At 50.0% G+C, this 69,426-nt stretch overlaps 4 protein-coding genes across 9 annotated transcripts in view; all 4 read right to left on the reverse strand.

The window, feature by feature from the left end:
- Positions 1 to 11,951: 11,951 nt before the first annotated feature.
- Positions 11,952 to 17,311, reverse strand: FGF8 (fibroblast growth factor 8). 4 transcript variants are annotated; one of them, XM_056120927.1, is made up of 6 exons: positions 17,237 to 17,268; positions 17,105 to 17,141; positions 16,554 to 16,640; positions 16,119 to 16,266; positions 13,041 to 13,147; positions 11,952 to 12,242 (listed from the first exon to the last, which is right to left on the reverse strand). In XM_056120927.1, the coding sequence occupies exons 1-6, from the start codon at positions 17,266 to 17,268 to the stop codon at positions 11,952 to 11,954; spliced, it is 702 nt and encodes a 233-aa protein (XP_055976902.1). The 4 variants fall into 4 exon arrangements, with proteins under 4 accessions (XP_055976902.1, XP_055976901.1, XP_055976904.1 ...); XM_056120926.1 differs by having other exon boundaries at positions 16,119 to 16,299; XM_056120929.1 differs by lacking the exon at positions 16,554 to 16,640 and having other exon boundaries at positions 17,237 to 17,311.
- Positions 17,312 to 22,434: 5,123 nt separating this feature from the next.
- On the reverse strand, positions 22,435 to 24,458 carry NPM3 (nucleophosmin/nucleoplasmin 3). The gene is made up of 6 exons (XM_056120769.1): positions 24,301 to 24,458; positions 23,913 to 23,998; positions 23,607 to 23,726; positions 23,396 to 23,489; positions 22,840 to 22,955; positions 22,435 to 22,759 (listed from the first exon to the last, which is right to left on the reverse strand). The coding sequence occupies exons 1-5, from the start codon at positions 24,416 to 24,418 to the stop codon at positions 22,846 to 22,848; spliced, it is 528 nt and encodes a 175-aa protein (XP_055976744.1). The 5' UTR covers positions 24,419 to 24,458; the 3' UTR covers positions 22,435 to 22,759; positions 22,840 to 22,845.
- Positions 24,459 to 26,927: 2,469 nt separating this feature from the next.
- On the reverse strand, positions 26,928 to 57,519 carry OGA (O-GlcNAcase). The gene is made up of 16 exons (XM_056120308.1): positions 56,900 to 57,519; positions 51,494 to 51,545; positions 50,584 to 50,681; positions 49,043 to 49,173; positions 47,311 to 47,482; positions 45,791 to 45,889; positions 44,570 to 44,854; positions 43,191 to 43,349; positions 41,887 to 42,500; positions 40,682 to 40,856; positions 37,463 to 37,548; positions 36,397 to 36,501; positions 35,004 to 35,089; positions 34,188 to 34,380; positions 29,889 to 30,048; positions 26,928 to 27,737 (listed from the first exon to the last, which is right to left on the reverse strand). The coding sequence occupies exons 1-16, from the start codon at positions 57,096 to 57,098 to the stop codon at positions 27,601 to 27,603; spliced, it is 2,751 nt and encodes a 916-aa protein (XP_055976283.1). The 5' UTR covers positions 57,099 to 57,519; the 3' UTR covers positions 26,928 to 27,600.
- A 7,289-nt stretch (positions 57,520 to 64,808) lies between these two features.
- KCNIP2 (potassium voltage-gated channel interacting protein 2) overlaps positions 64,809 to 69,426 on the reverse strand; it is an 18,106-nt gene continuing 13,488 nt past the window's right edge. For 2 of the 3 annotated variants that reach the window (XM_056120372.1, XM_056120373.1), the window contains 7 exons: positions 67,788 to 67,912; positions 67,356 to 67,425; positions 67,139 to 67,209; positions 66,918 to 67,025; positions 66,608 to 66,712; positions 66,416 to 66,478; positions 64,809 to 66,161 (listed from right to left, as the gene is read on the reverse strand). In XM_056120372.1, coding sequence (XP_055976347.1) covers positions 66,114 to 66,161; positions 66,416 to 66,478; positions 66,608 to 66,712; positions 66,918 to 67,025; positions 67,139 to 67,209; positions 67,356 to 67,425; positions 67,788 to 67,912 — 590 coding nt within the window. In that variant the 3' untranslated portion in view covers positions 64,809 to 66,113. Of the gene's footprint in view, positions 66,162 to 66,415; positions 66,479 to 66,607; positions 66,713 to 66,917; positions 67,026 to 67,138; positions 67,210 to 67,355; positions 67,426 to 67,787; positions 67,913 to 68,465; positions 68,520 to 69,426 lie in introns of all 3 variants that reach the window. The other variant, XM_056120371.1, reaches the window with a different exon arrangement.

Here is a 69,426-nt window from a genome sequence, read left to right on the forward strand (position 1 = left end):
CATCCCAAAACCCTGCCTTCAGGGGCTGGAGTGATAGCACACCGGGTAGGGCGTTTGCCTTGCACAGGGCTGACCTGGATTCGATTCCCAGCATCCCATATGGTTCCTGAAGCACCGCCAGGAGTAATTCCTAAGTGATGAACCAGGAGTAACCCCTGAGCATCACCGGGTGTGACCCAAAAAGAAAAAAAAAGTCAAAACCCTGCCTTCAGATCCTTCGGAGACCTCACTTAGGGCACCTTGCTTCACTTCCTCTGCCTTAACTTCCCCATCAGGAAAATGGGCTGGTGCTCCAGTCCTGTAGGGTCTGCCTGCACCTGGTGGTTGTTCCATAAACAGCGACCACAGCCGTTCTCTCCAAAGTAGGGTGTGCGGGCAGGCCTTGGCCTCCCCCCACCCCACCCCCCTGCACACACACCCCTCCCTGCCAGTCCCCTAAGCCTATGCAAGTAAGTGGAAGCAGCTGGGAGGGGGTGGGGGTAAGGGGAAGGGAGGGGGCTCCTGAGGGCCTGGAGGGGAGGGGGCAGCCCTGGCTAGCCACAGGTGCACCAATTACTCTCCCCTTGAAAGGCCCCGTTTCCCCACGGGCTCAGCCTGACCTTTGATTCTGCAGAAAGCAGTGGCAGCTCCAAGGCACCAGGCCACTGGCTGTTTCTCTTCAGCTTTCACAGCCTGCCTGAGGCTCGGGTGCCCGCAAGGTTTTCCTCCCACTCCCAGCCACTTCCCCAGTTCCCCGCGCCCCTCTGTGGCAGCTCAGGTTGCATTCCTGGGAGCTTTGTTCCAAATGGAACTTTCTGGTGGGGCTAATCCCTGGGTGTGAGTGGTCAGTGGCTCTGGGAGGCTCACCGCCCCACTTGTCCAGGTGCCGGGAGGAGGGAGCCGGCACAGCAGCCTCTTCTTGGAGGGGCAGAGGGGGTGGCCCAAGACCAGGGCTCGGGGCCCACCCAGCCCTTGCTCCCTGGAGGGTCCTGGCCTTCGTCTTCCCCTGGACGCCTGAGGGAACCCCAAAGAGCTCAGACACTCTCTTTCCTTCACCTCCTGTCTGCCTTGAGATGTCAGGCATGAAGGAAGAAGCAGGGGGACCCCAACCTCTGAACAGCAAAGAAAACAGCATTTCCCTCTGGTTTAGGAAACTGGCTTCTGCATGATTTTCTTCAGGAAATAAATTTCTGCTGGGAAAAAAAAAGATGCTAATAATTTTGTTCAAAACTTTGACCTTTGAGGGCTAGAGAGACAGTACAGCAGGTAGGGCGTTTGCCTTGCATGCTGCTGACCCGGGTTCAATCCCCGATATCCCATATGGTCCCCCGAGCACCTCCAGGAATAATTCCTGAGTGCAGAGTTAGGAGTAACCCCTGAGCATCGCCAGGTGTGGCCCAAAAGCAAACCAAAAGAGAAAAAAAAAATTTTAATTAAAAAAAAATTTTTTAACCTAAAATGTTTAGGAATGATGAATGTCCTTAAGGCGTCCATGAAAATTCATTCTAAACTCCTATCTTCCCAGTGATGGTGTTGATGGTTCAGTCAAGAAAGGTAGGATGGCAAACACATTTACCAGCACTGAATTTAACTGGACTGGGAGAAAAGGGCTGATGCATCAGACCTGAGAGGACCTTGGAGTCAGCCTGGCCTCAGTCCCCCACTCCTGCAACCTTCACTCGGTCCCCTTTCCTCTCACGGTCCCTGCTCCCCATCCCAGGCTCATTCCTGCTTCGCTTAGCCACAATTACTGTCCAGCTGTGGCCATGTGGCCATAAGGCTTGGAGAGTCAGGGGATCTGTCCCACTTGCTCACCACCATTTCCCCATACCTGCAGATAATGCCTCCAAACTTGTCACATGACAGCTCAAGTCCCTGGGGAAGGGAAAAGGTGCCTAGCCAGTGGGAGAGAGGAGGGAGGGCGGGAAAGAGGGAGGGAAAGCCCCTGATCCCGTGGGCTCTGGTTCTCAGTGCACCAGCCTCTCCTGCCACTCCCTCCCCAAGTGGCATAGACTGGGGGAGGGGGGGGCTGGAGGGGGGAGGGGCACAGCAAGACTGACTCTGAGGAGTCAGTAGGAAGGAGCTGGGTGCCAGCTTTAGAGGATGGACAGGAAGGCCCACTCTGCCCCAGGCTTCAGTTTTGAGAGCTCCAGTTTTGACAGCACTGCTGGAGGAGAGGCAGAGAAAGTGAGGTGAGGCTTCCTGTGCTGGAGGATCTTGGTCTTGCGCAGCTTCCAGCTACCCCAGGCCCCTGGGCTGCCCCCTCCTGGAGCCCCTGCTTTCTTTTTTCTTTTTCTTTTTTCTTTTTGGTCACTGTAGCGATAGCACAGTGATAGGGCATTTATTTGCCTTGCGAGCAGCCGAGCCAGGTTCGACTCCTCCGCCCCTCTTGGAGAACCCAGCAAGCAAGCTACCGAGAGTATCTCGCCCGCGCAGCAAAGCCTGGCAAGCTACTTGTGACATATTCAATATGCCAAACATAGTAACACGTGTCAAATTGGAGACATTACTGGGCCTGCTAGAGCAAATTGACAAACAAAGGGAGGACAGTGTTTGTTTGTTTTCTTTTTGGGGCTAGTCCTGGTTCATACACTCAGGAATTACTCCTGGCCATGCTCAGGGGACCACATGGGATGCTTGGAATCGAACCCAGGTAGGGCGTACCACGCCCTACCCTACCTGCTGTGCTATTGCTCCAGCCCTGCTTTCTTCCAGGATCCTCCTGGTGCCTCCTGGGAGTCAGAACAGAGAAGAGCTGGGCTGGGGTTGGCCTTCTCAGAGATCCACCCCTCGGTTCTCACCTTTGAGAAAAAGGTTACCTGCCCTCTGGCAAGAGTTTGCAGCCTCTCAGACTGTGAGGTAGACTATCTCCTCCCTTGACTGGTACCTCACGTGACTTGCTCCTCAGTCAACACCCCGAACCCCACATGCTCTACTCTGACCCTCGCTCATCTCAGCACGAGTTTTCTTTCCCCTTTGCTCGTGACTCCTTCATCTTCCAGCTCAGCGCCCCGGTCTCCGAGCCAGGGTCCCCTAGAAGGCCCTCTTCCATACTGGCCAGCTCGCCCCGATCCTTAGGGACCCCCTTCTCCTCTGCCCAAGACACATCCAACCCACACCCAGGAAGGTTCAGCCTGGGAGAAACAGGAGTGTCTGCAATTTGAGCCCAAGGAGAAGTTCAGTGCAAGCCCTGAACCCTCAGTCTAACCCCGGCCACCCCCCTTACCATCCACCCCCATCAGGGCCTGGGGCAGGCAGCTCCTACACGGGCGGGTGGGTTACCCCTGATGAATGTCTCATGAGTTTGCTGAGCCGGCAGGAGGCAACCCGAGGCCAGCTGAAGGGTATGGAAAAAGGCCGGAGGGGTCTGGAGACAGTTGATGGGGGCATTGATGGGCAGGAGGAGACTCCTCCCAATAAAGGCCATGCAGATGTTGGGAATGTTTATCCAGCTGAAATGATGACATGTCCTAAGCAGAAAAAAAGTAGCAGTGTGGGGGTCTGAGAAAGCAGAGGTTTGACGCTGGATGCTCTGAGCCGACAGAGGGACACTGAAAATGTGGGGGTCGCTGGCCCCCTCGACCGCCCCTGTGATGAGCATCCTTGGCTGCTTCTCCAGACAGCTGGCTGGAGGCCCAGGGTCCAGGCCCAGGCATTTTCTTGTCTCTGAACTCCAGGTTGGGGGCAGGGGGAGATGACAAACTACAGGGGGCTTAGTCCAAGTTTCCCTTTGCCCCCTCAAGACAGAGCCCAGGTCTGACCCCTGATCTGAGCCCTTCATGATTGGAGGGGGGATGGCTTCCTCCCCGGTATCACAGCTCAGAACCTGACTTGGCCTTGCCCACAGCTAAGGAAGAGAGAGAAGAAGAATGGAGCTCCCTGGGGGAGCCCCGCTTGCCTCACTGTGGCGGGCAGCAGCTGAAGAGGGAGTGATAGGCAGGGCAGAGCAGGGCTGCCAGCCTGTAGGAGTGAGCACGCGTGCAGGTCAGCTTTGAGGCCCGCCCAGATGGACAGCTAGCTCTTGAGGGTCAGTAAGCGTTCCAGATGGGACCGGGGGACCACCAAAGGGACCTATTGGCAACGACCCTCCACAGTAACGTGGGACTTGGGGATCCCCCTGGAGTTCCTGCCAGCTCCCCATCTGTCTTGATACCACTTACTCCTCCTCCTGCTCTCTCCGGCTCTTAATTCCCCCCTTCTCTCTCCTTTGAAGTCCCTCGGTTGCTATGGAAACCAGGGCGGGTGGGGGGGGAGAAGCAGAATTTGGGCGGGGAGGGCGGGGCACTGAGACATCCACCCTGACACGCCTGCGTTCGTGTTCCAATGTCCAGGTCTTGGGACACATTTGTAGCAGCTCAAGTCATTGGGCTGGGTCATCTGGCCTGAAAGCGTCTGCTGGTGATACTGTGTGTGTGTCCAAGTCTCTTAGAAGTCACCCACTCCAGGACCATGCTCAGGTCTTCCTAGATGCCGAACAACCTGCCTCCTGCCCTCAAGGCCCCCCATCACCCTTGGGGTGGATGAGCACCCACCACTGTTCCAGGCTCTGAATATCCATCAGGGAACAATTCAAAGTTCTGATCTTTTGGGAGATAGAAATAAACCCAAATCAAGAACATAATTCAAGAATAAAGAGACAGGAATAGAGTGAGAGTACATCAGGTAGAGCATCTGCTTCGTATGCTGCCAACACAGGTTCGATCCCCAGCAACCCATATGGTTCCCTGAGCCTGCCAAGAGTGATCCCTGAGTGCAGAGCCAGAGTCAGCCTTGAGCACTGATGGGAGTAGCCCAAAAACCAAACCAAAAAATGTTTAAATATTGCTAAAGGAACATAACACCGAAAATGACAGAGAGAGTAAAAGGGAATGTGCCTGCCACAGAGGCAGGGGGGGATGAGGGCGGTGGTGGGAGGGAAACTGGGAACATTGGTGGTGGAGAATGGGCACTGGTGGAGGGATGGGGACTCGGTCATTGTATGACTGAAACGTAATCACAGAAGTTGGTAAGTCTGTAACTGTACCTCACAATGATTCATTAAAAATAATTTTTTTTTAATTTTAAATATATATATTGCTAGAGGGCTGGAGTGTTAGTACAGCAAGTAGGGTGCTAGCCTTGCACGCGGCCAACCCAGGTTCAATCCCAAGCACCACATGTGGTCCCCCTAGGCCCACCAGGAATGATCCCTGAGCACAAAATCAGGAGTAAACATGGGGTGTGACCCCAAAGCAAAACAAATACTGCCAGAGAGTGATAAGTGTAATGTAGAACTAAGTTGTCTGCCATTCAACAGTCCAGACAGAAAAGAGTACAGAAGGAGTGCAAAGGCTCCAAGGCAGATAAGAGACCTGACGCTGGTGGCGGGGAGGTGGTGAGCGCCCAGTGAGCCCAGCAGAGACACATGCAGTTTGAGACAGCTGGGCAGGGCCAAGAAGGAGCAAGAATTCCAGCTGCCATGGGAGGCAGGGCTCAGTGCTGACTGCGGTTGCACAAGTTCTGACTCCCGGAATCAGAGAGGATGGAGGGGGTGAAAGAGATACCTGGAAGAGCAGATAGGGGGGCTGCTATTAGCCAAAGAAGAGCTACGATGTGGGACCAGAGCCATAGTATAGCAGGTAGGACATTTGCCTTGCGCATGGCCAGCCCAGGTTCGGTCTCTGGCATCCCGTGTGGTATGGTCCATAAGTGAGTGCTTCCAGGAGTAATTCCTGAGTACAGAGCCAGGAGTAACCCCTGAGCATTTCCAGGAGTAGCCCCCCCCCAAAAAAAGAGGTAGGATGTGGTAGGTGGGAGGAAAACAGTGGCATGGCGGGGGGCGAAAGGGGGCATTGGCGAAGGGAAATGGACACTAGTGAAGGAATCGATGTTGAAATATTGTATGCTGAAACCCAATCATGAATAATTTTATAATTCATGGTGCACTGTAGCACTGTCCTCTCATTGTTCATCGATTTGCTCGAGCGGGCCCAGTAACGTCTCCATTGGAGACTTTGTTGTTACTGTGTTTGGCATATCGAATACGTCATGGGGAGCTTGCCAGGCTCTGCCGCGCGGATGAGACACTTTCGTTAGCTTGCCGGGCTCTCCGAGAGGGGCGGAGGAATTGAACCTGGCTCAGCCGGGTCGGCGGCTTGCAAGGCAAGTGCTCTACCACTGTGCTATTGCTCCAGCCCTGGTGATTTATTTATTTATTTAAATATTTTATTTATTTATTTATTTATTTGCTTTTTGGGTCACACCCAGAGATGCACAGGGGTTACTCTTGATTCATGCACTCAGGAATTACTTCTGGCCGTGCTCGGGGGACCATATGGGATGCTGGGAATCGAACCTGAGTCAGGCCTCGTGCAAGGCAAACACCCTACTCAATGTGCTATCACTCCAGCCCCCAGCCCTGGTGATTTAAATATATATGTATGTACATATGTGTGTATAATATATAATGTGTATATATTATATATATATATATAGAGAGAGAGAGAGAGATAATTTTTTAAGAGCTAGAATGGCTGGAACTAGGCAAGTTGGTGGCTGCTGAGAGGGGCGCACTGGGATATGTTCTAGAGGTTAAGGCAGACGGAGGAAAGGCAGGGGAGGCTGGAGAGGAGCCAGGGAGATGTTAAATCAGCCCCGTTTGCGGCCCACTTCCTCTGGGATCTGGGGGTGATGGAGCGGGGGAGACAGTGGATAACAGCAAATCTTTCCCCAGGCCCCACTTACAGCATCAGACTCAGTCAGCTCCCCTCTTGCCTCCACCATCAGATACCACTCGCTCGCAGCCTCTGCCCTCCTATGTCCATAGGCCACTCCCTCAGTCTGCTTTCCTGGGCTCCTTCACCTTGACCTCTACGTGTTTCCAGTAGACCAGGGCTCCAGGTTGAACTCTCTGCTCCTCTACTCACTTCCAACTCAGATGCAATTGCCTACTCCTCTTGACTCAAATGTTCTCTCTCTCTCTCTCTCTCTCTCTCTCTCTCTCTCTCTCTCTCTCTTGTGGGGAGAGGGGGCAGTCTGTTACTACTAGGTCTATGTGGCCATTTCTAGGATGTCCATCCTCTACCAGGGCTCCAGCAAACAAAACATGGGCTCCAGCCCTATGAGGCACCTACCTGCCCAGTTCTATTGACTTAACATGTCCACAAACAATTTTGTCCCCCTCAAAATCTGCCACAACTTCTGGGGTGGAGGGTTACTGGGATCATTGGTGGTGGAGAATGGGCAATGGTGAAGGGATGGGTACTCGATCATTGTATAACTGAAACCCAAGCACGAAAGTTTGTAAGTCTACAACTGTACCTCACGGTGTTTCACTAATAAAAATTTAAAACAAAACAAAAGAAAAATAAACAGAGTGGAAGTAAGTCCGATCACAGTTGCATATGGCCCCAAAATAAAACAAAACAAAAATCTAATAAGGAAAAATAAAAAAATCTGCCACAGCTTGAATCTTCAGCCCTCTAAAGGTCGCCTCCATCCTTGCAGTTGCTCAGTGGAGAAACCTGGGAAAACCCTAGATGCCTCTCTTAACCCACACCTCAATCTGTCAGAAAATCCTCTCACCTCTACCTGTCACCCTACCAAATGTCCTCAATCCCAATCTCTTCTCACCACTGAAATGACATAGAGCAAAGACGCAATTACCATTAATTTATGGGGGCGGGGGGGGGGGGGCAGGAGGAGCAGGGGACGTGAGCACCCTCAGGCTCTACAAAAACAACTTAGCAAACCAAATAGCACACCAAACCTAAAACCACTCCCATGGGTCAGAGCAGGAATGGAGTCATCAGTCCCTGCCCTGTCAGCTGGCAGGGAAGGAGATCTGGGGAAGGAGCGTGATGGGATGTTTCGATGGGGCCACTTTCCCAGCTCAGGTGCTGCTGCCTTGGAAGGACTGAGTGCATCTCTCTAGGGCCAGGGAAATGCTCGAATAGCTGAAATGCATGCTTGGCATTTGGGAGCCTGGGGTTCACTCCCTGGCACCTTACAATCTCCAAACACTGCTGGGAGTTCTGGGAGTCCCAGCTCCAACCAAAATAAAGGCACTTCAGGTTGATGGTAACTAGAACTCTAAAGGTTTTTATAAATGTATATTTGCCCTGTACCCAGTCTCACCCACTAGAATATAAGCCCATAATCACAGGACTTTTCTGCTTTGTCTGCTACAAAACAGAGAGTCTGACACATAATAGATACTCCATGAAAGAAATGAATGAATGAATGAATGAGTGAATGGAATTTGAGAATTATCTACCATCCTCAAGAGACAGCTTGGCTTGGATATTTAAGACCTGGTATAGCAAGTTTTCAAATAAGATTGTTTCAGGGGCTGGAGCAATAGCACAGTGGGTAGGGCATTTGCCTTGCACGCGGCCAACCCGGGTTCGATTCCCAGCATCCCATATGGTCCCCTGAGCACTGTCAAGGGTAATTCCTGAGCGCAGAGTCAGGAGTAACCCCTGTGCATCGCTGGGTGTGACCCCCCCAAAAAAAACCAGCAAATAAGATTGTTTCATTCTAATTAATTCCATTCTACCATGAATGAAATTATGAGGGACAGAATCTCACCAGGGATGAATAAAATGACATTATTCGAGGACCTGCTTTCATTCTTTCACTTGAATTACAATGTCCCAAATGTAGCAAGGACATTGGTGAGGATGATTGTCCTGGCCTTGACAGTTGCTATGTGACTTCTGAGTCCGGAGTGTCTAGCTGCAAATAGTGAACTCTGTGTTTCCTTGAGGGGAAAGTGGCATTCTAGAATGGGGCGTGGCCACCCCCTTGCCAGCTTCCATTCTCCTCTGAAGGTAGAAGACAGGGTAGACAGGACCCAGGAGAGGGAGAGGAGAAAAATCTCACTCCTTCATTCCCAAGCATCAGGTGGGAGGGGCTGTAGCTGTAGTACAGGGGGTTCTATCCCCAGCACCCCATATGGTCCCCTGAGCACCACCAGGAATGATCCCTGAGTACATGGACAAGCCCTGAGCACGGTCAGGTGGGGCCCCAAAACAAACCAAAACATCAGGTGACGCCTTTGCTAGCTTTCAAATGATAGGCTGGGTGAGTGCTAGCTTGGACTTCACAGACCAGGGCAAGGGGGGCTGGCCACGGCCTAGGCTGCACCTCCTGGGAAGCTGGTCCTGAGGCCTCGGGAGCAGCAGTGTCCAGAGAGGTAGGGAGCCAGGGCCAGGGGAGAGGCAGGGAGGACAGGGCAGGCCTTATGCACGAATTGCCTGGGCACATACAGGTCCCTTGTGGCTTCTGGACAGTCTGTCCTCCACACGGACCTCAGCTGAGCCCCCATTCCGAGACTGGGCAGAGAGCAGCCGGCCTTTTGGCTGAGGACAGCCCCATCCTCCTCCCTTTTCTGGGCTTCGCAGCAGTCCTCTACTTGTTTTCCCCAAAATAAATGGGCAGAGCATATTGGACCGGCAATAACCCCTTGAAATCAGTTGTTATCACAGTTAACAACCAGTTTGGCTTCAGTTCAGGCTGTTAACTATCAGACCACTAAGTGCCGGTAATGATTGATTCTTGGCCAGTTGCGGCTTGAGCGGGCTGTAAAACCCCATTAGCGAGGGCTCTGTGGAGGCAGCATTGCAAAGATAAACAAGGTGGTGGGTGCTCCAGTCCAGTTCAGCCCCACTGTGGCCGCCTCTGCTACCCTGGGTCCTGGGCTTGGGGTGCTGCTGGGAGGAAACCCTTCCCCAAGCCCCGCCCATCTGCCTCCATCCTCCACCTCACTCTGCTCTGGTCTGGAGTACAGCTGGTTCTGGGGATGGCCTCACCGCCTCTCCCTGCCTCTCCCTGAACGCCACCCTGGTCTGGTTCCACCCCCAACACGGACTCCTCAGGCCTCCCCAGCAGGGGACCTTCAGGAGGAGTTGAGGGCCCAGCCCATGACCAGCCTGGCCCCACTTTGTGGCCGGGATCACAGGCGGGGAGAGCCTGACATTCCACCCCCCCCACCCCCAGACTCCTTCCCGCCCTGTGGTTTCCCCCAGGAATTGCTCTCAAACAAATGAAATGTGGGTAATTACGGGGCTAGGGGCTGGACAGGGGCTGCAGATGAAAGCGTTTCCTGGACGGTTCTTCATTTGCATGGCATCAGAAGCTGCTCAGAAGGTGTGACTTTTCCCACAGTGAGACCCCAGCTCCTGGCACAATAAAGCTAGGCTGCTCACCCAGAATTAATTAAAGGAGGAGGGAAGGGGAATGGAGCTGAGGAGGAGGCACTAGAGGCCGGGAGAGCTGTCTGGAGGTCCCCCCTGCCCCCCAGTGCTCAAGCACCAGGAGAACTTACTCCACCCAGAGCCTTCATCCACAGATCCACAGCATACACTAGGTGGGGTGCACAGACCCCAAGGCGATCCCATTCTCCTGGGCCGAAGCTTCCTCCCGGAGTCCTAGAAGCCCCATCTACCTCGATGGCCTGAGCCTGGCCCTTGGCTGGATTCTGGGGCTCTGAGGCTCTCTCCATGCAAAAGTACCAAGAGAGAGGCCCAGAGGGAAGAGGTCTCAGGATCGGTTCCGTTACAAGGCTGTGGGGCCAGGGGTACCCTCAGATATGCCAGCTCAGGAACGGGAGGCAGGGTAATGACAAGCTGGCCACCGCTCTCTCAGGGTGGGGTTCTTCTGGATGATGCCAACCTCCCCAATGCAACTCCAAACCCAGCTACCTGTCTAGGTTCTAGCCTTGGGCCGACACTGATCGGCTCTCTCCTAGCTGGAATGTGACCTGGGCAGCCTCATGAGCTGCCTTCCACATCAGACCCCGAACCCCCCCACCCCTCCGCTTGGCTTCCAGCCCTGTTCCGGCAGGTGACTGTCCCTGCCCATCCCAGGCCATGTTAGCCAGGGTCATCACGGTTTGACCTCGGACACCTTTGCAGCATCTGAGTTCAGCACCTTTGGCTCCCAGCTAACTTGATCTCCACAAGTTCACACTCGTTCCATGTCACAACGGCCAACCTGGGCTTTGGCAGTTCCTAGCTCTGACAGTCTGGAATCTCCATCTTGGTTGCCACAAAGGAAAGGATTTTCTTGTTGTTTTGGGGCCACAGCCTGTAGTGCTGAGGACTTACTCCTGACTCTATGCTCCAAAGACAAAATGTGGTGCTGGGGATTCAAACAGGGCTGGCCGCATGCAAGGCAACTTAGCCCTATCCTACCTCTCCGGCCCAGGGACCTTCCACAGAGGCATCCTCAAAGCCCATTTCCATAGTCCTGACCCTGCTCAGGTGTCACTGCTGGCCCAGAGTGCCCTGGGGACATGTTCAGAGCTTACAGAACTGCTAAAAGCCTCCCCCCCCCCCCACCGCCTCAACCCCTCCTCTCCTCCCCCCCTTGGTGTCCTTCTCGGCATCCTCTGGAGACAACACTAGGGGACAGCTGACAGACATGAAGCTGGGGGGGGGGGGGTGACAGAACCGGACCAATTTACCGCCCCTCCCCTCACTGTCCAAGTCATGTTTTTAACTCTAAGTGCAATATACTTGCCCATTTAATCTAATACTCAGCCTCCCTCCTGGAGGCCATACCCCTTTCCTCCTGGGCTCCACTGGGGGGTGCAGTGGAGTGGGGGGGCTCATCTGGCCAGCTTGTCAGCTGCGTGAGGGTAGGGGGGATCCTGCAGGATGGAGAAAAGCATCCCCATCCCCCAGGGAGCCCCCTAAGAATCCCAATTGGGGCCACTCCCAGGCCTTCCTGAGAAGTTAGAAGACAGACACCACAGCCAAGTGGAATACAAAAATAGAGCCTCTCTTTTGTTTAAAAAAAAAAAAACGAAACAAACAAAACAAAACAAAACAAAACCCAACAGCAAACAAAGATCACCCACCGGCTCCCTCAGGGCCGCCCCCAACTCCTGCCCCGCCTTCAGTAGCGCAGACCTCATCTTGCTCGGCTTTCTCCGGGGGCGGGGAGGGGGGCGCCCCCAAGATGCAAGTGGCGCTGGACGCTGGGGGCGCCTATCGGGGCTCGGGGGCCCAAGTCCTCTGACCGGCACGCAGGCTGCGCGTGAAGGGCGGGTAGTTGAGGAACTCGAAGCGCAGGCTCTGCTCCGTGGTGTGGTGGCCGCGGGGCAGGCGCTTCATGAAATGCACCTCGCGCTGGTGCTGCCGCGTCTTGGAGCCCCGGCGCGGCCGGCCCTTGCGCGTGAAGGCCATGTACCAGCCCTCGTACTTGGCGTTCTGCAGGGCCGTGTAGTTGTTCTCCAGCACGATCTCGGTGAACACGCAGTCCTTGCCTTTGCCATTGCTCTGCATGGGGGGGTGGGGGGGGCGCAGACACCTAGTCACTGGGCTGATTCGCCAGCCCCCCCCCAAAACCCCCCTTAGAGGCAGAGGGCAGGCGGCCCCAGACAGCAGGTGGGCACCCCAGCAGATGGCGAGGTGGGCAGGAGCTGCCGCCCCACCCCCTGCCCGGGCACCCGCTCTCTAATCCCTCACAACCCGCAGCCCACCCGGCAGCTTCCTGTCCCCCCAGGCAGCCGTGACACATGGCCGGCTGAGGGGCCCCGACCCTGCAAAGCAAGGCAAGGGCCCAGCCCCGGCCGCCTGGCCTCCTGCCCACCAGTCTGGCCCCAGCTCTCCCCACCTGCCCCCCTCGGTCCCCTCAGGATGGCAACTCCGGGGCCCCTAGACGGCCACCCTCAGGGGGAGGGGAGGCGTGTGAAGAGCCCCCGAAGCCCAGGAAGCCGGGCTTGAGGCTGGAGAGGACCGTGACTAATGGAGCCATTTCAGAGCTGGGCCCAGGGGCTGGGCCTGCGGCTTTACTGAACATTCCAAATGCTGGTACCATGTAATTGGACATAATAGCAAAGCAATTTGGCGATTTGTTAAAAAGATATATGGAATTTACCAACCCCCCCACACACACACAGCCCCCTCCCGCCCTTCCTTCTTCCTCCTGCCTTTACAGCTTTTCATCTCTCCAGCAGCCTCCCTCTCCCTCCCCCATCATTAGGTCACCCCAAGGTGGGCCTGTGTCTCTGGGCCACCTTGTGGAGATTCTGGAGAAGCCCAGGCCACCCCCAGGTCCCACCACTGAGGCCTCACCTTGGCGATCAGCTTTCCCTTCTTGTTCATGCAGATGTAGAGACCCGTCTCGGCACCTCGCACCCGGACCCTGCTCCCGAAGGTGTCCGTCTCCACGATGAGTTTCGCTGTCGGGACAAATGGGAACAGTTACTGGAAGCTCCTCCTGACGGCCCCTGGCCATCTCCTTGCCCACCTATGCTCCCCTCTCAGGGATGGGGACCCAAGACATGGGCTCCCCTAGTCTGCTGAGCAGTCTGTGAAAGTCAGGGCCCTTTCCGGGGTCACCTCTTCACCTGGGTTTATCAAGAGGGGAGTGAGCAAGATCATGGGGGACAATACTGGGTTCCGTAAAGTGGGAGGTGGAGTGTAAAACAGCTGAAAAAAACCCTTCAAAAGCAGGCAGGACAGACTTTTATATCAAGGCTCCTAGTCAAATGCAGTGAGACCAGTGTTTCACTGCACAGCAGAAGACAGAGGATCTGTCTCTCTCAAAATCTTTCTGTGACTCACCCCACACCCCCAGTTCTTCTGGAAGAGGGGGCTTTATGGGGGGAGTAGGGCGCGGTGCTCCCACATATGGCCTCTGGTCCTGAGTGCAAGGCTACAGCCTCTTCCCAGGTCCCACAAGCCCAGCCTCAGTTCCCCACAGATGACCAGCAGGGCCTCCCCCTAAGGTGGCCCAACACTTCCTAGTGGCAAGGAAGTAAAATCAGGACCCAGAGACACCTCAAAGAGCTGAGCACAGGCTTTGCATGCAGGATGCCTGGCCTGGGTTCGATCCTAGGCATCACCTGAGCACCACCAGGAAGGACCCCAATCATACACCCAGAAGTAGTCCCCAGCACCATCAAGTTTGTCCTACCCCTACCCCCAAAAAGGGGCCATCAGAGTGGTTGCTTCTAACCCTGAGAGCTGCGGCACTTATGCTGAATTCTGGTCCTTCTCACCTAACACAATATGTCCCTCTGAGACGACTGTCCCCAGAGGATGCCACTAAGGGTGACTTAGCTGTTTGGAAGGGGACAGAAATTCTGAGCATCCCGTCCTCTTTACTGCCCTTTCCAGCTCCGGAGAAAGCAGTGTGGGGGCTCTCAGGGCTGCTTCCCAGTTTGTCCTGCCTTTGTGCCCCCTTCTCTGGCTCTGAAACTAATAGAGGCGCAGCGTGCATCCCAAGATCAGCAAGGCAGCCCTTGTCCAGCCTACGGCTGCCCTGTGACTCCTTCCCCCTCCCCCATCCCAGAAGCCAAGGCCCCAGGCTGGCTCTAGGTCCCTGGGAGAACACAGCTGTCACCTCGGCCACCTCCTCGTGGACCCTGCCGGGTCATCTCCCAGAGCATGGACAGGCACCACTGACAAGGGGGTGAGAGCACCACGGTGCTCCTGGAGGCTGGAGACGATAGACAGCCCTCGAGAAGCCCCCCTCTCTTCTTGGGGCCCATTAGGAAACAATCTACATCCCCCAGATACTTCCCATCCTGGGGGCCTCCCTCAGTCTCTGCCGAGAGCCTCCGAACCTCCGCTACTTGCAAGGAACAAAGTGGGCATCAGACCTGGGGGGGGGTCTGAAAGTGCGTCTCCCCAGCCCCCGCCCGCGGCAAAACCCAAGAATGCAGGACCATTTGCTCCCATGGAGGAGCCTGGGGGAGTCAGGCGGCCCTTCCCTTCCCTTGGAAGCTGAGAAGGGCAGCGAGCAGTTTGAGGGACAAAGGGATAGTCGGCTGGTCCTGCCAGCCCAGTGGGGGAGCGCGGCCACCGGGCAGGTTCCCCCACCCCCCCACCCCTGCCCCCGCAGCCCCCAGTTCAGGCCCTGATGGGTCTGGAGAGTGGGGGCCGAAGTTTACAGCGGCTTTCCCGACCGGGTTTTTGGAAAGCTTAACATTTTCAAACCTATCCTTCCACCCCAGTGACAGATTTATCCCAGGAAAATTATGTCTCCTTCCCCAGCTTTGAAGGGAAGTCAGCTACGTCGATGCAGAAAAAATGCAGCGAGACATACTCGATCCCCCAAACTGGCTGGAGAAGAGGAGAAAGTATTCAGGAAATGTTAAAAAAGGTGAAAGTAAGAAGAGTTTTAATCGCTCTGCCAGACGCGGGGGTCTCTCCAGAGATTCATAGAGAACAATCTTGAACTTCTTTTTTTAACATTTACAGACTTGCAACTCCTTTCAAACTCCACATCTGAAAAAAGGCTCGCTCTTTTTCTGTTTTATATCATTCTTCATTTTGCTTCCTAGCTCTTAAAATGCCTCACCTTTTTATTACATTTTAATAGAGTCTGCCCCTCTCCTTTCATGCTTGTTTAACTTGGTCATTATTTAAAGGTTTTTAAACTCACAATAATCACTCTCTAAAAACACCAGCCGCCCAGAGGGCTTGCTTTTCTCCTGGTACATCCCGGACTCTGGAAATGGGCCTTGTCTCCAGGCAGGAATATTGAATGTTTAAGAAATCAATCCGTCCTCAGCCTCTCGGCCGCCCGCCGGTAGCTCCGCGTCCTCGACACCCCACGGGAGCCGGGGAGCCGTTCAAACCCCACCTCCTGGGTTCCCGGGATTTAGAGGGGGGAGGGTCCTTTTCCAAGCACGGTCCCCTGGTCTAATCAGCTCAAAGTATGGAAAGACTCACGGCATCCCGAGTCGCAAGAGTTAGGGGACTCTCTTTTCCTTCACTTTCCCACTTTCCTTTTGTGGACCCCAGTGCCGTATCCCCTTTCAAGAGCTTCCCTGAGACCTCGGCCCTTGCACCCTCAGCCTCCACCTGCAGCCGGGTGGCGAGTTTTGGAAAGGGAGATTCCTTGCTTCATTCTGCTGCTGCCCAGAGAGAGGCACCTGTGGGCCAAAATGCCCCCGCAGTCCCTTCCCCAACCAGCCCCTCCCCAGCTGCCAGCCCCCATCCCCCGTCTTTTATTATTATTATTATTATTACTATTATTATTGTTGTTATTATTATTATTGGCCTTAACCCTTTTCCGTCGGAGCGGCAAAGCCAGCAGACCCTCGGGCAGGTCAGCAAGGACCAGAAGAGGCCGACGGCCCCGCAGGCTCCAGGGGAGCGCTCCACAGTCTCCTGTCCCCTCCCGCGGCGGGTCGCGCTTACCGAAGGGGTCACCGTCCTCTGCCATGGCGTTGATGCGCTTGTTGGCCAGGACCTGCACGTGCTTCCCGCTGGTGCGGCTGTAGAGCTGGTAGGTCCGGATGAGGCGGCGGCTGAGCTGATCCGTCACCAGGCTCTGCTCCCTCACATGCTGTGTAAAATTAGGTGAGGACTGAACAGTTACCTTTAGGAAATTGAAAAATACACAACACGCCATTATAATGCTACTCTGCCCAGGGGCCTCAGTGGCCCCCAGGGCCCTGCACCCGCCCACCCCCATCCATTAGCCAAGCAGCCCGTAGGGGCTGGGGGTACCTCCCCTCCCACATGCCAGCTCAGGCCACCCCACCGACCGGGAATGCCGGGCAGACCCATGCAGGCATGGATGCGCCAGGGGTTGGGGGGAGGGCGGGGGAGGAGGGGGGGATCTGGACCCACCTGTTGGGGAACACCCTGGGGCTCCCGGCCAGCTCGGAACAGGGAAGCGAGCTCCCTGCCCAGCGCAGGCCCCCCGCCCGGGCCTTCCTAGAAGAGCAGGGCGCTGTTCAGTACGGAGCCAGCGCTCCCCGACCCCTGACATGTGTGAAGACGCGGACCGAGCAAACGCGGGGCGCGCGCGGGGGCCTCGGCACCTCCCCGGTGCCCAGCTTGCCGCGGAGAAGGTCCCCGCGGCCACCCTCCGGCCTGGGACCGCGATCGCCCCCCCACCCCGTGCCCTTCCGCCGCGTCCAGGTGCGGCCGCCCGCCGGGGTGCCCCCTCCTCCTCCGCCGCAGCCTGGCGGGGCTGGACGGGCGTCGGGCGGGCTCCCCGGACCTGGGCTTTGGGCTGCGCTGTGTGACCCCGGGGCCGGGCGCTCCCTCTCTGAGTCCTAGCTCCCGCCCCCGTCTGGGTCGCGGCGGGGGGCTTCCTCGGGGCTTCCCGCGGCCCGGCCCCACCTGGCCCGCCCGCCGCCCCCGCCGGGCCCCCGCCTGCGCGCGGGGCGCCTCACCTGGGCTTGGAGGCAGAGAAGCAGCAAGTGCAACAGCCTGTGGGAGACAAAAGCGGGCGGAGAGAGGGGCGCGGGGTGAGGGCGCGGGCGCGGGCGCGGGCGGGTGGGGCGCGGGGCGGCGGCCGTACTCACAGGCAGCGCAGCGCAGAGCGGGGGCTGCCCATGGCGCGGCCGGGGCGGCGGCGGCCGAGGGGGGCGCGGGCGGGAGCCCCGCGGCGATCGCGACGCGGCTCGCGGGTCCCGGGGAGCGAGCAGCTGACCGCGCGAGCCGCTGGCCGCTGGCTGCTCGGGAGCCGGCCGGGCGGGAGGGTAACGGGCCGGCCGGGGGGGTGGGAGGGGGAGGGGAGGGGTGGGGCGGGGGGGCGCCGCACCGGGCGCGAGGGGGGGGAGCGCGGGGCGGGCGGCCGGAGCCCGCAAGCCCCGGGCGGGGAGCTGGGGGCCGGGACGCCGCCCGGGGCGGGGGCGGGGCGGGCCGGGGCGGGGCGGCCGGCGGGTCTGGGATTGGGGGTCTGAGATAGAGGAGGGGTCTGGGGAGCCGCGGGAGGGCCGGGGGCGGCCCGGGTGGGCGCCTGCCCGGGTCCCCTCTCTGCTCCTGTCGCGCGCACCCGGGGTCCGGACGCGCGGGGCTGGGGCGCCTTGCACCGCGAGCTCCGTGGGGTCTCGGGACACCCGGGTCGCGTCTGTCTGGGTCGGCTGAGGGGCACAGTGTCAGGTCTTCACTGTGGGATCCGGGGCTCTGAGCTCCTCACAGGGAGCTGCGACCCGCCTGTCCCCGGGGAAGTGACCGACAGCACCAGGATGAATGACGGGGCGCAGGGACGCTAGCAGTGCCAGCGGCTGAGACCAGAACCCCACCCACCCCCACCCTTCTGCTGAGTCCTCTTTCCTGCTGCCCTCCCAACTGACTCAGTCCCCAAGACCCTAAGAGTGAGTGACAAATGTCTCCTCTTCCTCATCCAGTACCCCCTCACCCAGTCCCTGTCACACACATCAGTCCTGAGAGTTCAGAAGAGCAAAGAACACACCCCCAACCCCATCCAAGGGGCCAGCCCAGAAGACCCTTGCAGAATGGCACTCATACCCCCAAAGTCTGTGCCAAACACAGGCAGGCCCAGAGCTGGGGGGCATAAGAGACAAAAGTAAGGATGGGGCCACTTTTCCCCAGAGCCGCCAACTTTGGCGAGTTCCAGGTGCTGACAGTCCTACTGTGTACAAGGGACTCTGCCTCTTGTCAACCACCACAAAGAGCGAGCCCTAGTCAGGAGATGGGGCCTGGTCTTGTCTTTCCCAGCCCCTGACTGTGCCCCCCAGACACTAGAGCTGCCAAGCCACCCGCCCAGTTCTTCCTGAGCATTCTAGGTGACCCAGACACTTCTGAGGAGCAGGTGGGGGCATGGGAGCCATCTCTCTTGACCTCCCTCTCCCCTCAGCCCCCCATGTCTGAGGCGATGGGGCTGGGGGACTTAGTTCCCAGAATCATTGGCCAGTCACTAGATCACAGCCAGTACCTACCCACTCATTCCCTGAACCCAGCCCCAACGCCAACACCATGCAGTTGTAGCTGGGAAAGCAGAGGGCTGCTTCAGATCTTGGGGCCCTCCACAGGCTGCCCCCCTGCAGCCTGCCCTTCAGTCTGTTCACTGAGCTGGCTCTGGCCACACAGAATTCCAAGCAAAGAACCATCTCACAGCCCAGGACTGACAGCTCATGGCCCAGAGTTGGGCAGAGTTGTTCTGGTTTGAAGTTTTTCTTTGTGGGAGCGGGGGTGGAGGTGCGTTGGAGGGGCTCCTCAAAAGTGCTGCAGTGCTGGGGATTAAACCTGGGCCCTGGGCACATCAGGGATGTGCTCTAGGCCCATCGAGCCACCTCCCCAGCCCTGAGTGAGTAACCTGAGAATGCATGTGGGCCTAGGGTGCACTGCTCTGAGCAGTTTCCACAGGGACACTTGCCTTCACCCCTCCCAAAGACAGCAGAGCACCCCCATGTATTGGGCTCTTGTCTCTGCCAAGGACTTGGCTTGCACTTTCTCGTCTGAGCCCCGCTGGGCCCAGTCCTGGAGTCAGCTGAGGGCTTTCAGTGCTTGCTTCCTGGTACGCAGCCCAGGACAACCTCTTTCCTGCACTGCTCTCCTTGGTGAGAGGCATGTGTGGAGCATCTCCAGCACCCAAAGGTGCACAGCTGCAAGCCGGCAAGACACTCCCCCTCCAACCCCCATCTTAACCTCCTGCCTTTAACAGTATCTGTGTAGGGCACTAGATGAGGAATGAGGCCCAAGATCAGAGCAAAGCAGTAGGTAGGAAGAGGCCACCTTTCCACCAGGGATACCCATGAAAAGTCAGATGAGAAAAATGGGGAGCAGGATGCAGGCCAGTGTGAGGCTGACCAGCCCGTCTGTGCGTGTTCATAGTTCTGCAGCCTCTCCAGAGTGATTCTGAGCACCTGCCTACTTGCGGGTCCAGAGGCCTGGTTCAGATCAGCCTCCTAACCTAGATCATCTTTTAGCTTGTTTGCTTTTGGGGGGCCACACCCAGCGGTGCTCAGGGGTTACTCCTGCGCTGCACTCAAGGGTCACTCCTGGAGGGGTTGGGGAATCATATGAGGGGTCAAGGATGGAACCCGGATCTGCAGCGGGCAAGGCAAACACCCTGCCTGCTGTACTCTCTCTGGCCACATAACCCGGATGAGTTTAATCCACCCATCTCCCTCTCCCTCTGTGGGGCAGTCTGCTGGGGCCTGAAGGGTGAGGAGTAGAGGGTTGTAGTTTCACACATTTCTTCACCTCTACAAGCATGCCCTACTTTATTACAGTTTTTTTTTTTGGAGAGGTGGGTTTGTTTTTTCTTATCATTTCCCAAAAGTCCAGTGTATTGAGAGGGTGGGGGGCACATGGGGACATCTCTCGCAGCAGTGGCCGGCTCTGCCCGGCACGCCCCAGTGAGTGACAGATGCAAATAAGCCGACCGTGCCGCAGCAGGCCGCCCGCTCCCTCCCCGGCTCGCTGGTTCTTCTCCGGGCCAGCCTTCTCCTTCCTTTATCTTATCAAAGCCCCGTAATTACAATCGCTATTTTGTTTCCTCGAATCTGCAATCAGAGCTCCTGGGCCCAGATGAGCGAGCGCCTGTCAACCTGATCGCTGAGTGACAGCCCGGCCACCTTTCTCGGCCGCCCCCACACTCCACAAACACAAATACACACACACACACACACACACACACACACACACGCCCAAGCCTCCTGCAAACACAAACACACACTCCGCGCCAACACAAACAATTCCTCTCCGCAAACACGTCCTTGTGGGGACCCAAACACACACACTTCAGTCTCTTCCCAAAAGCATCCCTCGCCCCCCACCAAATTCTCCCGCCACCCCTCAAATCCACACTCCCCGGCGGGCGCGGGCCGCCGGGGCCGCCGCGCCCTGCTACGCGCGTCGCTCGCACCCGGCGTTCAAAGCGTCGCGGACCCTCCGCCGGCAGTTCAAATGCAAATCGCCAAGTCTGCGTTAAGCACTTGGGGGGCCCCCCTCTGGGAGTCGACACCCCCCCACCCTAAGAGAGGTCTGCCCCTCCCCCCCAGGTCTGCTTGCCCCCGGCGGCCGCTTTCACCTCTGCGTGGAGGCCAGGCTGAAACGGCAGCTCCTACTGTGTGCAATGGGCCGACCCGGGGATGGAGGGGTGGGGGCGGGGATGGATGAAAATTCCAGGCTGTCTGCGGGGTGCCCCGTCGGCCCGGCCAGCTCCAGCGCGCAGAGGTAGATGTGGATTGGGCCCCCACTGCGGGCAGGAGCGCGCTCGGCGCCGAGGAATACAATGAGGGATCAGCGGCGTCGCGGGGGCTAAATATCGGGGCGGGGCCCCGCGCGGGGGGTCGACGGGTCGGCCAGCCGGGCGCGCTCGCCACGCAGCCGCGCCTCCCCGTTGTCGCCTGCAACTTTGGGTGCGATAGGGCGAGAGGAGGACGGAGAGGACCAACAGGACCCCCTCCCGGCGAAGGAAGGGACGCACGAAGGAAGAAGTCGGGCTTCTCGACTCATCTCCCAGCCTTCTGTCTAATATTGGGCGCCCGGGACACTCGGGGGACGCGCGGGACGAGACCCCGCGCGCAGATGCCCTAAAGGTGGCAGCGTGGTAGCGCCGCGGGCACCGGCGGGTCCCACCTCGCCCACCAGAGGGCGCCAGCCCACCTCCCCTTCCCGCCCGGGCCAGCAGCCACGCGAAGGTGTGCGGTCCACGGCGCTTTGCCCTTCCTCCCCCACCCCCCTCCTGTGGAAGCACGTCTGAAAGCTCCTGGAGAAGAGACAGGAGCCTGCGGCCCTGAACCCTGCAACAGACAGGGACAGGTCATCCTCCTTTACACCCCTCACCAACTGGAGGGGAGAAGGTCCCCTAAGGATGCATCAGAGGAGTGCCTTTCCAGTGTCCCGGGGACACTCCGGAGCAGACCTCACCTGCCTCAACATCAGGCTCTTGGGTGTTATCAAGTGGCGCTCCACTTGTCCACTAATTTGCCCAGCAAGAGGTGTGGGTGGGAACAGGTCTGGCCCTGCCAAGCTCATTCTGTCCCTCCCAGTGTGTCTGGCCCCAGGCTATCTCAGGAGGTCACCTTTTGTGTTTGTTTGTGGGACACTGAGCCCTCCTGCCCCCCAGGAGCTGATGAACTGCTGACCCCGGCTTTGGTCACATACACTACGGGGGTCCACCAGGTCCATTTTTCTCTTCCTGGCTCCGCTGCAGCAAAGTCCAGAACCATCAGATTCCAAGAACAGAGCCACCCAGACTGGGCCGTGTGGTGTGAGCGGGAGGCTGACTCCCAGGGGCCCCGCTCTGCCCCCATATGCCAGGCCACCGGGATTCTAGTTTCCCTGTCACCCAATCTGGCCAGCCCCTTCCATCTGGTCCCCGGAATCAAGTTTCTAAAGGCTCAGATCAGCTCAAAGACTGTCTGCAAGACAGAAAGGAAGAGCGGGGACTGGCCACCACCCTACCCTTCCTGGGCACACTCAGGGCCAAGCCCCCTCATGGGTTAGGGATGCACATTCCTCGGGCTGCTTAAGCCCTCTTATCTCCTCCCCTGCTCATCAGCCTGAGTGCTGACAGAGGCGCAGACTGCTTGTTTGGATGCTGATAACCTCCTGGATCGGCCCTCCCCCACCTGGAGGGGCTGGAAATGGCTTGAGGTTGGGAGGTCCACTCCCAGCAAGGCAGTAGGGACCGGGCCCAGGGAACAGAATCCCACTCCCCCAGGGCCACACTCTATGCTGCCAGAGTGCCACCTGGTGGTCCCTAGGGGAATACCACCCCAGCAGGAGAAGAAGCCACACAAATGAATTAATTGCAAAAAACACTCCAGGCCACTTTATTTCAACCTTTATCCAAAAATGTAAAAAGTGTTACAAATACGTAGCCCTGGGCTAGGACTACAAGAAAGGAGAGAAAGTGCCAGGGTAGGAGTTCAGAATTCCTCCCACTCCTGGAAAAAAGGAAATCCCAGATAGGTTTGGCAGAGGCTTAGAACAAAACCAGGATCCTGTAGACAACACGATTCTCTCTCCCAGCACCCCACCTTCCTCTTCAATGGAGAAGACACATTTAAGATTTTCAGAACTTGTACAGGAACATGGTACATGGCACACACAGTAGAGAATTCGATGACCTGGGGAGAGTGAACGCGGGGTCAGCATTGGCCCACCAGCTGCCCCTCCTACCCTGGCCAAGCACCCCTCTCCCACTCACCCAGGACTAGGGTCTGCCCCCCTGCTTCTTGGCAGGCAGGATGGAGCACAATTCAACCTCGTCTTCACTCTCCTCCTCACTCTCTTCTTCCTCAGAAACATCATTGCTGATTGTCACTGACGGACACACAAAGAAAGGGAGACTGTTAAAATGAGATCCCTCTTGAGCCTAGGAAGATGCCCGAAGGACTGAGCGTTGGTTCTACAAGCACGGAAGTGAAGCACCAGTAGTGCTGGGTGTGGCCCAAACCCACACAACACCCACTCACTCCGCACCACATGATCATTCAAGTCCTAGGCTCGCAGGGCCCCTGGCCTCCCAGAATGGCCCCTGGCCAGTACCAGTGGATCTCCCAACCTCAAGCCCATTTCCAGCCCCTCCAGGTGGGGGAGGACCAATCCAGGAGGAAGAAATAAACTAGGTGAACACGGTGCACCAAGTCCCTATCATATGCACGGGGAGAGGGAGGCAGAGGACGACACTGGTGGAGAGCTTCCACACTGGGGCAGAGTGTTGGGACCCGATGCAGAATTCTCTGGAAGCAAAGAACTCTCACCAATCTGGTGGCGCCCAGTGATCCTAACTGGACCAGACCCTGACTGCAGACGGAAGGTCACTGGCGGCTGGAGCTGGAAGTCATCCAAACTGAGCTGGAAGAAAGACAAACACCAAGGCCCGGTTCAGTACATCTCCCGAAGAGACCCGAAGCCGTCCTGAAGCTGACCCCATCCCCACTCCCTGCACCCCCGCCTGGCCAGAGAACTCACCATGGGCTGGCAGGACAACTTGAGGTTGGCCACAGGGACAGCAATCTCCTGATGGTCGTGGTTCCGGGCCACAACTTCCACCACGTTACACTCGTCTTTGGCCCCCTCGGTGAGGCAGAGCTGGAAAGGGAACACGGGGCGTGGGGATGTCTGCCCAAGGGCCAACGGACTGACACCAGAAGCGGTGGCTGCTCCCCCGGCATTTGCTCAATCTATGGGTCTGGAAAGCCGCCCTCGCGCGCGACAGGAAGAGGGCGGGCGTGAAATCCGGTGGTCCTCTCGGCCTCCCCCTCCCCTGCCCCTCACCATGGTCAAAGCCAGCACGTGCTCGGCGTCGTCCTCCTCCTCTACCTTGAAGGTGTAAGAGCGGGTGTGGCCAGAGAGCTCGCAGCCTGGAAGACACAAGTTGGGGTCCGCGCGCACGTGCGCGCGTGGGCGGCGGTTGGTGGGGGTGGGGGTGGGGTTCACGTGCGGCCCGGGCCCACCAGCCAGCCACACGCCCACTCGTCGGCGACACCCGGGGCGCCCAAGCTCGGGCGCAGGCCCGCGTGCCTGGCGCCCGGGGGTCTCACCCGCCCCTTGGGCTCCAGCTGCCGCCGCCCAGACCCCCGCCCGCCCCCGCGCACGCCAGACGAGCAGCTGTTCTCCGGCTCCCCCGCCGCGCCCGCAGAGCCCCCGCCCCTCTCCTCGGTACCGAAGAAAAAGCTGTCCATCGTGACGGGCGCCGGGAAGCGCAGACCCCCGACGGCCCCGGCCCGGGATCGGCTCTCCTGGCCCAGCAACGCCAAGGCGGCGGCGGCGCCAGCGGCCATGCTGCAAGGGCCGTCCCGGAGCTCCGCCCCCGACACGTACAAAGCCGCGGACTCCCGGCGGCCCCGGCCCCGCCCCTTAAAGGAGCCGCCCGCGCCGGAGGCCCGAGAGGGCGAGTGCGGCCGGGCGCCCCTCGCCCCGGCGACGGCGTACCGCCGCGGGAGGGGATCGCGGAAGCGCGGGGTTGGGATCCCAGCTCAGGGCCTTGCTCACTTCCTCGCCCCGGGCGCTCTCCGGGCGGCTCCGGTCTCCCCGGTCTTCTTGGGTCTCTAGCTCCTCCTTCGCCTCTACCTTTCCCTCTCCCGCAACAAAGGTTAAAAAAGATTTGGTTGATAAAGGAAGAATCCAGCTTCTCCAACCAAGGCAAGTCTCAGGACCGCCTATTTAAGCGAAGGGAGCGCACTCAGACGTGTCTTTGCTGAGCCCAGGAGCCCGAAGACGCCTTCCCCTCAACCCACTCTTCCCTCCTAGATAGCAAGCTTCGGGCCTGGATTTAGAACCCAGAATGCCCATCTTCCTGGCAGGGAGCTTGCTCTTAGTTAAGGAGATTAGCCCAGATCGTGGCACTGTTGCTCCTGGAGGACATGAACGTTTCCGCTTGTTTTGCTTTGTGGGCCACACGGAGCGTCGCTCAGGAGTTACTCTATGATGATGCTCAGGGACCCCGCCTGGCAGCTCCTTATGGAAGTCTTATGAGGTGCCAGATATCGAACCCAGGCTGGCAGCCTGCAAAGCAAGCACCCTACCCTCTCTCAGTCCCCATCTTTTGACCATATAAATGCAAAACTACCCTCAAATGGCCCCTGCCTTGGACTCCTTGATTTCATAATTTGCCCTATTTCCATCTTACACCTTTTTACTGAGGCTTGGACAAACTCGGGTCATTATTCTTTATGTGGCAGGAACTCACACAAAGGAGCTGCCTAATTCACACCAAGTTATAACCATTAAAGTCAAGAGCCAGTCTGTCTGCTTTTCTTAGCCTTTGCCTCGCCTTTAGAAAACATTTCCCTAGAGATCTGGGGCGTGGAAGAGGCCGCCTTGAACATCCGGTTCCTGCTGGACGGCTGTAGAGGGGTAGCACACTTGCTCCAAGAGGAGGCAGGGTTGACGGGAGGAAAGACGGGAGGAAAGGCAGGAGGCAGAAGAGGGAGGTTTATAAAGAACACCACCAAATTGACTTCAAGTTTTATTTGCCTCTTGCATGGTCTTCAGATAGTTTTACAGTCTGTTTTCTACAGGAACTGAGCTGTGATCTAAACAATCAATGAAATGTCATTCCAACCTTAATAAATATTCGTAACCATAGAAGATAGCATAGCACTTTATACAATCCTACAGTGATGAAGGTGCAGGCCTGGACACCAGCTTCGTTGCTGGCATCTGTGACCAGAAAACCAGCGAAAGTGATTATTAAAAGCCCAGATAAAGCCGTAAGCAGTTATTAAAAATCCTGATTCCATAGGAGGCTGACCCTGAAATCCTCCAGATAAATACTAGAATTTCCACAAGTGTACAAAATGTACTTAAAAGATAAAAACCAAATGATTATTAGGTCATTTAAAACAATATAGTGATCTTCCCTTCACCTCAGTCCTTGAAAAAAACAAGTTCCAGATTTCCAATACATCATGTTCTTTTATGTGCTGAAGGTTCTGCCATAAAAATGAAGATCCTTCCTTCCTCCCACCTCTCCTATTCAATGCACATTCACAGGTCTTAAAGTCACGTAGGTACCATTAGGTACAATGCTTTCATATTCAATGCCCACACTGATGGAATTCTATGATGAAAAATGATCCAAGTTTTCTTCTCCTTGCCTCTTTCTACCTCAGCTCAAAGTTAAACAGCTGATTAAAAAAAAAAAACTGCAAGGAAGCAAGATAACAAATTAATGTTATGAATCTCTGGTCATAGAAGTCAGCCAGCCATGATGAAAAAGTGATTCCTGCAGAGAATACCTGTTAAGCCTCATGCTCATAACCCTTAAAAACACCAAATTTAAATAAAAATACATGAAGTTCTCAGAATCTGTGGTTAAAGGAAAAAGAAAAGGGCAACCATAGCAATGGTTAAAAGTGTGCTCATTCTTTTAAAAACATACAAACATGCAAGAATTAAAGACTGATTTAATAAAACCAGTAGTAACAGGTCTTGAAATTAAAGGACAACTGACCTGAGGGCAAGAGAAACCAGTAAGTCCCTGCACCCTACCAGGCAGATGTCAAAATTAACATTTCACATGCTGACCTGCATTGAGGGTAATTTCCAAAAGTTAGTGCACTCTGCAACCATTAGTATTAAGTAGTCAGGCTCTCTACCCAAAGTGGTCACAGCCCGGGCCTAGGTAGGTAGGAGGCACTTCAAAAATAAAACATCTTAAAAAAAAAAAAAAGACAAAGGTAAAGAAAATCCACCTTCCATTGATATACATTATTCAAGGTGGATCCCTGAACCACACCTTTTCATTTTCAAAGAAAGAAATTACAGAAACAGTAAACACAAAGGATAGTCAGGTCACAGGTAGTTTATGTACAAAAATTTTACAAGTTTGTAATTTTTAGGCTTTGCCACAAACAACTGCACATCTGTCCCTACAAAAGCACAACATGCCTGAACCAATGGTCATTATAGGAGACGACTGGCTGTGGCTTACAAAAGGCAGAAAAACTATCCATAACTGAAACTGTTTATTCAGCTTTTAACCATGCTGCAGTCATCCCACAGAGAATCGCCACCTTGAAGCCTCTGAAGCTCACTAAATCTTTCTTATCCCTGCCAAATCCCCAAAGAATGAAAAATACTTCATTCAATTAAGCAGAGGAGGATGACAAATGTTGATCACTCTTAGGTGAGAAATGCAACCACACTGGATGCCTAAAATAGTGCCAACTACATTTATTGGCCCCCCTCCCTGTAAGCCCACGTAAAAAGTCTTGACACCTAATTCAAGACACAAAATAAGGAGGCCCATATCCCTGCTTCATGTAAGATTTGAGGCAATACTATCTTCTTCCAACCTGTGAGTAGTCTGAGTGTGAGATTTCAACAGTCTTCTTTGTTTCCAATCCCAATTGGCCGATCTGCTGTCACTCCAGAGGCTAAACTGCATGAAGACCCTTCAACACCACCCACTAGGTGAAGTTAAGAGACTTTTGGACAGTTTACAGTTATGACACAAATGTTACAGGCTTCGACCAAGTATAACCACATCCTTCGGAAATCCTTCCATTTTTGCAATTTCGAAACAGCCTAACTTGCTGTAAAATTCCAGAATTCTTTTATCATCTGGTCTTACTTCACAGAAAGCCCCCCTCGAACCTACAAATAAAACAAATAGTCAAAATATAAGTAAATGCATGGACATAAATTAAATTAAGTGATTAAGTGATTAATAGTAGTTTACTTCAAAATTTAATAATATTTAACAACACAAAATACTACAATGGTAACTATCTTTGAATGGGGGTGGGAGGCAGGTTTCCCACGCAGTGGTTCAGGGGTCCTGGGGGGACACCCCCAGAGATAATCAACTTGGAATGGGGGATGGAACAGCTAAATGTTGGGACCTGGTGACACAGATCACTAGGGCCACTCCTGGCAGGGTTATGGATGAGATGGAATTTATGTGGTACAGATCATCAAATAATTGGGCCTCCTTTCATTTCGTGCACTCCTGGTAAACTCTCTCTGGGGAAGTGTTGGGCACATCTGGCTGGGTCCAGTGGTGCCAAGTACCCCACAGAACCAGAGAGCAAATCCAGGCCTCCATGATGAAAAGTATATTTTGCACTAGCTCAGCCCACTGAGCGACCACCCTGGCCCAGGGGAAACTAACATTAAGTGAAAGGTATACTAATTTGAATGCAGTGATTATTTAAAATATAGACAATTCTTTATTTTTGTGCCACACTCAGTAGTGCTCAGGGACTACACTCCCACACTCCAACTCAGGGAACCTTGCAGTGCTCAAGGTGCCATACAGTCCTGGAGCTTCTGCCTGCAAAACAAGTATTGGAGTTGCCCCATCTCCTTTTTATTTGGTTTTTGGGTCACACCAGGCAATGCTCAGGGGTTACTTCTGGCCCTGCACTCAGCAATCACTCCTGGCGTTGAACAAAGATCATATGGGATGCTGAGGATCTGAACCTGGGTTCACCACATGCCAAGACAAGTGCCTTACCCTCTGTCCTATCTCTCTGGCCCATCTTCCTTTTCCGATTTTTTTTTTTGTATTTCAGTCACACCTGGCAATGCTCAGAAGATCATAAGGGATGCCAGGGATCCAACACAGGTCAGCTGCGCGAAAGGTAAGTGCCTGCTGAGCCCTTTAAGCTTTCTCCTTGGAACCATAATGTACTTCTTGGAGCTGGAGAGATATCTTAACAGGATAACTGCTTGCTTTGTATGCAGGAAGCCCAGTTTCAATTTTCACACCAAATGGTCCCCAGTCCATTTTAGAATGTGATTTAAGTTATTACATTATATATATATATATATATACATATGTGTATATATATGTGTGTGTGTGTACATACATATGTACGTATATGTATAAAAATGCTTAGCTTTGAACCTGGGTTCACCACATGCAAGATAAGTGCCTTAACCTCTGTACTACCTCTCTGGCCCAGAAAAAAAGAAAGTCTTAACTGTCAAAAGTGCCTCCACTGAAAATTGTAAAAACTCAACATGTGGGGCCAGAGTGATATAGTACAGCAGGTAGCCTGCTTGCCTTACACGTGGCGGATGTGGATTCGATCCAACTGCCTATAATTCCTGAGTATAGAGCCAGGAGTAACCCCTGAGCATCACCAAGTGTGGCCCCAAAAGAAAAAAAATAAAAATTCAACATGAGCACAACATCCTCATAAAAGAAAACCTTTGGGGAAGAGGTTGTAAGAAAACTCAAAGCAAAGAACACCTTTACCATTTTTTTAATCAAGAACTTCTGAGACACCAAAGGCAGAAACTTTCAATCTGTAGTCAATAAAACCTGAAAGTGCTATATATTCTAAGACATACCTCATACTTAATTCAGTTCAAGCCCAACTCTGAGGAATTATATTTTCTTCAGTTGTTCAAAGTATTTCATGTAAGAGTGACTCAAATGATAAAATGACTCAAATGATAAACATACAACAATCCTCTAATGGGGATCAAACCAGATGCTCATTTTTGTGTTACCCAATAGTTAAAAGGGTTGTTCTAATTTATTCTTCTTTATTTTTATTTTTGGGGACCACACCTTTGATCAGGGCTGATTCCTGATTCTGTGCTCAAGGGTCATTCCTGGTGGTACTCAGGGGAAAACATGGGGTGCTGAGAATCAAACTGGGGTTAGCCACATGGGAGATAAGCACCTTACTCGCTGGACTATCTCTCTGTCCTTTAACTTTTATTTTAACCCCTACAATATAATTCTGTCTCTACCATGTTCAAACAGAAGGAACTCCATAAAGATGTACTCACCATTAGCCTTCAATGAAGACAGAAGACAAGCCATCATGCTTTTAGCTACACTTGGGTCAGTCACTTTCTTGTGAATATCCATCTTTATCAGAGAAGGAAAGTTGGCAAGGAAAGTTTCTGGTAACACTTCCTGTTCTTCATGGAAACTCAACATTATTTTCTGTAACAATCAGGAAGAATCTCTTGAAGGAAATACAGATATACACATACACATACATATACAGACGCACATATGTATAATCCAAGTATTGAACTTAACAATAGAATATTCAATAACTCTTCCAGTTATTTTATAATGATCACAGATAAATTAGTTTATAATTTTAGCTGAAGCATTTTCAGTGCTAAAAGGTTTATTGTGCCTTACTCTTCAAGCCTATGCTATCCCCTAAACATGTGTTTCATTTGCTAATTGTATTGTGACTTTTTTCTTTCCTTCCACTCCGGAGAAGCCCACGTTCTCACTTGAACACATATTTCTACTCTTTCTCTCCTACAACATCTTTGTAAGCAAGCTTCGTCTGATAAAACTTGGGGCGAGGGAGATAATACAGGAAGTAAGGCGCTGGCCTTGCACTCAGCAGACCCAGGTTCAATCCCCAACACCCCTTATGGTCCTCAGAGTTCAGCACCAGGAGTGATCCAGAGTGCAGAGTCAGGAGTAACCCCTGGGCACCAACATGTGTGGCCCCCCCAAAACCAATTTCCCCCTAAAAATAAAGGTAAAGGTAAAGGCCCTCCCATTGATCATCGATTTGCTCGAGCGGGCCCAGTAACGTCTCCATTGGAGACTTTGTTGTTACTGTGTCTGGCATATCGAATACTCTCAGTAGCTTGCCCGGCTCTCAGAGAGGGGCGGAGGAATCGAACTTGGGTCGGCCATGTTGGCTGCGTGCAAAGCAGACGCCCTATCCGCTGTGCTATCGCTCCAGCCCTAAAGCCCCCCCTAAAAATAAAGAAAACAAAAAGAAGAAACTTTAGGACCCAGGATCGGTTCAGTGGCACTGCCTCCACCACAGGTAAGAGATTTGATCCTTGGCACCATCACTGAGTGCAACCCTGGCAACTCAGCTGTTTGGAATCACCAGCAACACAGCAAAGCATGTGCGCCCCTGGTAACGTAACCATGTATGCAGTACTACAACCAAGTGAACCATCTCACTGAAGCAGTAAGAGGTTGGGTTATAAAGTTTATTGCTTTTAAGCACATTTTAGCAACTCAAGGGAGGCCAGGAGACAACTCAAGGGGCAGAATGCATGCTGTAGGTATAAGAAGCCCGGATCAAAATAAAACTCCTTACAGATCTCGGAACCCAGCAGGTTTTGGCAGAAATCCCTCCAAATTTAATTGTTAAAACTTCAGAATTCCAAAATCACGTGGCCACTACTGCAGCTATGCAACACCATATGTTATTCGTAACCAGCAATAGAAAACAAATTGTCTAGTGTTGCCTTTTCAGCAGATCTGAGTGTTGGGGTAAAATCCCAAATAATAATGGTGGATCTGGTGTCAAAATACTGAATGCAATCAAAGTAGACAGAGAGTAATGTGGAAATCATCTGCCCCACGGGTAGAGGAGGGCGTGGGATGAGGGTATACTGGGGTTTTTAGTGGTGGAGAATGGGCACTGGTGAAGGTACGGGTGTTTCATTGTATGACCAAGACTTAAACCCGAAAGCTTTGTAACTGCTCCACGGTGATTCAATAAATAAAATTATTAAAAAATGAAGAAAAAAAAAAGTAAGGTGGAGTTCATGCCCAATTCAATCAACTAATCTAGTGGCTGAATAAATAGCAGTACTCCTACATTAAAAAAAAAAACCCTCCTTGGGGCTACAGAGATTGTGCAGCATGTAGGGCACTTGCCTTGCATGCAGCGAACTCAGGTTCAACCCCTGGCACTGCATATGGTCCCCAAGTTCCATTAGAAATAATCCCTGAACAGAGCCCAGAGTAAGCCCTGAGAACTGCTGGGTATGGCCCCCAAACACGCAAAATTACTTATAATGTACTGGGGCCAGATACCTCAGTGGTCAGGGGGCACACACAAAGCATGTATTTGAACCTGGGTACCATGTGGCTTCCTAAGCATCTGTGGGTGTGACTCTGGAGGCCCTGTCACATTGCCAGAATAGTCCCGGTGGTCCCTGGCACCACAGAGCTAGAGCAGCCCCAAAACCTTAAGCTTCTGCAGTGAACTGGCCCGGTCCAGTTTGGCCAAGTGTTTGCTGAGTAGCCCCTAGGTCTCTGAATACCATTTGGGGAAAGTCCTCCCTCCAAAACTGATCTGCTGAACTGTAGACCAAACTGACCAATGTGGAGCGTGAACTTTATAGAAAAGGAATTCCCTAAAGTGAGAACAGCACTGTTCCTGTCACAAAGTAACTCCCAAGAGCAGCTTAGCCCCATGACTCTTAGTTTGGAGCCACGTCTGGCAATGCTCCGGGGCTACGGGGTACTTCCCTATCTGTGCTGGGGCTAACAGAGGCTTTGCTGAAGGAAACAATGTAGTGCCAGGACTCCCACATACAAAGCCTTGTTCACTGAGTTGAGCAATCTCTGTCCTGTATTTTTTTTATTTGGGGGTTTCACTGCCAGATCACACCTGGCAGTGCTCAGAGGCTATTCCTGACCTGGAGCTCAAGAGTCAAACCTGGGTCTCCTGCAAGCAAAGCCAGTACTCCAGCTCTGGAGCTATGTTCTCTGGCCCTCCTCTACGTTTAACTACAATGAGGAAGCAAGCGAGCTGTCTAATCACCAAATAAAATTTTGTAAAAAACCCGCCTCCCTCTACCTTAACTTTGCCGAGTAACCAAAGAAAAAGATATAACATTCTTAATTCAGGTGCTCAAAGCTTAGGAAACACTTCTGTCTCACCCCCAGAAGTGCTCCAGAACCCAGAAGCCATGTGGTGCAGGGGACTGAAGCCAGAGCCTTCCACTTGAGCTACACGTGGGCCTTATCTACTGTGTTTTTAAATAATTAGAACACTCCCAAATCAAAATCTGTCTTGGGGCCTTGATGTGGCTCTAGTGGGAGAGCACATCTTCACTATTCGTGTGGCCCAAGGTTCACTCTAGAGCTAGAGAGACTATAGCAGACAGGGTGCTTGCCTTGACCGTAGCCAACCTAGATTCAATCCCCTGCATCCCGTATGGTCCCCCAAGCACGGCCAGAAATAACTCTGAGTGCAGAACCAGGAGAAAGCCCTGAGAAGTGCCAGGTGTGGCCCAAAATACAGAAGAAAAAACCCAAGGTACTTCCTACCCAGCCTCCCCCACAATAACCACCATGCATGATATCCCCCAAAAACAACCAGGACAACAAAAGAACCCTTTAATAAAATGAACATTATAGAAAACAATGAAAAATGTTTCAAGAATGATCCCTAATGTTTTGAGAGTAAGTCCTAAAAATTCTTTTCTGTAACAAACCCAGAAGCACTGTGATTTGACAATGTTTCTACTTATTTTTAATACGTATATTACTGGAGAAAACAAAAACCTCCATATTCCAAAGGATAGCATGGGTGCCTAAGCTGCCTGCCTTGCAAGCTTGATACAGCCTCCTGCGTGCACCAGGCACAATCTGAACAGCTGGTTTCTGTGCCCCCTAACATTGCCAAAAGTGACTTCCGGTCCTGTTGCCAGGTGTACATGCGCATCAAAAGAAGAGGTGCAGGGCCGGGAAGATAACACAGTGGGTAGGCACTTCTTGCTTTACATGAGACAGACCTGGGTTTGATTCCTGGCATCCTGTATGGTCTCTGGAGCACTACTAGGAGTGACTCCTGAACGAAGAGCCAGGAATAACCCCTGGGCATCATAGGTGTGGCCCCAAACAGAACAAACAAAAGGTGCAACTACCAGTGAATGTAACCAAAAAGATGTGCAAGCCCCACAGCCATAACCTGTGTGCCTCAACTAAAAGACCTCCCCCACCCCACCCGTGACCATGTGTGTAAGCACTACAAATAAAGGAGTACAAGGGCGAGTCACAGTACAGTTCAATCCCCACTACCCCAGGTGGTCCACTGAGCACTGCCAGGAAAGACCCCTGAGTAAGAGTCGGGGTAAGCCCTTAGCACTGCCAGCCAGCACGGCTCAAAAACAAGAACAAAAGGGAGTCAAACCTCAGTGAGCACCACATCCCAATGTGTGACCGTGAGGAGCAGCACAGCCGAGCGTGTATGAAAACCCACCCTGCAACTTCAATAACGACTACTGTGGGCATGGGGGGTGGGGGTGGGGGCGGCTCGGTAGCCACCTTCCATAGACTAATTCTGACCCACAGATTACCTCAGCCTCAGAAAGTTCTTTATCACCATTTGGCTTGGTATACTTCTCCTGCATGAAGGGAATCCAGGAAATTTTACATTTCTTAATGAAGGGGGTCACATCTACTGTGCCCAGGGCATAGCCACATATGCCATCTTCATCTTCTAGGACAAAACAGTAATCCAGGCTGAGAGAAAGCAGTCCTCCTACCAATCTGCTCAGAAGAAAAGAACAGTGAGTTTTCATGATACTAATACACACTTCCAGATTTTGGTGACTTAAGACCAGTTGACAACCAGTGGAAATTATATTGAGCCTAGGAAATTAAAAATATGTGCATATTAGGGCCTGGAGCAATAGTACAGCAGGTGAGCGCTTGCCTTGCATGCTGCTGACAAGGGTTCAATCCCTAGTACACCATTATGCCCCTTGAGCCCACCAGGAGAGATCCCTGAGCAGAGCCAGGAATAAGCCCTAAGCATCACCAGGAATGGTTAACCCCCCCTCCCAAATAAATGTATATATCCATGTTGGTTTTAATTTTATTAAAATTAAAGCGATGGGCTAGAGAGTACAGCCACGGATAGGGCAGGTATGATCCAGGTTTGATCTCCAGCATCCCTCCATCACTTCCAGGAGTAATTCCTGAAGGCAGAGCCAGGAGTAACCTCTTTGTATCTTCAGATGTGGCCAGGTGTGGCCCCCAAAGAAATAAAAAACTTAATGTGAAGTTTCTAAAGAAAATAATTTTCAGTCTTTGCTTCCCCTGATAAACATGGCCAAAAAATTATCTATTCCCAATTGAACAATACAATCCAAATTTATTTCATCACATACTTGTCTCCAATAAGGTCAGGCTGACTTTGAAAAGGTAAACCCACTCCATCGTCATACATTTCTCTGCAAATCTTGTACACGGAAGCCTGAAAATACAATCCAGTTAAACGACGCATCTAGAAAAATGGCCACAGAATCTTAACAGTATTACTGAATCTTGAGAAGTAATAAATGCCTGAATTGTCATATATAACACTCCTATTAGTTAAGTCAAGAGCTATTGACTGGAAGCTGGAGAGATAGTACAGAGAGTTAAGGTACTTGATCTGCCTTGCATTCAGTCAGTATCAGTTTGAATCTCCCACACATACAATTCCCAAGCACAGCCAGGGGTTATTCCGGAGCAAAGAGCCAGGCGTGGCCCCCTGAGAACCACTAGATGTGGTCCAATGCCCTGAACCCCTCAAAAAAAAAAAAAGAGGATTGAGTCATATTTGAAAACACAGTAGAAAACAGCATGGTCATAGTAAATATTTGAGAACTAATTTTGCAGAGGATAATTTTAGGAAGTCTCACAATCGAGACGTTACTGGGCCTGCTCGAGCACATCGATGATCAATGGGAGGACAGTGCAGTGCTAATTTTAGGAAGAAATTAAATTCAAAATGGCCATAAAAGCCAACAAATTATGAAGCTAAGTCTCCAGTTTTCTATATACCTGAAATGTTCTAAACATATCTTGAGGGCAAGGAAGATGGGTCATAGGGCTGTGGTGAATGCTTTGTAGGTACGAGGATAATTTTGAATCCCCAACACCACAGCGACTCCTGATACCACCACCCAGTGATACCCCCAACCCAGAACCAAGCTGAAAGAAGTCTCTGAACACTGCTAGGTATAGTCTAACAAAAAGTGAGACTCTACACAGATTTGTTTTCTGATTGCTGATTGTAGCTACCCGAAGACATTTCCCAGTTTGTAGACACTTCACAACCCAAAATTGCAGAATACTGGGACTAGTGAGCCCAATGGACTGGAGCCATGCTTTATATGCAGAAGTCAGGTTTGATCTCTGGTATCACATGATCTGAGCAGCACTGAGTGGGACGAGCCCTTCCCCCACTCACTCCCCAACATCACCAGCTGTTTCCCACCCCTCTCCTGCTGGGGAAAATAAAATTTTAGGGCCAGACAGTAAGGACATTAAGGAGCTTGCTGTGCATGTGGTCATCCCCAGTTAGGTCCTAGCACCGCATATGGTTCTCTGAGCACCACTAGAAATGATCGCTGAGCACAAGCCAGAAGTAACCCCAGAGCAGTGCTGGTTGTCAGCCCCAAAACTTAAAGCAAACTCCTATTTTAAATACAGAACTGACTCTTCTAAGCAGTATGTTAAAAAAAAATACGTATGCATCACAACCATTATATATCAAGCTAGAGGGTAAGCAATTACCTCATCTTTAGGAAAGTATGGTCTGATAGTATAAACTTTGGAGGTGGGAGTCAGTGGGGGTGGTTGAAAAAAGAGATCATTTGCCCCATCAATTGGCAGCAAACGCTGTGGAAAGGAAAAAAAGGGAGATGAATTAGTGGTCAGAAGATAGTCATTTCTTTAAATGGGTGTACACTGCAGATTACCAACTTAACATTAACTGCCTACTGCAGGCAGACCTAAAGAGGAGGGGTGTACTATGCTTTACTAATATAAACACCTCTTTGCTGGGGAAGGGGGTTGCTTCTGCATAGAAATTACCCAAATTGAGTTACATAGCTTTTGTTGCATATTAATAGCAATTTAAATTTACAGTAAAAAATAAAAACAAAAACAAAAAACTATTCCAATTATGATAAATTTTTTTTAAAACCAATCTTATATCAACCATCTCTACTAAAAGATGGCAGAACAGAATGTCAGGAGGAGAGGTTTGGTCTGAAGAGGGTTATCTGTCCAGGAGACGCTATATCCCCAAAGCAATGCGCTTCAGTTTGCTGTGCGCAGCAGAGCACCTGTTGGGGGGAGAAAAGTAGAGCACCCGAAAAGTCCATGAACAAATTCCAACACCAAAGGGCTTCAGGTTTTGTCCAATTTCCAATAAAACTATTCTTTGCGTATGTGAGCTTTATTTATGGGATAATTGGGAAAGCATCCAAAGGCCCTTCCACCAATCGTGCAACACAGTCATCTTTTTTGCTCATGGAGTTTCCACTGGCAGACAAGCATGCGCGCATTGTGCATTGCGGGCGCAGATTAAAATGCTGTGCGACCTGCAAAGAAACAATGTGAAGTGTATACCTAGAGCCGCTTGCGCTTCGCAGGCGCGGGGGAATTGGCAGCATCTCCTTCAGAAATTACTGTGAAAGAGGAGGAAAATTTAATGTAAAATTCAGCTATGTAACTAAATTGAATTTGGGACTAGAGAGCCTTCGGCAGACCAATCCTTCCAGCCATCTGATGCGCAACATAAGGTTTCTCATAAAACAAAGAAAATGTCAATTCAGTTGTGAATTCATATTGATACCTGGAACTCTCCTGCTAGACCACCTCTAAAGGCCCAGGGTTCTTGGTCTCCAATTAAGAACTGTGCTGAAGAATGACTACGACACCCTGTTGAGATCAGATCCAAGCGGAGAACGTTACGAGAAAGGGGATTTCCTGGGGTCTAAAACGTCCAACAAACTAACAAACACTTGTGGAAATAGCTTTCTAACTATAATAATCCAGGGTTTCAGGACAAGGCTGTGATAATAATTTTTTCAGTTATAATAGAACTTAAACATTGATCTTCTTTCCTCTGATTAGTGGAAATAATTTTTTAAGAATTCTATCCTTAAGTTATTAGGAGGAAAATATGAAGTCCCTCTTGGTCAAATTTAGAAATTCCCTAGATACAAGTATGAAAATTAAACTAGCTGCTTGCTCTGAAGTAAAATTATAGTTACTACAAAGGCAAATGAATAATATAATGGTATGTTATTATCACAGCCCATGAAGGAATTAAACCTGTCTGAAGTCACATTTTACATTTGGTGGAAGGGTACAGGAAAGGGGGATAAAGAGGAAAGGGTTGATCTTGTCAGAAAACTAAGGTCAACAAATAAACAAAGAGCATTTGTGTTCAGTAAATTGACGAAGAATTATAATTAGAATTTAATTTTTTTCCTGATAAGGATGTCCAAATTCAGATCTGGTTAGAAATAATACCAGTCTGTCAGAGTGTGGGAATTAAAATTTTACCAGAGTGAAGACATACTTTCTTAAAAGTATGACAATTTATAGCTTTACTAATCAAAATGGTGCACTGAAGACATGCATAGAAATGCATTATAGGAGTCAGCATTAAGGCAAACACTTAACCAACTTTCACAGATGATACGCAACCAATGAGATAATTAAAGGCCAAATCAGAATCAACTGCCTAGTCTTCTGACAAGATAAAGCAGCGCAGTATAGTTCTTTTCCATTTGAAGACAGCATTCTACCTCCTGTTCAAGTTAACAATCTCATCAGTACAAAATATAGTGTGCTAGTCAGACAGTCCCAAAGCAAACCAATTTTTTGGTTGATAATTCAGGTTCATTAGCATTATATCCAGCTTTGTCATTTTTTCAGGGGTAGGGGTAGTTTAGTAAAAAGACCATAATAATGTAGTACTTGTAAAATAAGTATGAAATAGGGTTCAAATTTAGGCTACACAAAGAAACTGCCCCATTCCATAGCTCAGTGCAAATTTACACTGCAGGGAAAAACTATCATCTCTCAAACTTTTAAGATGAGCCAATTTCCCCTACCCCTCACTTTGAGACTACAACATAACTAGCACTTACAACTATTACAATAAAAAGCTGCATGTACGAAGAGCTGTGTAAATGAAAACATGGTTAATGCCTGAGTCGCTGCGCAAACGTGACTTCAGTTCATGCCTACTATCCTTACATCTACCTGAGCTACCTCACAGATAGAACCTTTCAATTTAAACTAATTAATCATGACGCGCTGTGAGCATCTGCCGCTGTCCATCCAATAGTAGTAGACACTTGTGCTGAGGATTCTCCCATCTGTACACAATGGGGAAGAAGATAATAGAAGTCGTTAGTAATCAAAAGTACTGCATAGCCACATTCTTTAAAGGACTGAATGCCAGCTGGACTGGAGAGAACAGGAAAACCAAGGGTACTAATCAGCAACTCCCTGAAATTTCTAGAGAACTGTGACAACAGTCCCCTTTGTGAGCTTTCATAAGGCTATAAGGGGTGCCATAATGGTAAGAACCCCTCAGATATCTGACCTTGAGACTGCAGACCAGGTATCCAGTTTGAGAAAGCTGCCCCCATAATCAGACAGCACAAAGAAAAGCCCTACTAGAGTTAAAAGCAGTGCTGTCTCATCAAGAATCAACAGCAAATGTTTCAAGTGAGGCTTTTTCAAACTCAATAATCCAGATTCTAGTTTAGAACTTAAAGCTTTGAATGGCTGTAAGGGTTAATTGTAGACCCCTGGCCAGAAGCCTGTATGTTGACAGGACATGCATCTACCACAGAAAAGAAGTATTAAAGGGCCAGGGATGTAGCCAACAGTAAAACATATGCCTTCCAAGTATTAAAAGTAAAACCCTCAGCACTACAAAAAAAAAAGGGGGGGGGAGAAGGAAAAAAAAAGAAAAAAGAAAGGCATCTTAGAGTCTGTCTTAAATAAACGGTCAAAATTCTCTGCCTGTTGAGCTACGCATTCTGGAACCCACAGATCTATAGTTTAGATTTAACAGACTCTACTTTCCGATACTTTCTAATATTTGAGTCCGAAAGTATCTATGGGCAGAAAGTGAGGACTCTCACTGCTCCTGCCTCTGAGCAGGGAGTGTGAGGAATGGAAGCTCACAGTGTCTGACTTGCCTTTCTCAACACCAAGACCACAGAACCCATCACAGATTTGTGACTACTATGAAAAGTATGACAGGCCAGTTAGCCTTGCTGCCTGCTGTGTGCTCTCTAAGTCCATCATTCCTTATAGCTGGATTGAAAACCTGGAAATGAAATGAGGTCCCTGGAGAAACTTGGCCATGCTGGTGCTTTTACCAAGTTTGAGAAATTTCCAAAAAAAATCACTTTTCCTAAAAGACACACAGAAGTCCATTTTATGGAGAATCAAGTTTTTAGGGGACTGTAACATTCATCCCCTGCTAAAACCAATCACTTGGTAGAGAGATAAAGAAAAAGCCACATGAACTAATACCAAGTAGCACCAGAATAGCCTACCAACTAAAGCTCGCATGCGCACAGGGCTGGGAGGACAGCTTCCTCTTGCCAGGCCCTTTTAGGTCATTTCAGCAATTTTCTGTTAAACACAGCATTAATGTTATCAAGACACAGCAAGCAGCAGAGAGCTTAACAGAGTCACATTTCACAGTGTCTGTCTCCAAATCAGATCAAAGTGGTATACAAGAGTCCATCCAGGAAGCATTCAGTCAGAGCAAGTTAAAGTCAGTACTTTCTAACACATTTTCAAGATAATTTATGTTGAATTAGCCCAAGGGAGAAAAATCAATGTAGTCAAAATATTTACTGAGAATTGCACCTAAAGTCTGCAACAATGGCTAAACCTTTAAAAGAAATCTAGGCAAAGAATTTAACCAGGATTGGAAATTTGCCAATTCCCTATGTTTTTCTCCCTGTGGGATAATCTGTCTTTTTTTTAAAGAGACAACATATCTTAGGAGAAGAGACTGTTCCTATGCACCTACCTAACCATTGTACAAAAGACTTCACCATAGACATTATACTCTTGATATCCCAAACATAGGAGTACATGTCATAAAGGATCGTCCTGTTGGCACAATTGGAGAGCCGAGTGAACATGCCCATTACGAGTCCACACATCTCTTCAAACTTGGCTGCCCGTGACCTCCATTCTTCAATCTAGTAAAGATCAATAAGTGGGACTTTAAGAAACTGAAAGCTTAACCAAATCATCTAGAACAGATAACATTAGATTAGCTCCCAAACTAAATTGGACTACCAATCCTTTTTCAGAGAAAGAAAAATCACTCCGTATCCCCTGGAAATCTACCTTTTTAAGTGAACAAATGGGAAGCATCCTCCAACTGCACCCCAGGCTACTGCGCCCCCTCCTGGGTTCGAGCACACCCTGGGGGGCAGTATTACCTACTTTGGGAAACACAGTTCTGAGATACACAAGCTGAACTGTTTAAGCTACCATGTACCTTCAATTTATCTACACATTTAAAAAGCACTAAACTTAAACTCTTTAAACCAAGAATTTCTCAACAGGGGTCATACAGCCCTCTGAATTCCAACGGGGCCACAGGAAAAACTCATGAAAATGCAGGACCACTTACTTATGCAACTAGCCACACAAATGAAGTAAAATGTGAAAATAAAGGGCCAAGAAAAAAAAGTTGACAAATGGTTAAGAAACACAACTGTTAAATAAGCACTCAGAAGTCAGTATTTCTTCACCTGGGAAGACAGCTCAAAGGGCTAGCACAGGAGCTCAGCTCCCGATGGTTTCCCAAGCACTGGCCAAGAGTGCTCACCCAACCCCCTGCCCACTAAAAAGGTCTCTCTCTCTCTCCAAAACATTCCTAAACAACAAATTTTCCTACTGCTGTAGGATGTCAAACTATGGAACTGCACATCAGACTCAGCAGACCCCACATCTCTTCGTAGACAGGTGAATTTCGCATGGAGAGAGATAGTACAGCAGGTACAGTGCCTGCAGTCGACCTGGCTTGGATATCTGAGCACAGAGCCAGGAATAAGCCCTAAGCTAAGCACTGCTGGGTATGGCCCCAAAGACAAAAAAAAAAAGTGGATTCTAAGATGTGGTCCATTTTCTATTGGCTTTCACTATACTCATCATTTAAGATTGCCAAATCACCAGAGGGAAGACCCATGCAGGTTAAAGAAATAGCTTAGGCACACTCACCTTTTCAGAGTCTTTTCCTTTGCAATTGACACTGACAACACTGCTATTTGCTCGAAGCCACTGGAACTCCCGTAACATCTGTGCTCCCTTGGGTCCATGCTCATAAGGAAGATAGAACAGATCAGCAAGTAACTGCAAATCCTCCAGAGTCACTGGTTCTGCCGTGTACAAAGGCTTCTCATTAGGACCGGGCACAAACTGTTCCTTATTTGTCTGCTCATCAGTCTGCATTGGTGCAATGTCACTAATACAATCTTCCTGCATAGACATTTCTGGGGACTTTGATTCAGCTATGCTTTCCTTATCAGTATCCATTGGTTTCAATTCCTCTGCCATTTTAGCTTCAACAATTTCAGTTAGTATTTGATTGTCATTCTTGTGATCTGTTTCTTCTTGCTTCTCCACTACCATGTCCATGGGTTCCTCATCTGGCTGTTTCTTTTCTTCTTCCTTCGTGAGAGCTGTCGGTTCACCACTCAAGGCTGCGCCCTGGCTCATAATGGGCTCCTGGTAAACCGTTGTAACCACAGTAGCGGCATTTAAAGATGATGCTGCGACTAAAGGAGTCCCATCAACCACACTTGCTTTAGCTCCACTGTGTGCGACCTGCCTACCTACGAAACAAATCGCCAAAGATAACATTAGAAACAGAACAAATCAGGCAGAGAACAGGTGTTCCTATCTTTAACTGGGAATTCAATTTGGCATTCCAAATAATTTGAACACCGAGAAAAAAGCAATTTCTCTAAATCTTTAGGGAGGAGGGGTAGGATGTATGGAGGGAAGAACAGACGATCATCATCCTTAAGCAAGCCAGCACCTATTATTGTCTCTCTTTTTTTGCCAAATCGAATCACTGTGAATTACAAAGGTACAAAGATATTTATGATTGAGTTTCAAGACTTATCTTCTGTATTGAAGACATATTTAGAAACACTTAAAATAATCATTTAAAAAAAGGTTTTTAAAAACAAATTACTATTCCACCAAGGTAAAACCCATTAAGACTGAAAATAGGAATACAGAAACATCATATTCCCTAGATAAACATTCTTCTACCATTTTACACCAGCAGGCCAGCACGTGTTCTGTACAAGGGTCCACAGATCCAGTAGTATAAATAATCAAGGGGGTAGACCAGTGGTTTTCTCTTTCTATACCTGCAGACCAGCAGTTGAAAACCACTGCTCTAAATCTCTAAATTTCATTTTATTTTATCACCCAGAGGAACAATAGCAAAGCATAATAAAAGCTCTTTATTTTTGTCTCAACCACAGGATCCAAGCCCCATGAGCCAAACTCACTGCTGTACTGATGAGGTACGCCAAATTCCTGCAGCCATTCTGTCAGAGCTAGCTTTAGAGCCATCTGAGGACTATAGAGTACATCAGTTTCAATGTCTTCATCGCTGCCTTCATTTTCTAACTTGATCTGAATTGACACAGTGCTGTCTTCACTATCAGCTGCAAAAAAAAAAAAAAATTACAAAATTTTTCTGATAAAAGGAATAAATGAAAAAGCTTACTTTCTGTAAAACTGGAGAGGTGAAGATTAGTAACAAACTCAGATCAGGGAGAAGGCTCAAAGGGCTGGAGACCACAAGCTCTGTATGTTGGAGGTTCAGGCTCCATTCTCCAATGTGGAGTCCTCAGAGTACTTTTAAATAAAAATCAAAAACAAAACAAAACACACACACACACCATAAAACAAGAACATGAGCTCAGGATGTAGTTCAGAAATAGTTCTTGCCTTGCTTTTGTGAGGCCCTGGATTCAATCCTTGACCACAAAACAAAGAAACAGGCAAATATAAGAAAGACTCTTCACTCACTTCACTTGACAGTCATCTAAATACACTGCTAAACATAAAATCCCAACTGCAGTAACACTAATTTTAGAATCATGGGAAAGTTTTAATCATTAAGTATTCACTGAATAAAAATTGTTGAGAATGAGAGAGTAAAGACATTAATTATGCTTTCCTTAAAAAGGTTTTATTTATTTATTTTTTGGTTTGTGGGTCACACCTGTCAATGGTCAGGGGGTTACTCCGGGCTCTGCACTCAGGAATTACTCCTGAACCTGAAGTGCTTGGGGACCATATGGATGCCAGGGAGCAAAACCCAGTTGGCGGCATGAAAAGGCAACTGTTCCACCAGTTGTACTATCGCTCTGGCCAAGAGAAAAGATTGTTGTTGTTTTTTAAAAAAAAAGGTTTTTGGGCCAGAGCGATAGCACAGTGGGTAGGGCGTTTGCCTTGCATGCGCCGACCTGAGTTCGATCGCCGGCATCCCATATGATCCCCCGAGAACCGCCAGGAGTAATTCTCTGGAACCCCATATGGCCCCCCAAGTCCACTGGTAGTGATCCCTGTGTTCAGAGCCCTGAACATCACCAGGTGTGGCCTAAATACTGTTGGGGGGAGGGGGGGTAAAAAAAAAAGTACATACTTGTGGGCCATAGACAGTGCAGGGAGGGCGCTTGCCTTGCAGGCAGATGACCCAAGTTCCATCTCTGGAACCACATATGGTCTCCCGAGCCCAGACAAGTGATTCCTGAGTGCAAAGTCAGGAGTAAGCCCTGAGCACAGCAGGTGTGGCCCAAAAAGGAAACAGAAAGTACAAACCTACCAATGGCTCTAGTTACCCACCCCATTCAGGTCAATAATTAAGAGGGTTACTTACTCATCACTACATCTTTTCTTACTCCGTTCATGTTTGATTTATACCAAGTGGCAAGGGTATGGATAGCGACATAGTTAGCTTCAAATTCACAATTTGGATTAGTGAGAACTCCTTTTAACCGTGGAATGAGTTCTGTAGAACGTCCCTTGTATGGACCCAGAAAGAGTCTCTTCTGATCGTAATCATTAGCATGAATGTTATCCCAGATTACTGGAGCTCTCTTAATAATCTTTGAAACCTCTTCAATAGACTCAACTGGAATTTCTTTAGAAACAACTTTGGGACCTAGAAAAACATCACCATTTGTTAAAAGATCCTCACATGTGGTTCTCCAAAACAATGAATCAATTTTTATTATATCCTGTTATATGGATACACTATACAATAAAAAAAAATAGCAGAGCAACATGTCTTTTTGTTCAATTTTATCATCCCGCACCAATTTTCGGACACCTCAAGTTGAGATTTCTAGGAATGGAACTAGTTGGCCAATGAAAATGCAAAACTTCTGCAACAATCTTGAAATTGCTATTAGTAAAGAACTGATATGTAGGGGGCTGGAGAGATAGCACAGCGGGTAGGGCGTTTGCTTTGCACGCAGCCAACCCGGGTTCGATTCCCAGCATCCCATATTGTCCCCTGAGCACCGCCAGGAGTAACTCCTGAGTGCAGAGCCAGGAGTAACCCCTGTGCATCGCCAGGTGTGACCCAAAAAGCAAAAAAATAAAATAAAATAAAAAGCAAAGTAAGTTTAAAAAAAAAAAAGAAAAAGAAAAAACAGATATGTAAATAATTTCTTTATCCATTAAAATTCAACATATCCTAATTAGACAAATCCCAATTAGTTAAACACAAGATTTCTGTCCTTAAACTAAAAGCTAATGTTACTAACCAGCAATCTAACACAACAGTTTTCACTTTGTGTGTGTGTGTGTGTGTGTGTGTGTATCCCTAAGGGTCAGGAGGAACAAAACTCTTCAGCCAATTTTCTGAATGCATCTATCAGTTAACTGGTACTTATAATTACTGCAAAATTCTCAAGTACGTATTTACACTGAGAAGAATGCATACTTTATAAAAGAAATAATCTTAACCAAATTGTCTAGTTAAGGTTCAATTTTTAAACATACCAAAATAATCAATTTCTTTAGGAAAAAAATTGAACAAAAAAAATTATTTTTGATAAAGGTTTACTGTATAAACCTCTAAAGAAAGACTTACCTGTCCAAAGCACCTCAATCCCAGGTAGAAGTTTTTCACCCACAGTCCTTAGATAAGGCGACTGGGACACATTTGGGTAACAGAAAGTGCCACAATATTCTGAATGTAGGGGAAAATTAAATAAAACATGTGAAACTATCATGAATTTTTAAATAGGGAAAAAAAAATTAACAATTTTAAATTCTATTTTCTTTCTCTTCACTTTGGGACCACACCCAGCAGTACTCAGTACTCTTTGATCTGTGCTCATGGATTTCTACAGCCCCTCAATTCTAAATTCTTTTCATACAATGATAATAGTACCTCGTAACTCCCCAAAGTAGGGAGAGGGACAATAAAAAACCTCTCAAGTGGATAGAGTTAATTTAAGAATGAAGGGCCTTGCACACTCCCGTCCCCCTTAAGCACAGCAACAGAAATAGCTCCTGAGTAATGTGGGCATAGTCCAAAAATAAACACACAAAAGGAACAAATTCAAGTGGAACAGGACAAAAACCCAGGTTGGCAGCGTGCAAGGTAAATGCCTTCCCTACCTACTGTATTATCACACAGGGCGCCTAAAGGAGACTAAAGTATTTTCAATAAGACCCAGGAGGGAAGAGATGAAGATTAAGTTAAATTATTAAGTTTTCTTTGCTGACTACGGGAAATGAGACTACAGATGGAAGTAGGAGGAGTGAAAAAAGATAGATATATATGGGCAGAAAAAAGAAACAAGTAGGAGGAAATGAAAAGTGACTAAGTTAGAAGTAATGTAATTTTTTTCTAGTTTTTATTTGATCTTACCATGCCTTCTACATCAATCCTGAAAATATCTGGCTTTAGGGCCACACCCAGCAGTACACTAGAGTTGCTCACTGCTCAGTGGTGGCTACCGGTGCAACAGTCCCTGGTGCTAAGGCTCAAACCAAGGGTTCCCACATGCAAAGCATTGCTCTGAGCAATCTCCCCAGTCCCACTTACTTGTAACACAAACACATAAAATCTTTTGCATATTCATTTATGAGCCTCAAACTTCTCCAGGGGATGGCTCAAAGGGCTGAGCATACACTTCATATGTGGGAGGTACAAGTTCAATCTCGAGCACCTCATGGTCCCCTGAGGTTCATGGCAATGACCTCTGAGCATCACCAGGTATGGTCCAAACAACCCCCAAAACAAAAACATATCCAACTTAAGATCTTGATAAAGGCCAGAGAGGTAGTACAATGGGTAGGGCATTTGGCTTGCACGCAGCCCACCTGGGTTCAACCAGCATCCTATGTGGTCCCCTGAGCACTGCCAGGAGTGATTCCTGAGTGCATAGCCAGAAGTAACCCCTGAGCATCACCGGTGCGACCCCCCCAAAAAAAAGCAAAAAGCAAAAATCTTGATAAGCACCTTCTAGAAAAATAACCGCTTTTATAAACCAAGGGGAAGAGGGAAGGGCAAAGAGGCAGGAGACCAATAGCTCCTGGATGAAGTCTCTGAAAGTTGTTACTGCAAGACTTCGAGTTAAATATAAAACAATCATACAATACCTGTGGGACAGAAGAGGAAAGTTTCTGGCTCTCCTAGGTATTGATAGATTTCATTTGTGATGGAGACCTGGGCATGAGCAAAAGAACTGAATACCTCTTTGTCTGCTGCACACATATTATGGTCAATATCATCAAAAAGCAAAGCAAATGACCTGCATCCAAACTGAGAAACCTAGACCAAAAAAAAAAAAAGATGTTTTATTAGTTCCTCTTAAAAGGGGTGGGGGGAATCCAGAAATTAAAATATATACTTAAAATTCATTTCTGAATAGAATGCTGAAAACCAAATCTATTCTGTAACTTCTAAATTGAGCACTAGACAGTTTGGCGACTCATTTTCCTCTTGGATTTCAATGCGGTATGTCAGTATGGTCCAACATACATGGCCAATCCTGCCTCTCCTGGCTGCTGTTTACAGAGGCCAGTCAGAAAACTTCAGAAACATAGTTTCAAGAAATAAAATTCCAAGGTCTGTTCTGATAAGAAACAGTGATCTGAATTAATCTCATTGCACATGCGATAGCACAGTGGGTAGGGTGTTTGCCTTGCACACGGCCGACATGGCTGACCCGAGTTCAATCCCTCCGCTCCTCTCGGAAAGCCCGGCAAGCTATCGAGAGTATCTCGCCCGCACGGGCAAAGCCTGGCAAGCTCCCAGTGATGTATTCAATATGCCAAAGACAGTAACAATGTTACTGGGCCCATTCCAGGCAAATCAATGAACAACAGGAGGACAGTGACAGTGAATCTAATGGGGCCATGAAACAAAGCAGAATTTTACCAAGCAGGAAAATAACCACTTAAGCACAACTTAAGGAAATGTTTAAGAAAATGTACCTTAAAATTTTTACCAGGTATTTCAATATCCACAATATAAAATTTTTGCCTAAACAAAGACACACATTCTTAAGATACATAAATCATTAAAAACCAATTCACTTACTTTACCAGAAAAAGCGCAGCTTTTAAGTAGAACTGACTCCAATCCAACTGATTTTTAGACTTTATATTTAGAATCCAGGTCATATTGGCTCATGTTTACCTGTTGTGTTTTTTTTTTCTCATCTTGGGAAATGAGTAAATCATTTTCAGACTGAATTGTCTTCTCCGTATAACTAAGGAAACTGATGTCTTTTTCTTTTTTTTTCTTTTGGGGTCACACCGGCAATGCTCAGGGATTACTCCTAGCTCTGCACTCAGGAATTATTCCTGGCGGTGCTTGGGGTACCATATAGGATGCCAGGTATTGAACTCTGGTAAATCGCATGCAAGGCAAATGCTCTACCTGCTGTGCTATCGCTTGGGCCCTGGGAACTGATTTCTAGCAGGCAAAAATCTTTTATCTCTATAACCTGAAATTCAGTCAAATGTCCAACAGTGTGATGTGCATAGCTTTTCAAAATGCAATTCTGATTCTGGATCATGTATTTTCGAATCACCTACATTCCTAGCCCCAATCCAAGTCTGTAAGAATCTCTAGGATAGAGCCTATTCATCAGCATTCCTTTAAGTGTACCATCTGCAAGCATTCTTACGCAAACTGAAATCTGTGAATATGATAATGGAGGAAAACTGTTCCAACTTACTTTTGAATGTTCCTCTATCAAAAGCAAATTTTTTTAAAAAAATGACTCAGAAACAAAAGTATATCTTTTAAAAAAAAATCTAAAAGCAACTAAAAATTCTAGTTCCAAGTACCAATTTAGGAAGAAATAATTAAAAAGGAAGTTACCTGGTCCAGTTTGCGTTTCAATGTGGATACTTCTTTGGGGTTAGAAAAGGTAATATCCAATCCAGGTGAAATAGCATAGATGAACTCTATCTCATATTCCCGTGCAGCAGAGATGAGAGTCATGAGTTGCTCTAAAGAACAGAGTCCAGGTTTTTAGAAAGCAGGACAGAAAGCTCAAACAACTCTCAACTTTTGTCTTAAGAAGTAAATTTCTCCAACATATGATGTGTTCAATCCCAGCATACCATACGGCCCCAAGCACTGCTACAAGTAATCCCTGAATGCAGGATTAAGCCATGAGCACCACAAGGTATGGTCCCAAAACAACAACTAAAAAAGAATCCTGACCCCTCATCTTTCTAACTATAGGAAATAGAATCATTATACAGTCATGTTTTTAAATGTAGCGGACAACTTTCCTAAATTAGATACTATTTCATACCAAAGAATGTATCATTAAATAACAGTAATGATACTGTTATTTATCATTACATAATAACAAATGAGGCTATAATTTGGCTATAATTTGACTATTGATTACATTATATTTTATTACCAGCACCACCAAAAAATAATTAAACTGAAGACGTACTTAAATTATATAAAGCAATTAACACTAAATGGAGAGAAGTTTTAACGGCTTCTTCATAATTCAAGAAGACTTTCTGTGTACATTTATTTTGAAGTATAAAAGAATTTCTCCCTTCACTTAAGTGGCAAAAGAATATCTTACCTACAATGAGGTACTACCTTATTTATGATTTAATTTTAATGCTATTTTGTGTGTGATGCCTGTGACCAAACCTAGTTCTCACGTGAGAAAGGCAGGCACCAAAAGTAGAGAGAGCATACGGGGGAAACTGTCTGCCATAGAGGCAGGGGGAGAGTTGGAAAGAAGGGAATACTGAGGTCATTGGTGGCGGAGGATGTGCACTGGTGGAGGGGTCGGTATTTGATCATTTGACTGAAACTCAAACATGAAATTTTTGTAACCGAATTTCACGGCAATTCAGTAATAGAATAGAATAGAAAAGAAAAGAAAAGAAAAGAAAAGAAAAGAAAAGAAAAGAGGCAGGCAGGTATTTGACCACATCCCCAACCTTATTTCTAAATTTTATGAAACTGATTTAACTTTAGAGTACACGTGGAAAAGAGTTTGTTCAACTAAAGATGGAATCAGATTGGTGTATAGATGAATCACACCATAACTGTATTCTTTTTGGGTCACTCCCGGCAATGCACAGGGGTCACTCCTGGCTCTGCACTCAGGAATTACTCCTGGCGGTGCTCAGGGGACCATATGGGATGCTGGGAATCGAACCTGGCCACGTGCAAGGCAAATGCCCTACCCACTGTGCTATTGCTCCAGCCCCGTAACTGTGTATACTTAACAGTTATGATTTCAATCTGCTTTAACTCAGAGTCACCACACAGAAGAGAAACTACTACAAAAAGAAAATACTTAATTAAAATTCTTAAGCAAACACACTGAAAACAGTTTTATGTATCCAACATTTATGTATTAGGAAAAGAAAGATTACCAGCTTCTTCCACTGAATACATCTCTCGCCAAAACATCCTATGTTTGTAGTCATCTTTCGGGGCATACAAGTATGTATTTAATTCCCATTTCTGGAGCCTTAAGAAGAAAGAAAGTTACACACACATAGATATACACAGGCATGATTTTTATTTTTTGAAGCAAAATAGTTTTATTGAGGGAGGACAGCAATTCTAAAGAGAATAGAGAGGGGAAGGACAGAGGAGAGACCAAAGGTCCAAAGCAAAGGAAATTCATGCCCTAAACAAGTACATGGGCAAATCCAAGGTGAGTGCTATAAAGGAGAGATTAGGCACCCAGAGTTAGAATGCAAGTGACCCCACAGTAGTCTGCTAATTTTTCCCTCTAGTGATGGGAACTACACCCAGGTCATACACAGACAAGGCAATGCTCTGCCACTAAGCTACATTGCTGGCCTCATGTATAGCTTGAAATCTTCCATCTCCACATCTCTTACAGAGCGAATACCATTGGGAAGTAACTTTTCGTATTATTTTAGTGTGCCCTGCCTTGCACACAGCCAATCCCAGTTCAATTTCAGGTACCACAGCACTGCCAGCGGTCATTCTTGGTCACAGAGTCAGCAATAGCCCTTGAGACCATCAGATGTGCAAACCAAAACCTTCCGAATTGAATAATATGAAGAATGTCCAAGATATGAGAAATAGTCTAAGGAGAAACACAAGAGCCCACAGAAGGTAAGTGAATCCAAAAATTAACTCCACCAATGTAGGTAAAAGAGAGGTAAGATATTGGAACAGTAATTTCTCCAACTCAGAACTATCAAACTGTATCTGGCCTTTTCGGAATTAGTATGTTTTTAAACAAAAGGAAATGTTAAAGAGTTTACACTTCCCTACCCCGACCCCCAACACACAATGAAAACTTACCTTCTAAAGAGTTCTTTTCTCTGTTCCATAACCCAAGGTCTTCCATAAAATCCTAAATTCAAAATAAGAATTAAATTAATTTCAAGCTTCAAAATGTAGCAGGTGCTCCTAATCAAGAAAAGCAGATTAGAGGCTAGAGATAGCATAGCAGGTAGGGTGACTGCCCTGCATACGGCTGACTGCAAACCAGGGTTTAATGCCCAGCAGCCCACATGGTCCCTAGAGCACTGAGGAAGTAACTCCTGAGTAGCAGGCTCTGAGCACAGCAGGGTATGGCCCCTAAAAGCAAAAACCAAAAAAAAAAAAAAAAAAAAACCCAAAACCCAAAAAAAACCCAGAAGATTATAGGACTTGTATTACACAAGGCATAAGCCCTTTGAAAGCAGGTTAATTCTCGGGGCCAGAGAAATAGTACAGGGGGTAAGGTGCTTGCCTTGCACACAGCCAACCCGGATTCCATCTCTGATATCCCAGATGGCCCTCCGCCCCCAGCATTGCCAGACCTGATTCCTGAGCTCAAAGCCAAGAGAAACTCCTGGGCATCTCCAAGTACGGCTACAGAATAAAAGCTGTCAAATTATCTTCCTAGGTAGTAATTGTTATTATTAACAATTAAATTACTTTGCTTCTTTTATCACAGTAAGATTCAGAACTCTCTTACTTTTCAGTGTAGGCGGACTGGTTTGGGGCCACATCCAGCAGTGCACAGGAGCTATTCCTGACTGTGCTTCGGAGTCAGCCCATCACAGTGCTTGGGGGACCGTTCATTAAGTGCCAGAGATTTGAATCAGGTTTCAGGCCAAAGTGGCCACATGCAAGGCAAGCACCTTACCTCCTGTACTCTCTCTCTCTGGTCCCTACGTTCTAAAAATTTAAGATTTAATTGGGCTGAAGAGACCCAATTAAGGTAAGGTGCTTGCTATCTACACAGCAGACTCAGGTTCAAATCCCTGGCATATATATTCCTCCCCAGCACCACTAAGAGACCCCTGAGCACGGAGAGAGGAATAGCACCTGAGCACCAGTGGATCTGGCCAAAGAGGAAAAATGCCCAAGAAAAAAAAGAGGTTACAAAACATAAAACCCTATTTTATAAAAAATATAACATAAAAACTATAAATAGGACTATGAAGTTAACTACATAGTTATATATAGATAATATAGTAGGTAGGGCACTTGCCTTGCATGCACCTGACCCAGGTTTGATCCCCAGCATCCCATATTTCTCCAAACACTGCCAGGAGTAAATTCTAGAATGCAGAGCCAGGAGTAACCCCTAAGCTTCCCGGGGTGTGACCCAAAAACTTTACATCAATAAATAAATGTTCACGCATTGTGTACACTGCATCAACATCTGAAGGATATTTAGTAAAACACCAAAGTATCTGAGTGGTGATGTTTATAAAGTGATTTTTATTTCCTCTTTCTCAGTAAATTTCTACCATAAGCAGATTATTTGTGCTGTAAAATTATGGCAGGGCCAAAAAGTCAGGCACAGGCTGAGTGCAGGCTGTGCATCTGGAAGGCCTGAGCGCTGCCGAGGCTGATTATAGCCAGCAATAAACATTCACAATAAAAATAAACAACCCCCTCCCCTCAGTAAACATACACAGTGAAACCACGGTCCCCTTTCCTCATACCAATAATAACCAATCATCTCCCAATCTAATTTTCGGTTTTTAGGTCACAAGTGGCAATGCTCAGGGGACCAGATGGGATGTGGAGGATTGAACCTGAGTTGGCCACATGCAAGACAAACACTCTACCCACTACACCGTACCACTCGGACCCTGAATCTATCTTTTTAGAAGACCAGAGGCAGCAAAAAGTACAAGAAAGAAGGGGCTTGCCTTGCATGTGGTCATTTCGGCTGTGAATCCGACTAGAATCTCTGGTATATAAGTATGGTCCTCCAAGCACTGCCAACAGGCCACCTGACCCTATGCATCAAGGGTGTGACCCCACCCCAAAACATTTAAAAATAGAGAGGAGTACCTAAATCTTAGTATGAAAGAACAAAGTAATCAAAACAAAAGATTCTGAGTTACAAACCTTAAGGGCTGGTCTATGTAAAACTGGCCTGGGGAGCTAACACACTCACCAGGACTCCACAAGGACTTTACTGCTCTTGTGCCCCTCCACCACAGCCAACCCCCAACCTTACCATCTGTGAAAGGGAAAGGACAACCTCTCAAAAGTGAAATGAAGGCCATTTTGAATACAAAATACTCTGATCTTACTATTCAGAGTCTACCTAAGAATAAAGAGCTGTAATTTCTTAATAAATATTTTTAAGCTATAGTCCCTAGACAGGATGATTACTTCACACTATAAAGGCAGTGAGACCAATGAAAAAGTATGCCAAGTCTTTATAGCTTTCCTACAAACACTTAAAATTCTTTTCCTCATAAAAACTAGGTATTAGATATCCCTTTGGTTGCTTCAATAAAGACTATATTCAACTTTAACATTTTAATCTTCAGAAACCCTAACTTTACTCTTTTTAGAGTAAATTTCAATGGTTTTGGCTGTTGCTTCTTAGGAGTTAAAAACCAACAAAGGGCGGGGCCCTAGCAATAGGGCAGCGGTAGCTTACGTGGCTGACCTGGTTTGATCCCCCAGTATCCCATATGGTCCCCCTGAGCACTGCCAGGCATAACCCCTGAGCATCGCCAGGTGGGGCCCCCGCCAAAACCAAACAACAAAACAACAACAATGGGGTGGGGGTGGAGCTATAGTACAGTGGGTAAGGCATTTGCCTTGCACAAGGCTGACCAGGGTTCAATCCCAATAACCCATCTGGTCACCCAACCCTGGACCCAGGTGTGATCCCTGAGGAATGCCAGGTGCCAGGCCCAGAAACACACACTAGAACAAAAACTAACAAAGGCTCATGCAAAAGAAAAAAAGAAAAAGAAAAAGGACTCCTGCCAATACTTTATTTCCTATCATTCATTTTAGGAACGGTGCCAAATAAGAAGTTCCCCCCTGCCCTGGGCCTTCTCCCCCAGTAAAAATCAGGGGCCAGAGAGATGGCTCAATAGGCCTGAACACAATCTTCATGTGTGACACAGCAGTTCGATCCCTGGCATTGTCCCCTAGCTCCACTGGGATACGGCACCCTCAACAATCTATCCAGGCATACCCCACCTCAACAAAATCAGGTGCTCAATCATCAAGAAAATATACAAGGGGGTTGGAGATAGTACAGCAGGTAGAGTGCTTGCCTTGCACACGGTCTACCAGGATTCAATCTTTGGAATCCCATATGGATCCCCCCCAAGCACGACCAGAAGTGATTCATGAGTGCAGAGCCAGGACTAACCCCCAAGCATGACCAGATGTGATCAAAAACCGGAAAAAGAAAGAAAATATTCAGGAAGGAATCAGAGCTATGACGGGTTTATGGCGCTTGTCTTGCATGTGGCTGACCCCTGTTCCATCCCAGGCACTGCATATGGTCCTCCAACCATCACTAGGAGTGATCTCTGAATACAGAACCAGGATAACCCTTGGGTACTGCTGGGTGTGGTCCAAAAAGAAAAATAAAAGAAAGTGAAAAGCAACTCCATTCCCTACCGTAAGAATAATTCCTTTTTGGGGCTGGAGCAATAGCACAGCGGGTAGGGCGTTTGCCTTGCACGCGGGCGACCGGGTTCAATTTCCAGCATCCCATATGGTCCCCTGAGCACCGCCAGGGGTAATTCCTGAGCGCAGAGCCAGGAGTAAGCCCTGTGCATTGCTGGGTGTGACCCAAAAAAGCAAAAAAAAAAAAAAAAAAAAAAAAAATCCTTTTTAACTCTATTGAAAAACAAGCCAATTAATCTAACTAAAACAAACTTGCTTCTCACCAAAGTTATGAGGCAAGTTTCCTTAGAGTCTCTCTATTCTAGCTCTAGTCCCCAGCATTCCTTCCCTTCCCTCCACATCAAGGTCTCTGATCACAAAATATATAATTCTTTGTCTAAATGTTCCTGCCAAACACGCACAATAAATACATCAAAGAATAGGAACTGTTGTGATACTACAGTAGGTAGGGTGTTGGTCTTGCACGGGGGTTCACACGGGGGTTCCCAGCATCTAATATGGTTCCCCCCTCCCCCAATCACCAGGAGTTGACTCCTGAGTGCAGAGCCAGGACCAAGCCCTGATCCCCCCCCAAAAGGACTAACAACCAAAACTATTACGTTAGCAAACACATTTCATAACACACTGACTACAGTCAAATAGAGTACAATTTTTACTGTCTCCCCAGAAACTCTGCAAAACTGTTAACTGTGCAGTAGAGCTGTTTCACTCCTAATTCCAGAAAACTGCAAAGTAGTCTTCCCCACAATTAAATTTTATTCCAAATAAAACCACAATCACCACCCATCATTAGATGGGATCCCATACACCAATATCCCTGGGAAAGCGGAAGCCCTCAGACAAGACGACAATCCTTTTTCCATACGTTTTCCTTTTGATACGAAGGCTAATCCTCACACAGCATTACATCTGAACAGACCATTTACAGGAGAAAACTAAAGACAGCCTGGAAATCCCAGGTGGCCCAAACAGCAGACAATTCAAACGTATACAGTTATTTCAGGAAATACTACAACAGAACTGGCCTTCCATAGGCCCGGTACCCGCCCATCACATTCACAAACTGTGACAGGATCCAGGAGTTCCCCCAATCAAAAAAAAAAAAAAAGTCTGCCATTCCTTTGAAACGGAAATGGAAAGGGAGGAGCTGAGAGCATTTAAGGCCTCTTCTGCAGTGACTACTCAAACCGCGTACCTCCAACACTTTTGAGACTATCTACTGAAGTGAAAGGACCATCCTCCAGGTGCAAAGCACAGCAGTCGGCAAAGGTCCATTTTCAATTGGGCAGCAAATGAATCGTCAAAGGCGCGTGGTGGGGACTGGCCAGCAAGAGCCAAAAAAAAGGGGAAATCTCGGCAAAGACCAACTTGCAAAAATGTCCCAATGTGCTTCTGTTCCTTCCCGAAGCCCAAGCGCGTCCGAGTGGGCAGTTTTCCCCATCGAGGGCGGGGTGTCTCAGCCGCATCCCATTTCCCCCCGCCGTTGGACGCTCCTGGGGGGGGTGGGGTGGCATCCGCCAGTCCCGAGCGGTCAGCCGGGGCGTGGAATCCCGGCCCCGCACCTCCGCCTGCGCTGGAGAATGCGGGCTCGGGGCCAAAGGCGGGCGGGGTCCAGGGGGGTGATGGGGAGCGGGGGGTGGAACCCGACGCTGCCAATGACCCAGCGGGCAGGAGCGCCCCGTCTCCTAGCAGGGTCCGATTTCAGAGTCCAGACAGAAGCCCTCTCCACCCCCCGCCTCGGAAAGCCCCGAAGGGAGCCCACGAGGAGAGGATGGGTTCGAACCTGGGCGGCGCCCCCGCCCGCGCCCCCGCGCTCACCTTCCACCACGCCGCACAGGAACCTCCGGGCGCCCCCGGCCGCCCCGGCCACCACTGCTCCCCCGGCCCCGCCGGGACTGTCTTCGCCGGGGGCCGCGGCTGCCGGCGGCTCCAACGAGGCCCCCGCGGAGGCGGCGGCGCTGGCGCCGAGCTCGCTCTCCCGCTCCTCCAGCGCCGCCTGGCTCTCCTTCTGCACCATCCTCCTCCTGCCCACGGCCGCCGCCACCTCTGCGGGTCCTCGTCGGCCTCCGTCCGTTGGGCCGCCGGCCCGGAGCCCGGGAGAGGGGGGCTCGGCTGCTCGCGCGCGCGCCCCGCGGGCTGCTTCCCCTCCCCCTCCGCCCTGCCCCCGCCCTCTCCGCGGGGACCCGGATGCCCGGATGCGAAGGGCGGCGGCACCGGCGCGAGCCCTTTGTCAGCCGCTGCCACCGCCCGAGCCGGGCAGCTGGGAGAGGAGCGAGGCCCTCGGAGAGCGAGGCGGCGACCTCTCGTCCCGGGGAGGCGGAGGGCCGCAGCGCCGTCCCTCCGTCTCAGCGAGTGGCTGTCGCCGTCCCCGGAACCCCGGTCCTTCCCCGGCTTTCCCCCGACTCCGAAACCCCCTAGGTCGCCGCTGCCGCTGCCGCTACCGCCCGCTTCCTGTTTATCCGCACTGCGCCTGCGCCGCAGACCGGCTCAGACCGGTCCCTCGGCCCGGCTCCCCCGCCTCCTTGGGGACCGGCCCATCGCGCCGCGTTCGGGAGGGGGGAGCCGGGCGGAGAGGCCGCTAGAAGAGGCCGGCGGCGCAGGCAGAGGACGGTACCATGCGCGCTCTCCTCCCTCCAGGCGGAGCCGGGCGGCCCGGAATGGACCATTCCTGCACCCGCAGGAGGGGAGTCTGGGAGGAGGCTGCGGCTCGTCCGGGAAAAGGGGCGGCGGGGCGGGGGGCGGGGGAGGGGAAAAGAGCGGTGTTTACTCTCCCAGTGCGCAGACGCGGAAACGCGGCCGCTCGCTCTTAAAGGGACACGAAGGACGTGACCTACTTTCGGGTGAGGCCCCGGTGTATTAGGTGGGTCCGTGACACCTGCCCGTCCCCGGCTCGATTGTGTAAAGACACGACTCCCAGGGCGGCTTCAGCTCACCCCTCAACCCTAGAATCATGTTTGATCTGCCCTGGGCTTGGCGCCGACCCCTTTTGGAAAATGCAGTTGTTGGTCCATCCCTATGGAGCTGGCCTCGTGCTGGGCTCCTGGGCCTCTATGAGCTCACAGTGTGCTGGGGGGCGGGGGAGAAGGTTCAGCCCCCCGCGGTGACCTGGTTGCGGGAGCTCGGAGAAACGGAATTGTGAAGGCTGAGTAGGAGGAGGCGCTGCTGGCAAGTGGACCAGAATCCACAGGGAACAAGAGATGACCGGGCTGGACTGAGAAAATGGGGAGCTTGGCATGCGTGTAAGGGAACAAGCTGACCTTGGCGCCTCCGCCGGAACCTGCTGGGGTGGGAAAGCGCCCCACCGCCACCACCAAACCCCCCAGCCCCCTAAGAGTGGAGTCCTGTCATCATGGATTTATATCTCAAGTTTGGGAGGAGCATACCTGCAGGTGTTCAGGGTTTACTCCTGGCTCGGTGCTCACGAGTGACTCCTGGAGGTGCTGGGGGATTCTAACGAAAGTGGTGCCTGGGATTCAAACCTGGGTGAATCCTGACAAGCTCCCTATTCTTTGGTCCGTCTTAGGGCCTGCGTTAATGTTAAAAAATATTTGTCAAAAAAGATTGGGGGGAGGGGGCTGGAGCAATAGCACAGCGGGGTAGGGCGTTTGCCATGCATGTGGCCGACGGGGGAGGGGGGGTTCGATCCCCAGCATCCCATATGGTCCCCTGAGCACCGCCAGGGGTGATTCCTGAGTGCAGAGCAAGGAGTAACCCCTGTGCATCGCCGGATGTGAACCCCCCCAAAAAAAGAAGATTTGTGTGGCTGGAGCAAGAAATAGCACAGCGGGTAGGGCTTTTGCCTTGCTCACCTGCCAACCCGGGTTTGGTTCCCAGCATCCCATATGGTTCCCTGAGCACCCGTCAAGAGTAATTTCTGAGTGCAGAGCCAGGAGTAACCCCTGTGCATTGCCTGGTGTGACCCCAACAAATAAGTAAGTAAAAAGATTTCTCACTTATGAGGTCTAAATGTGAAATGAGCATTTCAGTCTCTGATTTTTGTTTAGTTTTTTATGGGGGGGGTTGTCACACGAAAAGGGGCAAATAAGGACCTGCTCCCTGTTCTGCATTCAGCATCACTCATGCCTTGATCTAGGGGACCTAGCAGTGAATCATCCCTGGCCTTTCCATGCAAAACATGAAACATGCATCTGAATTGAACTCTCTCTCCAGTCCACATTCTGGTTATTAAAACTTAGAATTGGAGGCGGGTGAGATGGGTAGGGCCCTTGCCTGGCACTCAGCAGACCAGAGTTCTATCCCCCTGCACCATATTTGGTCCTCCAAGCCCTGCTGAGAGTGATCTGAGCCAAGGAGTAAGCCCTGAGCACCACTGAGTGTGCCCCAAAACAAACCATAAAAACAAATTAGAATTGTCCACCTTAACACTTCAATCTCATAGCTGACTCCTTCAGCCATAGTCCAGATTATAATTCCAAGGACTCCTAAATTCCTCATTTTCAGTCTTGGAGAGCTGAAATGTGAGTTTGAGACAAGCATTTTGGGGTATTTTTCTTTGTTGTTTTGGGGCCACATTCACAGTTATTTGGGTTCCTCTAGCTCCGTGTTCAGCAGTTGCTTTTAAAGGTACTCAGGGAACCATGCAGTGGCAGGATCAAACCCTTCTACCTGCAAAGCATGTACCCTTTGAGCTATCTCTAGACCTAAAGCATGTGAAGTGCTTAGGCCCAAACCCACATTTGAGCACTTGCAAGGCAAGTGCTTTCTCCAAGTCCCTGAGACAAGCGTTTTCTTAGGGTATCTCCTGTGATAGCAGTTGGGAGCCCTAAGAGCTTCCCTGGTTAATGTGGTGCTTGAAAAGTTGGGGACTGATCCAAATAAGTCTCCTGACACTGTCCACTGTCTGCACATTTCACCTTGTGGCAGCTGCTGACAAGTCAGCAGTCACAATTAAACCTACTGGCCACAGCCCAGATTCTGGGGTCTATGGGCCAGGCCAGCTGCACCTTCCCTATCTGTGCTTCTCAAACTTAAAAGGCAGTGGGTCAAAGAGCGAGTACAGCAAGCAAGGTGTTTATCTTGCACTCAGTTGATCCAGGTTCGATTCCCAACATCCCATATGAATCTTCCAAGCCTGCCAGGAGTGATTTCTGTAAGCAGAGCCAGGAGTAACCCCTGAGCACCTCCAGATGTGGCCCAAAAATAAAAAAATAAAAACACCTTAAAAGGCATTTGACACCCATTTTCTCCAAAACATCTCTCTCTCTTTCTCTTTCTCTCTCTAACTCTCTCTCACACACACCCTCTCACACTAGCATCTACATCGGGACACAGAGCTCAGGAGGACTATGCTAAGTATGGAAGGAATGAGATCAGGCCCTGCCCCCAATGTACATTCTAGCCAGGGAAACAGACACTAACAATTCAGTGCATACACAGAAACGGCTTGCGGTTAGTGCAATGAAGGCAGGAAATGAGTAGCTGAGATGAACAGTAACCACAGCAAAGAGGAGCTGCTTCAGATGGAAGAAGTAGTAATCTAGGTAGCAATGAGAGTGGAACAGACTGGGGAACAGCACAAAGAGGAGGAACGCCTGGCCATTGAACTGGGTGCTTATTTTAAGGTGAGGAGAGGTAGATGAAATAAAAGCACCCTAATTTTGAGTGAGCAACAAGGTAATGATACCATTTACTGAGATGAGAAAGTGTGGATCGAAGCTCCATCTTGAACATGTTAAGTTTGACCCTTGAAGGTCTACATAATTATGTCCAGTAGGCAACTGGGCATATAAGTCTTGAAACTCAGACAATTCTGAGGATATAAAATGTGTATGGAACCCTGGTTCAATCCCTGGCACATCATGGCCCACTAAGTACAGTCAGAAGACCACATCCTCAGGTGTGGCCCCAAATTTTACAGGATTATAAAATGATGGTGAATCACTAACATTTGTTTGAAAAATAAGTGAATATGAATTTAATTTAAGGGTCTTTTGAATACAGATCATGGGTTTGGCTGTGACGGGGGAAAGAGCTCAGGTCTGAGCTTGTGGGGTCCAGCATTTAGAATTACCACAGGTTACCAGGGGTGTGGCTTGCCTTGCTTGTGTGAGCCCTGGTTTCCTCTCTAGCACTGGGTGTGGGGGTGTGGGGGAAGAATTCCTAAAAAGAATCTGAGTCCTGTAAAGGAGAGCTAAGGAGGTATGACCACGAAGGTAGAAGGAATGCAGGAAATTGCAAAATATTGGAAGGTCAGAGAGTAGTATGGTTTCGTTTGGTTTTGGAGGGATTCTTTTTTGCTTTTTCAGTCATACCCATCGGGACTCAGGAGTTAACTTCTGGCTCTCCACTTAGGAATCACTCCTGGCAGTGCTCGGGGACCATATGGGATGCTGGGGATCGAACCTGGGTCAGCCTCATGCAAGGCAAACACCCTACCTCCTGTACTCTCACTCCAGAAGATGTTTTAAGATGAAGCAGCTAATAATACTGCCACCCCTGCTCTCCCCTTCCCCCCCAAAAAAGTCAAAATACTGACCTGTTATGTTTTACTAAGAGTGTTTTTCAGTTCTCTGCTCAACCATCAACTTCCCTTAAACTTGGGTCTACTCTAAGAAAATAGAGGCTGGGGGCCAGAGAGATAATGCAACGATAGCAGAGTTGCCTTGCATGCGGCCAATCCCAGTCTGATCCCCAGCTCTGCATATGGTTCCTCTGAGCCCTGCCAGGAGTCAGCTCTGAGCACAGAGCCAGGTTTGCCAAACACAACAAAACAGAGACTGGGTCTAGGATGTAGCTGAGAGGTTCAGCGTATACTTTGTATATGTGAAGTTCTGAAAAACAGTCTCCATAGAACAATAGAATAATGTACTGAATAATATACTGAATAGAATAATGTACTGAATAATGTACTGAATAGAATAATGTACTGAATAATGTACTGAATAAAGTACTGAATAAAGACACACCCAAGGCATTGGATTACAAAACTAATTAACAAATGGGAGGGGTGGGGCGGGGGGGGGGGGGGGAGGGGGGGGGAGAAAATCACACCAGAAGGAACATAGGGACAGTGGAGGAGGGTCATGAACACTTTGGTGAAGGTGAGTTGCAGTAAATTTGTTCGTTACCATCAATTTTAACATACCTAAAATATAACTTTGAAGAAACAGTGGGGAGTGTGGCCTGATCGATAGTACAGGGGTGAAGGACTATCCTTCCACGCAGCTGACCCTGGTGGAATTATCCACATCACAAGTAGTCCCCCAGAACCCACCCCAGAAGTCATCCCTGTGCACTATTAGGTAAAGGTAAAAAAAAAGTAAAGGCCCTCCCGTTGATCGTCGATTTGCTCGAGCGGGCCCAGTAACGTCTCCATTGGAGACTTTGTTGTTACTGTGTCTGGCGTATCGAATACTCTCGGTAGCTTGCCGGTCTCTCTGAGAGGGGCGGAGGAATCGAACTCGGGTCGGCCATGTTGGCCGCTTGTAAGGCGAACGCCCTACCCACTGTGCTATCGCTCCAGCCCATATTAGGTGTGGCCCAAAAACAACAAAATAACTTTTTGAAAAATACAGAGTGTGGGGCTGGAGCGAGAGCACAGCGGGTAGGGCATTTGCCTTGCATGCGGCCGACCTGGGTTCGATTCCCAGTATCCCATACGGTCCCCCGGGCACCGCCAGGGGTAATTCCTGAGTGCATGAGCCAGGAGTAACCCCTGTGCATCGCCGGTGTGACCCCCCCAAAAAAAAGCCCCCCCAAAAAAATACAGAGTGGGGGACCAGAGAGAGTAGAGCAGGTAGAATGCGGATGCAGATTCAGTCCTTTGGACCTGATATGGTCGCCTCAGCCCTATCAGGAGTGATTCCCTGAATACAGAGCCAGGACTAAGCCCTGAGTATTCCCAGATGTTGCCCCCAAACCAAGAAATAATTCACAGCTGGGTCCAAGGGAGAGTACAGAAGTTACAGTGCTTGATTTGCAAGGAGCCTACTTTGGTTCAAGTTTCTGGCACCACTTATGGTCCCCAAGCATGCCCAGGGGTCACTCCTGAGCTCACAGCCAGGAACAGTCCCTGAGCACTGCTGGGTGTGGCTCCAAAACACAAAAAGCAGCAGGAATAACATCAAAAAACCGTCTCCATACCTAACTTGTATCCACCCACTAATACAGTTATTGAATGCTGGTTATGTGTGAGGGTCCAAGAATAGGATACTGAGACAAAACAAAACAAAACAAAAACTAGCCCAGGCACTTCAGAAGCCCTAGGGAACTCCACAGGCTTCAGTGTATCAGACGAGAGATAAATATATATATGGTTACATAAGAAATGCAGTGAAGAAAAAGAGTTGGTTTCCATGAGAACCAGACTCACCTGGTCTAGGCTATGCAGGACATAACACAGTCCTTCCCACACAAATCTCAGCTGTGCCCGATTCACTGCACAAAGACTTAAGGAGCTAGGCTTTGCTCTTCTATAAAATCTCACTGAGAGCCTTGAGCAAGTCTTCTCCCTCCTCTAGGCCTGCTTCCCCTCTGTAGCGTAGAAGTTTGGGTGGCTGATGAAATCCCAAGTCCTTAGCTTCAGGCCCAGAGAGGCGTTTTAGGAATACAAAACTTTACTTGGGGAAATAACGCATTTTTTTTTTTTCGGTCTGGACTGTAGACCTACAGCTTTCATCAGATACCGCAGATCCTTCAGAGGATCACCACATAATAGTATTCTAGAAAATTATACCATTGAATGCCTTCAGACAGGGCAGACAGAATAAAGAAAGGTTCCCTCCCTACAAAGGAAGTTTCTGTTACAGTTTGGACCACCTGTTACATAGTGACTTGTCTGTGTTCACTACATTTGACCTCCATTATTCCTGCTTGGAATATGTTTCTTTTTTGGGAGGTGGGGGAAGGGCCACTTCTGGTGGTGCTCTGGGACTATATGGTACCAGACAAAGACTGAACCCAGAGCTCTCACAAGCAAAGCATATACTTTGTGCCTCTCTCTGGCCCCTTGGTGGAGTGCAGATACAGTGTATTTCCATAAAAAGGGAATCCCCCCCCTTTAAGAAAGCACTTCAGTGTGTCTATAAATTAGAAAATATTGATTCAGGGTAAGCAGCTGGAGCATTTGCCTTGCATGTGGCCAACCCAGGTTCAATCCCCAGCACTCCATGTGGTCCCCAGAGCATGCCAAGAGTGATCCTTGAGCATAGAGCTTACGCCTTAAGCATCATTGGGTTTGCCCCACCCCCATAAAAGAAAATATTCAACTTTAAAAATGTCTAATCAGGGGCTGGAGTGATAGTACAGCGGGTAGGGCGCTTGCCTTGTATGCGACCGACCCGGGTTCGATTCCCAGCATCACATATGGTCCCCCAAGCATGGCCAGGAGTCATTCCTGAGTGCATGAACCAGGAGTAACCCCTGTGCATCACTGGGTGTGACCCAGAAAAAAAATGTCTAATCAAAACACAGTTTGCTTTGCAACATCTTGGGACATGAACATTCTGTCCCTGTCTTGTCTCCTCTCAGGATGCAGGAGATTCACATGGGGCCTCTCGAAGGTCAGGTGGGCTTCCTACCCTCCCGGAACACGTGTCTTGTTTTTGAACTATTGGGCCACACCCAGCGGTGCTGAGGCTCAAACCACATCATGTGAAGCAAGTGCTGTCACTCCAGCCCCAAAGAGAAGCGCTTTCTTAAAAGGCTACCGGTGCATGTTGTGGGTGGTGCTGATTGTGTGGGTTCGGAGGGACAAAAAGAGACCGTAGCCTGTGCATAGCCATTGTATTTTATTGGATCTCGTATATTCCTTATATTATAAAATATACAGAGGAGTCAAAAATGCAAAGCAGTCAACAGTGTTCTGATGGGAAAGGGGGTCCCCGGGGGCCCTTGCCCTCAGATCTGACTGACTGGGTGAGCTAAATGAGACAAGCAGATATATTGAGAGTGGCAAGGGTGCTGACAATAAGATGGGACCTGGGTCGTGTGGTCCCTGCCTTCTAGGTGTGCTCAGGGGCACCTCTGGGTAGACTGAATAGAGCAAAAGGAGACCCCTAGGAGGAAACGCAGGTTACTGAGGATTGGAGTAGAGCCTGGGTTGATCAGATAAGTTAGTGAATGCTCCTCTGCTAGGTTCAGATAAAATGCCTGCCTCCAGTCTTTTCTACTCCTTTCTCCACTTCCTCTTTGCATTCACTGGATGGTCCCTAACTCACTCAGTGCCTCTAAGTGTAGAGGAAATGGCAAATGAAAACTCCAGTTGTAGCCATGAGATTTCCGGGCTCAAATTACAGCAGCAGTCAGCCAGGACATCTCCCACTCTCACCATACAAACAAAGGAAGAGAAGATGGAATTCCAGGGCAAGCCACTCATCAGAAAGAATTCCTGGCTCTTCTCTAATACTCGGAGGGTAGGGACATTTTCTGGGCATGTTTCTACAAAGGTAGATTATTCTGAAGAGCCTGGGAACTCCTATTCCGATGGTGTGGAGTTGCAGATGACTGGAAGAACTTCCGCCTGCGTGCCTGAGCTCTCACTGATAATCTTCAGGCCTTCCTGTTCTCTGCTCTAACTCCTCCTGACCTCGGCTTCAGGCCCAAGAACCCTCTACATTTCTGCTCCCCTCCCCCCTTCCTACAGGGTTCTCAAAGGTCAGTCAGTGCCATCCTCTCTGAGAAGGGAGTCTTGGGGAAAGTGTTTACAAGATCAGGGAGGCGGGGAGAGCACCATAGCAGGAGACATGTTGTCTATTGTGGTTTCTAGAGGGGGAGAGGTGAAGAATCACTCGATTCCTCTAGCAGGGGCACTCTCATCACTGAGTGTCAGGCAGGACAGGGGTGGGAGCTGATGAAAGTTGGGAACACTCAAAAGATGAACCTGACCAACTTCCTGGCCCCTTCGGCTCCAGTGACTTGGGCCACTGAATCCTCAAACCCTTGGATCTCTCCAGCCCTCAGGGCAGGGCTTGAATGATGACAGACCTGGGAAAAGAAGGGTGAGATCCACCTGGACTAGGGCTAGAGTATGATCCCCGCCCTCCCAGGACAACCGGCCCCCTCTCCTGGGGTGCTAGATGACATTGTCAAAGAGCTGCATGGACCTCATGATGTTCTCGTCCTGTAGCAGTGGTGTGAGCAAGGCAGATTGGAGAGAGAGAGAAAGGAAAAGTTCGTCAGAGACTGGGTCGGGACATTGAGTCAGAAACGGGGACATTCAGAAACAGAGAGAGACAGAGAGGAAGGTAACAGCTGAGTGGGGATGTGGGGAGGGATGGGGAGTGGGGGGGAGTGAATGAGGTGGGTCTCTGGCCAAGAGGCTTCTCCTACACCATTGAAACAGGCCCTGGACATGTGGAGGGCAGGGGTCTCTACCTTTTGACAAGACTCAATGAACTCCTCAATGGTCACCACACCATCCTTGTTCCTGTCCATCTTCTGCAAAGGAAATGAGGCAGGCAGAGGAGGGTGAGGAGGAAAGGGCAGCGGAGCTCAGGTGAGAACCTCCTAGGACCCTGCCTCTCTCCCTTCAGCCCTGGCCCCTCTAGCCTACCCAGTCCCAAGCACCTGGAAAAAGCTCTCCACATGTTCCTTTGGCGCCTCCTCCCGGAGTACGGGGTACGTGTACTTGCCCATCATGTCATAGATGGATTTCATGATATCCAGCATTTCCTAGGGGACCAAGAGAGAAGAAGGTGCCCCTCAGCCTCCAGCTTCCGGTTCAGGAGTCTACGGCCCCAGGTGGGCCTCAGGTGGGCCTCCTTGCCGGTGGTGGTGCACATGTGAGTCACACTGCCCTTTCAGACACGCCCTCCCAAACACACACACACACACACACACACACACACACCCCTTCCAGCTCAACATCTGCCCCGACCTCCTTGGTGATGCAGCCGTCCTTGTTGAGGTCGTACAGGTTAAAGGCCCAGTTCAGCCTGTCGTCTATAGTTCCCCGAAGAATCACCGACAAACCAGCCACAAAATCCTGGGAAAGAGGCAGGGAGAACTGTGTCTTCGGATCCCATTTACCCACTCCCCTCTCTGGGTTTGAACCCGAAGCCCCAGGGAAGAGGGCTCCTTGGCCCACCTCCAGCTCACCTCGAAACTGACAGAGCCGTCATGGTTGGTGTCAAAGGCATTGAAGAGAAAAGTGGCATACGTGCTGGAGTCTGTAGGAGAAATGGAGGTGGACAGGAAGCTGGCTTCTTGACAGGAGACCTTCCGCCCCCCTCCCTGGGGCTCCGCATCCCCGCGCCCCTCTCCCCCATTCAGCTCAGAGATGGACAGCTGCATCTCCTGGCTTCGGACCTCTCACCTCCTTGAGGAAAGAACTGGGAGTAGATCTGCTTGAAGTTCTCCTCATTAACAATTCCGCTGGGACACTCCTGGGTGGGGGTGGGGGGAGCAGATTGAGAGCAGAGATAAAGCCCACTTCCACTCAGACCCTGGCCAGAGACTCCGCAGAGGGGATCTTCAGCCTGCAGGGGCCCATCAGGGTGCTCTAATGAGAAGCAAGACTTCTCCCCAGCCCACAGGAACACAGCCACTTGGCCAGTCTCCACCGAAGCCTTTAAAGGGGCCTGCTGCAGAACTACCCGCTAGGTTTAGGGGACACAGCCGGGCTCTGCCTCCCCCTCCCTTCCTCTCATCCCTCTAAACCCTCAGGCCAGCCCCTCCAAAGGGGGTCCCACATAAACCCACCCCTGCCACCCTCCTGCCTAGTTTGGCCGCTGCCCCAGAGACTCACGTTCTTGAAGCCCCTGTACAGAACCTGCAGCTCCTTGCGGGTGAACTTGGTTTGCTCCTGCAGCTGCTCCAGCCCCTCCGGCCGGTGACACACCGTGGCCAGTTCAAACTCATCCTCCACGCTGTCTGCGGGGGGTGGGGCGGGGAGGGGGGGACAACCCCGCCTCAGGCCGAGGACCCCACGACCCCGCCTCAAAACCATTGGCCCTTCCTTTCCCCCCGGTTTTCCCTCGGTTCCCCACCCACCCTCCATCCCATCAGGATTGCAGCCTGCTAGCTCCTGGGACCCCCAAGCCCAGGACGTCCAGGGAAGGAGAGCGGCTGTTGGTCACTTCGAGGTCTATCACTCAGCTCCAGGGTCCCAACTGGTGCTGGCCCCTGAGCCCTCGACCCCTGGATGGGGAAGAAGGTCCCCTAGACCCCCCTCTGTGTCCCAGAAAAGGAAGGGTAGCAAAAGGAGAAGGGCCCCCCCCACGGGACTGGCCGAAGGTTCGAGCTCCCGGCCCTCCGACTCCGATTCACCCCGCGCCCAGCCCAGCCATGCCCGAGCCATGCCAGTCCCAGCTCCGGTGCCAGCCCCGCCCCCGCCCCCCTCCCCGCAAGCCTCAGCCAAGCCCCACCCCGGCCCAGTCCCCAGGCAGATGCCCCCGCCCCCGCCCCCACCAGGAGCGGCAGTCACCTGGGTCCAGCGGGCGGGGTCTGTGGGGGCGGAGGGAGGCTGGGGCGGCTAATGCTGAAGGGAGTGAACTGTCACCGAGAAAGCGGAAGGCCCGGCCCTCTGCAGACACACTTGTCCCCACACTCGCACGACACGGCACGGCACGCACCCCAGCCCCGGGGGACACGCCACAGCCCCCCGGGGTCCCGCCCCGCATCCGTGCGTGCGGGGAACTCTCACGCCTGTCCTTTTCCCCAATCTATCTCCGGAGGGACCCCCTGAAATCGATCACCCCGAAGAATTGCTACTAGCCAGGCCTTTCTAGCTTGCAAAATGCCCTAGGAGGTGTGTTATAGCCCAACTAAGAAAACAGACCCAGAATCAAGGTCCCTCAACCGGGGAGCAGGCTGACCCCAAGAATCCTGGCACTTGGAGGAAGGCGAGCTCCTTCTTCCACACCTGCACCCACCCAGTCGGGTCAGCAGCCAACCCTCACCTCCAGGTTCAGAACAGCGAGGGGCAGGGGCTGCCCTCAGACGCTGACCGCTAACAACCAGCTAGACCACTCACACAACTACCTGGTCAAGTGCTTGCTGCGGTGGCCCCCCCACACACACTCACGCACACATATACCCCCACTCTCACCCACCCCCACATACACTCACCCACACACATACACCCCAACAACCACCTCCACCCACCCACCCATCAGCGCGCACACACATACCCCCCCACCTCACAGCCACACACACACACACATACACACCCCACACACGCACATCCCCCCCATACACCCACACATAGGCTCCTGCCCATTTCTCTGCCCTGAAACTACACTCGGAACTCGGGCCCCGCCCCCAGGGTGACCACACCCACACCTCGGTCACCATGCCCCCTCCCGCCCTGAGGCTGCGCTGGCCACGCCCACACACGCAGGACCGCGGGCTCTCACGGGCCACACCCACACGCATTCGGCCCCGCC

Source organism: Sorex fumeus, unplaced genomic scaffold (assembly GCF_029834395.1).
Source record: "Sorex fumeus unplaced genomic scaffold, SorFum_2.1 ptg000043l, whole genome shotgun sequence".
In the NCBI taxonomy this organism is placed as follows: domain Eukaryota; kingdom Metazoa; phylum Chordata; class Mammalia; order Eulipotyphla; family Soricidae; genus Sorex; species Sorex fumeus.

Coding starts and splice junctions, on each gene's coding strand:
- FGF8 (XM_056120926.1), bottom strand. CDS start 17,268: ATGGGCAGCCCCCGCTCTGCGCTGCGCTGCCT. Junction 17,142..17,236: donor CGCTCTGCGCTGCGCTGCCT/GTGAGTACGGCC, acceptor TGTCTCCCACAG/GCTGTTGCACTTGCTGCTTC. Junction 16,300..16,553: donor CCCAGGGTGTTCCCCAACAG/GTGGGTCCAGAT, acceptor AATTTCCTAAAG/GTAACTGTTCAGTCCTCACC.
- NPM3 (XM_056120769.1), bottom strand. CDS start 24,418: ATGGCCGCTGGCGCCGCCGCCGCCTTGGCGTTGCTGGGCCAGGAGAGC. Junction 23,999..24,300: donor GATGGACAGCTTTTTCTTCG/GTACCGAGGAGA, acceptor TGTGTCTTCCAG/GCTGCGAGCTCTCTGGCCAC. Junction 23,727..23,912: donor ACGTGCTGGCTTTGACCATG/GTGAGGGGCAGG, acceptor TTCCCTTTCCAG/CTCTGCCTCACCGAGGGGGC.
- OGA (XM_056120308.1), bottom strand. CDS start 57,098: ATGGTGCAGAAGGAGAGCCAGGCGGCGCTGGAGGAGCGGGAGAGCGAG. Junction 51,546..56,899: donor CCTGTGCGGCGTGGTGGAAG/GTGAGCGCGGGG, acceptor TTTTGAATTTAG/GATTTTATGGAAGACCTTGG. Junction 37,549..40,681: donor GTCTTTTGTACAATGGTTAG/GTAGGTGCATAG, acceptor TGATCTCAACAG/GGTGTCGTAGTCATTCTTCA.